This window comes from Plectropomus leopardus, chromosome 11 (genome assembly GCF_008729295.1).
Source record: "Plectropomus leopardus isolate mb chromosome 11, YSFRI_Pleo_2.0, whole genome shotgun sequence".
Taxonomy (NCBI): Eukaryota; Metazoa; Chordata; class Actinopteri; order Perciformes; family Serranidae; genus Plectropomus; species Plectropomus leopardus.
Window position 1 is genome coordinate 5,765,659 of NC_056473.1, and position 72,089 is coordinate 5,837,747.

Genomic DNA, 72,089 nt, shown 5'->3' on the forward strand with positions numbered 1-72,089 from the left:
TCACACTTTTTTAATCAACAAGCTCTATTTTGATGCTGTTTTATTCACTGGCACCTTGTGTATACTCAAAGTATAAAAACATTTCCTGTTGTGAATCGGGGATAGCTTGGCAGATGGTGTCTCTCTGCTGTTGCTATCCAGTTGTTTACAGTCCTGTAACAATATCCCCACCTCTCCCACTTGTGGCGTTTGGCAACTTGGCTGCTCATTAAACCTTTAGATTCTGACCTCTGGTGGTGCATGATGTGCACTGCATACAACACAACCTCTTCATATGAGTATAATAGAAAGGTCAGAGTCTGTCTTTTTGATGGTATCGAAAATAATACTTTCATTTTAAATCTCTGATATAGTACTATGATACCGCCCAGGTCTTGTAGCAAACAGTTGCCATCCTGTAAAACCACCCACATTCAAGAGGGAGCATTTAAAGAAAAAACATACACAGCACCAAAAAAAACCAAACAAAACCATGTGGAGCACCAAGTGGCTTTTACTTTCATTTTGCTGGCGTTACTATTTACTAACAGCCGACAGTTCCTGTATTGCATACCTTTAAAGTACAACTGCACAAAAGGGTTAACTTGTGACATTTTTGCTTCTCCTGCTTCTAGCAAATGTATTTTCTGCTTTCTCTGATATATCGCCCGTTCTCAGGGGTTATATTTATATATACTCAAGGATCTTGAATCCTGAGCGCTGACTAAAGAAACTTAAATACTGGCTCCTTCATTCTGCAGACAGATAAATACCTAAACTGCAAGCCAACGGTATTTCAATGTGCTCTTGGCCTGCAGTCAAATCTCCATTTGTGAGCTTAAATGATTGGTGAATTTCATCTTAATTACAACAAAGACGAGCCAAGCCCAGAGTTCATTCTCATCTTGTTCGGTTTGCCAATTATGGATGTGGCTGGCAACGCGGCGGCTTCCACCTCTCATTTCTCAAACCCATATTGTCCCCAGAGCAGAGGAGATTGGTGCGTGCCCGGCGCCCCACCGCTGTGCTCAAAATGAAGCAGATGAGATTACTCTGTGTGCATGAAGACGGTTTCACCTAATATCAACTCCGAGCCTGCCCCATGCATACTAATCATATGGATATGTTCTCTCATACGAACTAGCTCTCACCTTCATTAGTGTTGAACAGGAAACAATGTTTTTTCAGTCGATTGATATTCCAGAGAAGTTTACAGAGAGACTTCTGGTGCTGATAACTGTGACAAAGATAGCTTCTCCTAACAGGTCTGTCTGTACTGGAGAATAAGGTTGCCATAGAGCACATTAATACATGAGAAATCAGGACAAAGAGGGGTGTTTTTGCTCGCATTTGGTTGCAGTAAGAGGGACTGTGTTAACTCGTGTTTTCCCATATCAGATTAAATTTGCTTTCTTCATGCATGTGCTAAAGATAATCTGTTCCAGTGCTCTGAGTTATGATTATCCTGGTGGCAAGGACAGAAAGATAGAGAGGCTATAGCAGCCCCAAGTAATTAAATTAGCCCTGAATGGCTAATTGGATCAATTTGGAAGGCAGACACTGTCAAGGATAAGAGTAATCATCTATGCAGTAGCAATCTTTTATTGCCCAGACACGTCTTGTAAAAAGACAAGGTGTGATCCCGAAGGTTAATGTAATTACTGTCCAATTCTCTCACTCACTGTGCACAATAATGCTAATTAATCTAAGATCTCTGGACTATAATGAAGCGCGACAAGCCAGGTAATTCTGATTATAGTATTTAGGACATGGCTGAATATTCTCCGTTATTCCCCCCATCCCGGGCACAGTGATGATGCCACAATTAGTCCGCTCATTTCTCACACTTTCACAAGACTATTGGCTTCAAAGTATTCGATCTACTGCAAAGTGAGTATATTTTGTTCTCATCGTGCATGGCGTTTTAGTATGATAGTCATGCATTTTACCCCAATAAAGCAGTGATTTACATTTCATCCAAGGCGAGCTCTCCGGGCTCAGCGAGGTGTAAAGCAATGTAATGAGAGAGAGACTTGGCTTATGAACAGAGCATTCATATTCATTAGCAGCAGGCATTAACATATGATGCCCGTGACAGATCTGTGATGCATGTTTTATGAATGCAGTTAATGGCACGCTGACAGCACGGCAGGCCATAAAGGACCAGAGCAATCCACCAAATGAAAGCCACAGAGTAGTGGGACGATTATTGATTCTCCCCTGTGTCCTATTGATCTCTGACGTTTTCATCTGGCACAGAGCTGCTAATCTGCTGTGTATCTGAGAGACACCCACAGTGCAGCCCATTGACTCTGCTATCAATAGCCACAAAGCTGGATATCATTAAATCCTCATCACTTTGTTTCCCCCGGCCAGCCGCCACAGACGACTGAGCACTCTGTGTGACCTCTGAATAACCACTGTCCACTGGCTTGTTTATGGCCTCGGCTTCTGGTGTGTGACATTTACTGCCTCTTTTTTTAATAGGCCAGTGTAACAGCTCTGCTGTACACAGAACTGATATTGACCACCGCCTCAAAGTGTGTGACTGGACACGGTTTTATCCCATCAAGTGAGCACATATAGCAGGTCACCCACCATCAATGGAAAATACACTCAAGCTTTGTCAGCAAGCCTGGGCTGCAGCTTTCTATTTGTCATCCGGGCAAATGTTAGAAATATATCACAATTCTTGTACGTTTGTAGCCGCTAAAGTATTTATTATTTATATTTTTTCTAAGAATATTAGGCATTTACAGGTTTGCTCCATCAGCTTTTTATTGTACTTTTACAGTGACAATGATGATATTTTACATCTTATCTTACATCCCATAAGTTTGAGGCAAGCAGCAACCTCCAGGTCTGAAAATGAAGCCAATGACAAAAAACTACAGTTCCTCTAATGGCCACTTGAGGCTGGCTCCAAATTTGAGTTAATCCTGGTAGAGAACCCCAGAAAATGACTCTTAAAACCCAGAAATAAGTTTGCATTTCAACACCTCCGTCTCTCTCATCTCAGAGTCAATGCTTTTTTTCTTTAATTTGTATTGTATTTATGCTTGTTTAGTCTTAGAATTTGTTGTTTTTTTTTCATTGTATTTATTTGTTGCTTCTACTAGTTTTAGACTTTAGTGTCTTGTTTTACCGGGACCTCCGTACTTAGTTTTCATTTCCTCTTATGTACCTCATGTTTTGGAATGACAATAAACCTTGAATCTTGAGTGGGTATTTGGTTTTCCGAAATAAGATGTGTGCTTAACACTACTTTAAGAGATTTTGAGGCTTTGTTCTAAGATGAAAATATATCAGTGAATACCCCACTCACAAAATTTAAAGCATTTATGTGTCTTAAAGGCTGTTGCTTACAAATCGCTGAACGAGACTGCAGAACGTCATCACACTGACCCGAGCCAAACACGGCTTTACAGCCTTGTTGTGGTGGAGATCTTAAATCATGCAATCATGTTGTGGTTCGTTTATAGCCTAATATTAGCTTTTTGCTTCTGGTGATTTCTTTTAGGTCCCAAAAGCCCTAGTGGTGTTCATTTGTGAACTGTATCTTACTGAACAAAATGTGTAAATATAAACATGTCTTTGCCACAGAACTTATTTGCTACAGTAATCCAAAATTCAATGGAAAAATCCCATAGGCTTTTTCACGAGGGAACCAGGCTAAAGCTCACTTCTGCACCAGCCCATAGAAAAACCCCGGGGCACAAAATTGACCCCCATGTTAAAATGCTCAACATTACAGCATAAATAAATGTGTCACTAGTTGGCACCAGAAATATGTCGATTACACTAATCCTTAAAATTAATATTATTTTATGCCATTGCATACACCCAGTGAAAATGCCTTTGTAATAATCAGGCACATTTCCTAAACATTTATTGTCCTATATTGTTTTTTAATAAACGTTATTTATTAACTTTTATTTATGGAGTTGTCATGATTGGTAGGGTAATGTGCAGTGATCATGATGGATGGTGAAAAGAACCACACATCTAATGGTTATTTAAAATATTTGGTTATTAAAAAGTGATTGATAATTTCAAATTATAGTATAAAACATATAAAATATAAAAAATCAGAATACATATTATAATAATTGCAATATCTTATTAGATAGTGATTAACTTAAGCTAATTATTAGATAGTGATTAACTTGAAGTTTTAACTTCAATTTCAAGTTAGGAACATTTATTGTTAGGAACAGCCCTAGTTTACAGCCTTGCACAAAAAACTCTCTTGATCACTGGAGCTAATTCCACCATTCATGACAACTGTGCTGGAGGTGAATTTTTCCACAGATTTTAACATAAACCATTAAAAATTTTATTATGGCTTAAAATTATGCATAATTAAGGGTTTGGTTGCTTTGAGGGACAGACTGTCAGAGGCAGATTGACCCCTCACTCCTCCACAGCTCCACCCACTAATCCATATATGGAAATTTGTGGGTCCAAAAATCCTCGATGGCAATGGCCAAAATGCCAAACTCTAGGCTTAAAAAATGGGATCCCAACAATCCCATATGGGTGACCTCGCGGTGGCTACGTCCATTATTTTTGTGCATAGTTTTGGGGTCATTGAAAATCATTGAATAATATCCTCTATGGAACTGGAGGGAGAGTACCAGGATGTGACAATAAGCATGATTATGTCATAGTGATGTCATCAGAGTTACCTCTACATTGGCTCTGACACAATATTAAAACAGAGCCTGTTTGTCAAACAGGAGGTATGGAGTTTAAAATGCATGTTTTTTTACCAGGCAGGTGGCTCAATAAAACATGCTGTTCATGCAGCTTCAATTTTGAACCTTTTCTCATTGTCTTTCATAGGCCCTCCAATTTTACGCAACTGACATGCTAAATTTGTGGAGTGAGTATGATAAGCATGAATGTGTTGGAGGTCAGAGGATGATGATATGCTCATCATTGTTTCTGTTAACGGGGTGAAGGTGGCTGCTAGTAAAAGGACAGAGGAGAGACTCATCAGCAGGGCAACGCCGATGAGAAACATATTTCAGTGCTGACAGTACAGGAGGAGCCACCCTCCCCCAGAGACTGGAGCACCAGGGGGCAAGGACGGGTGATGTGGGGATCGATGGTGCTTAAGGTGTGGGGGTGACAAGGACAGGTGCAGGGGAGTGCCGCACCATGCTCCATTAGAGACGGAGACTCCCTGCTGAGAGCAGACAGCATGATAAACAGCTTCAGCTCTGATAATAGTGCGGCTGATCAATAGCCTGTCCGCCCGACGTCCCCAAGGGACGAGCAGGAGCAGCAGCCACGACAGCTGACCCGCAGGTCTTGTGTGTGTGTGTGTGTGTGTGTGTGTGTGTGTGTGTGTGTGTGTGTTTGTGTGTGAGGGAGGGAGGTTTTGGGAGAAAACTATCACTGAATCAGATGAAGTATCACATTGACCTTTTGACCTGTCTGCCTAACCTTATCTTCATAGTGTAATAGAATCATCCAGGCATATCCAATTAGTATCTGCATGTCCTTCACTTAAGCTCTAATGGTTAATTCATAGCCGTACATAGGAAACATTTTCGCATCCTCCCCTGTCATTGTCGCTGAGAGCACTTTCCTCCTGCTGCCTCTGACCTGCACTCTTTTGCTCTGTGGGGAATTCAGAGTGCACGGATGGCTGATTGTTAGTCTTCGAGGTGAAACAATAAGTTGATCAGTTTGTGCAGTTATTCTAATAATTTATTATTTTTCTTTTTTTTTGTAACAAAAATGCCAAACATTCTCCTGTTATCTTCTATGCTTGTTTAATGTTTTTTTTTTGATAATGACTTAAATAAATTTGGGTTTTTGATTGTGTCTGGATAAAACAGCACATTTGAAGATGCCCTTTGTGTACTGGGAAATTGTAAGAGGGATTTTTTTCCATTTTCTGACATTTTGTAGAAAAACAGAAAATAATCATCAGATTAATTGATAATGAAAATAATCATCAGTTGCAGCCCTAATACACAGGAGAGAAAAACATGATGCTTAGTGGCACTGATGACAAAGTTCAGGTAGCACTGCTGTTATTTCTAAAATCATATTTCTGCAGTAATGTAAAGCATATATTGTGGGACTGCACTTTAGGTCAATTTTGAGGTACTTGTACTTTACTTTATGTGATATAATGGAGAAAAAGGAATAAAATACAGAAGCATTAGGTTATATAAAAACTTTGCACTTCTGTCTATTGTACTTGTTACTTCACAGTATTGATTTTAGCTCAACATGCATATTTTACATAAAAATCACATGATCAGCTTGTAAAATACCAGACATTGGCCCTCATGCAAGAAATACAACCAAATATTCTACTATTTTTGCTCTTATTCACAATTTGTTCTTATTTTGTTAGGACCAATTGATTTATGGGATTCACCAGTGTTTTTATGTGTCTTTTATGTAAGAGCACAAGATAAAATAATCTCATTTCCACAGTACAGAAACTGTTGCCCATTGCTAGTTTATATTCAAGGTTTTTTTTAAATTAGAAAATTAGATAATATTTAAGAACAATTTTAATGACAAGATTATTCAATTTCAGGGTTAAAGAATTATACCATACCTGGCGCACTGATTCCAATTACTGTCATATCAGTTACTGTATTTCCCTCTGCTGATAAATGCTTGAGTGTAACTTAAGTTAAAAAAAAAAACTTTAAAAAACAATTTACTTAAGAATTACTTTCTACTTCTACTCCACTACACTTCAGGGGAAATACTGTACTTGACTGCAATATTATTATGTGCAGCTTAAACAATTAGTTGATTAATTAGAAAAATAATTGGCAACTATTTTTTATCATTGTATAAGTCATTTTCTATGCAAAAAAATGTAACGGTTCCAGCTTCTCACATACATATACTGCATGTATGAGGACGTACTGCTTTTCCTTTTAATTTTTCAAATTATTTTAATTAATTAAATTTATTTAAACCTTTTTGCATGCACATTTTACTTTTGTACTTCATTATAGTTCCTGAAATCACATTTACCTTGTTTGCTTGTTTTTACAGTAGACCTACATATATTTCACCACTGCAGAAGTTCTTCTTTTTTTGGTGTCATGTCTTAAGTCTTAACAAGTGTTAGAGTGTTTAAAGGGGGTTTCCTGTGCTAATATGTGACTTGTGATCAAGTGTGATTCAGCATTGAGCACACTTGGATAAGAGCAAATTTGGATGGTTAGAGCATTTGGTGCATCTGGAGTTGACTTTTCTTATATTTTCTCTTACCGCAAAAATAAGAGACAATATTCGAGAAATTTTAAGAGAATGTTTCTGCATAAGGCCCAATGATAGAGATTTAACAACCCAAAATTGTGTAATTGAAATTAGCTCAGTGGAAGCCACAAGCTGCAATTTAAATAGACTTTACATTTTGATACATCAGTAATATTATACATGCTGGAAGTGGACTGTCTTCATAATGAGTATATTTACTTTAAATGCAATCTCTATGATCACATTCTGCATATGTATGCCAAAGAGTAGTAGTAAAGAGTAGTATTGACCATTCACATCTGAATAGTTGGTTAGCAGTCCATGTGGAGAGGCAAAAGGACTTGCCAGAATTCAATTTCAGAACCTATTGGACAACGCCTGATGACAAGTTAGTTTTCTATTAACTTTTTTCTAATGTATTTGCATTTATATGCAGATACTTGTTTGACAAGATTGGCAGAAATGACTGTTGCATGGATGAGGAAGTCTTGACTTGGATACATCGAATCAGTCCAAAATATTGGCCCCTGAGGCTTTATCGTCATCAGACAATAGCTGATTGGCTGCAGGATTGATTGGTTTGAAACTTAAGTATGTTTTGCTCATAATACTTCTGTACTTGAGATTCAGAAAACTTTATTGTCTGTCATGACAGATAATTGTCTTAGACATGGCTCACAATACAACAAACAGTGCAAAACACACTTGGACAACAAACAATACAGCATGTGTTCCTAAAAACAATAAATACTATATAAATAATTTAGACAGAAAGAAAATGACAATATACTACTGTGCGCAAAGTGGCATAGTGTTTATATAGATGTATAGATCATTAAGATGTTTATGGCAGTGGGCTTGAAGGAGTTTTTATAAGTGTTGTTCTTGGCCAAGAGGACTTTATAGCAGCAGCCTGATGGTAGTAGCTTCAAAGTACTAACAATGGAGCTTGAGTTTTGCCAGTTATAGGTAAAACCCCTGAAAATTTCTTCCACAACTGATTTCCTTTAACAAAATACCATGTCTCCTTCTGTCCAATTAAAGTGTTTTGGGTTGTAAACTGTTGAGCAGTAGATGTAGGAAAATCTGACGGATTAGTCCCACAATGCAACAATGAGGGATTACAGTAAAAATATCAGAGACTGGAGCAGCGGGTACACTGGGTGTCTGACAACCTTTGACCCACTGAGGTTGAAATACAACCACTTTCATCTCTGAAACGCTGATCAGAGCCAAGATGTTTAAGACGTTATTGAATTTCAAAAATCAAAGGAGCTATGAGGCCTTTTAGTGAAATAATGAAAATGTCTCCATCTCTTGCACAGAAACACAATTGCTGCCCATTTTTATATTCATTATTCGCTTTTGTTTGAGTACAAATACATTAATTTACCTCTTTGTCAGGACTGCCTAATTAATGTGTTGTCTCAACAAAAAGGAGCCTAAAACGGTTTTGTCGTGCAAAAACCTGGCAAGTGTACAAGCTCATAAAAATCACATGTTTTTGGATAAAAGCAAGTGTTTGAAAGTAGAAAGAAGAGGAAGCAATAGTGTTTCAGCAAGTGGTTGCAGCACTGCATCAGTGGGTGGATGTGGAAAAACAACATGAGCTGAGACACACACACAGACACACACATACACACTGTAGTGTTGTCACTCACTGAGTCAAGACCACATGTGTGCTCTGAAGTCCTTTCCTCTCAACGTGCCTGCGTTATCTCACAGCTACAGTTGTGGCTTCAATGGCGGTGAGACATCCTGACTTGGAAAGTGAGACTCCATATCTTGAGCAACCCCACAAGCCATAAACCACAGGCAGCAGCTTCTGCAGCCCAGCTTGCTGCGACTTCAAACACTAACAAGCTGGAATAACATTTTGCTTGGGGTGGCTTCCCTTGACGGCTCCCAGCTGCTGGCAAGCTGATGGAGAGAAGACAAGATTTATTACAGGCCTTGTCGCATTTGGATAAAACCTAACCACCTAGTATAGAAACTGTGGGATCACAGAATGTGTCATTACTGCTTTTTCTCTCTGTAGATCAGCGCAAGATCCGGGGTGGAATCAATCCCTCGGAAAATCAATTTCCATGTCTGAGCTTGCGTCCTGCTGTCAGTGGTTCTTGAGAGCCATGTGTGGAATTAAATTGACATTTGAGGTTGACAGAGAATTGCTTTAAAATCTGCTTCAATTTAAATGATACTATGTGGCCAGAAATGCTTTGCCATCAGCGTATAAAATTTTTTTAAAAAAACTTCACACTGTGCGATAAACTCCCATCCTATGTAGTTTCCGCTTTCGCTGTTTGTTAAGATCTGTTCTGCACCGTGCGGGGTGTCATGCTATTTCATAACAGGAAATGTGAAGTGATGACGAACTGACGATCTGACCCAAAAACACCCTCTCCGTGGGACTGCTGGAGTACAGATGGGATGACAAAGTGCAGACATGTGAGAGTCTGGATTTGATAAATGTATACATGTTGGCCCCAGGAACAGCGGTTAACTGTCTCAGCTGAACCACTATCATAGGAATGGATGTTAAACAAACAAAAAGTTACTTACTTTAACTCAGCAGGCCTGAGCAAATCATGCTGTTACAGCTCACAGTGTTACTTCATAACTGCAGGACAAGGAAGTGAGGACACAAGTGAGCAACACAGTTTCACCACAGAACAAAGCAAGAGGTGGGTTAAAAGTATATGAGGAGCTTTTCAGTTACAAGAGGAGCTTGTGAGCTGTCATCACCGCTGTTGAAAGGTCAAATAGTGTGTGTGTGAGTGTGTGTATGTGTATGTGCATAAGGCAGAACATCAGCTCTGCTTGGCTGCAAACATTCCAGCAGAGCAGATCTATCACAGATGCAGCAACAGACAGTGCTGGAAGATGATATGACACTCCTGCTTCCATATTGTCTTATTGCTCTCTACACGTAATCTGTTTTACCTCCCGTCAACCCGACTTCAATGTGTAATTCAGTACAGCTGTGGATCAAATTACATCAGAGGCCATAGAGCTGCACATGTCTAGTTTAAACAGCACGCTGGCTTGTTTCGATTTTAATGAAATTATAATTGGGCAGTTTGTTTAAAACATAGCAACAGGAGTTGATTGTTGCAGGATGCGTGCTGTTTATCCTCCTGAGAAATGGAGATGAGAAGACGCTGTGGGACCACCCAACTCGACTTGAATATGAGGCAGGCAGGCTGCGGCCGCAACGCAACGAGCCCTCTCTAACCAGATAAATCTCTGCTTTCATGAACCACATGAGAAGGGTTTACATCTGCAGAACATTTCAGACGACGTTTGGACTTAGCGCAACTTACAATTTAAACATCAGAGAGCTGTGAAGAGGTGGAAATTAGGGATTTGGGTCTGTATGATGGAAAGTTGTGCGGTTACACAAAACAGGATGAGTGGAGGACGGTTATTCATCTGAGCTGGGTGGATTAAACGGGACACCTGTCTGCCGCAGCACCCTGTCTGTCTTTTGTCCGTCTGTCTGGATCGCTGTGTAACCATCTGAACAGCTCTGGAGGCCAAATGTATGATCTGACACACAGCTTGTCTTAGTCATCAGAAACACACCTGCGCACAGGAGCGGATTATCAGACAGTGGTGCCCTGGGCATAGATATGCAAAAAGCCCCCCCACCTCTCCTATGCAAGACACACACACACACGTTAAAGTTGTTTTTAAGAAAATTCTCGTTGTTTATTCAATTTTTTTATTTTTAATGGAATTACACAGAGTACTGTATTTTAGTCCTTTTTGCATCTTTTTACATCATTGGCTGCTGCTCTATAATTGTCCGTGTTTCCAGATGGTTTCGATAATCCACAGTTTCCAGTTGTGGAATGATTTAACTGTCCACACAGCCCGACCCCAACAAGACAGCGACATGCAGCGCCTCGCTGCAGCCGCCTCTGAACGACATATAGCAGTGATCCGCAGCAGGATCAGCCAGGACAACACATCACATTCCTGCTGTCATTCCAGTCCTTGTTCACCGTAAAGAAAACGCCTCTCGCCAGATTCCTCTGCTCTGTCAGATTGGCATATAGAAATGGGGCCTTCAGGTGCTGTCCAGAATTTAGCCAAGTTTTGGTGAATCATAAAGATATTACAGACCCTGACATCCCATTAGAAACTGGTGCGGCAAGGAGGTCATTGAGTTTACTCTCCTGGCTAGCAATGCTAGTTCTGTGGCCAGCAGGATGCTAGTTCAGCTGATGCTCATTCTTCTCCATCTTTTCCTTGATGTTTATTGATGTCATTTTTAATCTCATCTCGGCTAGCAGTTAGCTAGCAAGAATTTAGCACAAATTGTAACTAGGCTACCTATTTTATTCTATTGACAAATATTGTTATTCACGTGATCAGTTATTCATGCACTGTCTTTAATTGTCTTTAATGATGCTTTGGTCACAAGTGAAATGTCATTCCAATAAAGCCAATTGAAATTGACAATCGAGAGTTTGCAGATAAGTGAGTGTATTTCCACATCCGAATTAGTGACTTGCAGCCACATGCCACAATCTCCAAAGCCAACCACAAAAATCACCATCAAGACTTGCAAAATAGACATAGAAGCCTAAATTTAGCAAATATTTAGCACAAATTTAGCAAAACTGACAGAAAAGCAATTGGAAATGTGCACTCCGACATCATAATCTGTGTTATTTTGCAACTCTTTGTAGGCAAAATGCATCTCTCTGTGGGGTTTTATTTCTGTTTTTTTGTTCTCTTTATAGTTGTTTTGTGTCTTTTAGGACATTTTGTATCGCTGTGTAGTATTGTGTCTCTATAGTTGTTTTGTGTCTTTTTTTTTTAGATATTTTGCGTTTCTCTGTGGTTGTTTTGAATCATTTGGTAGTTATTTTGTGCCTCTTTGCAGTTCCTTAGCATCTTTTTGTGGTCATTATGTGTTAATTTGAATGGCACTTGAATGAGACTTAGAGTTTGGGCCCCTGGGCCTGTGTGTGATGGGCCCCTTCAGTAATCCATCCATGCCTGTGCAGAGTGTGTTGGGATGAATCATCATCTCCAACAGGCCAAATGAAGTTAAGAAACAGAAGTTAATGCTCTTTTTTTTCTCTTCCCACATTATTTTGATTCATAACTGCAAGTCAGGCTGCATTGCACTAAAAATAACAAAGGAGCAGAAGCAGCGCTCGCGGGTTCTGTGATTGTATTGATTTTGATAGCTGGCCCCAGTGTTTGTGTGGCTCGGGGCATATTTTATCGAGAGCAGTAAAATAACAAAGGAGATGGGCTGGAAGTTCTCTATGTATACCAATCAGAATTTATAAATTGCTCCATTACCTTTATTTCCCTTGGTTACTCTGGGAACATTAGCAATTATTCTCTCATGGGCTTGGCTCATAAAACTAATAATCTGGTGATTTAGTGCCTCGTGGCATGGTGCACCCAGTCTAGCCCACTCTAATCCATTCATCTTGCCACCTATTAGTTTTATTTTGGAGGGACAAATTGCTTTCCAAGAGAAAATGGGTCAATAGGTGTCCTCTATTAGAAATTGCTAACAATGTAACAATTTTTTTTCTGTGCATATGTGTTTGGCAGAGTGGCGCAGGCTGATTATCATTCTATTTGCATACTGGGAGGTTGCCTCAATTATCTTTCCTGGGCTGCATGACAAATTGCAAATAGCCAAGGTTATATATGCAATACTTAATTTATTCTGTATTTGCTTCTGTGCAAGTGCATATGTGTATTGGTCTGTGTGTGCGTGCTTGCATGTGTATGTGAACATCTAAGTGTGCTGCACAATGAACTCAACATTGTTCTATTTCTCTTTTTTTTCTTTCAGTGTGTGATCATGGAGATGGATGTCAGGGCCTGTGAGCCGAGAGGACTTCTGCTGCATGGTGGCTCCATCCCACTGTTCCATTAGCGGCTCCCCAGGGAGAGAAAGACCTGGAATCTGGAGAGACAGACTCAGATTAGCTCATAAATCACCGCCCTGGGGACCCAGGCAAAACAGTGACATCATCACTCTGAGGCCTTCTGTCCTGTGATCCGGCTGACGGTGCAGTCCAGCAACAGTCGTGTTCAGCTGATATGAGTTGGCAGCGGACTCTGGTACAACACATTTCTCCCAAAACTGCCACAGTTACTCAACATCTGTATCCTTTTACTAAGTTTGTCATTTCAGTGACTTAATCTGCTTGTTATGTCTGAGGCAGGAAAGTATATTTTTATTTTTACATACATTTAAGTGTGCATTAAAAAACATTAGATACTAGATATGCTTGATTGTGATTGATAGCATCACACGAGCGTACAGCCTCATGCTGTCACAGTACAAATCCTGCAGTGTTTCTGCTTCCACTCGGCGGCTGCTGCTGGCTGTGAAGTAGCTGTTTGTGAGGCCCAGTGAGTAGTCGGGTCTGTAATAAGGCCTGTGGATCCCTCCCTCCCTCCCACATACACACACTCAGAGGTCTGTGGTCACACAGCTGGCCCCGTCTGGCCAACCACTCCAACCTCACCACTTCCCCTCTCTGGGTGGGATGACAGACGCACGGAGCAGGGAGAGAAAGAAGGAAGGGGGATGGCCTCGCAGTGGTCGCTCCCCAGATGTGGCCTGTCTGTCTGTGTGGCTGGAATGTGCTGTACATACAGTAGACGAATAGAGAGACGTTTAGACAAACAGGGAGGGTGTGTTTGTGTATCCTAAAATGAACCTCTTAGAGTCACATGGCACCTTTGTGGCCCTTGGACCGCAGTCCCACGTCAGCTGGTCGGCTCTCCTCCTGTCAGGACACACACCTCCTCACAGCTGTAATCCAGACGTTTATCCAAAGTGAGGCGTGCTGTCCACTAATATCACTATCACTGCACACAGTGTGTAGCTGACAGTGGAAACAAATGCTACGGGGTGAACGTTTTGGACTAAATGGAAGTTGACAGTTTTAATTCTGGTTCCTTTGGGGACTCACTTTAACTGGCTGAGAGGAGCCGTCTCCCACAGTACACTCCACTCCTGCTTTGTTAGCCCATGAAGGGTGGAGGGGATGCATTTGTCGCATGAGGGGAGTCATCACGGTCCCCCGGCGGCCAGCCTCTGTCCCCAACAGGCTCTTGCTGATGTAATCTGCCAGACTAAAACTTACATTTACACAGGATCCACAGATGAGATAAGAGGCCCCAAGGCTGGCTTATCTGCTGCTATCAGAGGAGAGGAGCCGAGCCAACTTTCCTTCTCCATCTCCCCCCTGTGTCCTACAGCCCTGTTGCTCTGTCAGACTGCAGCAGATTTGTGTAATGACATCAGAGGGAGACTGAGGCCTGGCGACAGTGGCCCAAAGGCGCCCAAATCGTAAACCTAATTGGTGGCTGTCGCAAGTTAACTACATAGCAAATTTCCACATTCTCCCTGCGCTGCTTTAGTATTTGAACGGCTGTGAGCTGGGAATAGTGATTTTAAACAGCTTGTGTCATTTGTAAGCAGCTTCTGTATATGGCAGAGATGTTGCATGTTGTGCAGAGGTATTTTTACAGAATATTCAAGTATTTCAGCACAAGACCGTTGCAGTGAGGTGGATCTCCAGCCTTTGTTCAGCTTGTTGCAGGGTTAACTTTGCCTTGTAGAGAGGTTTAGGGAACATGAGGAAAGGTAACTAGGACATAATGAGGGAAATGATGTGCACATTTATGAAGGATCTTTGGCTTCTTTGCCCGAGGAGCCATTATAATGATGTGTAGGCAGCCTTGGTTACACAGCCATAGTCACTGCACGCAACCACAGTACCTCAGCTGGAGGCACCCACTACGCCACCACATTCAAAAATACTGTGTTTGGCCCAGCCAATCGGCTGGCTCCACAGCCCAGGGTTAAGCGGCTTCCCGACCTCAAAGCAAGGGGTCAGTGTGGAGGAAAAACATCACACAAGAGCCACAATTGCAGCCCTCAAACATGAAAAGTCTCTTTTTATTTTTGACAGGCTTCCCACTTTTAATGGCGGGGTCTACGTGCTGCATAAACAAACAGTGAGGCTTGGTCTGCACAGGCAGCCAACAGCGGTAGCTTTGGTGGTGAGCTGGATTACAGGCTACGATGGAGCTGTGGTTAAGATGGCACACACTGAGCTCCACTCAGACTCTGTGACAGTCAATCGAGCTCTCTCCCACTTTCTAACAGCTCAGTGGTGGCTGCAACATTTCCAGATGTCAGAGCTGTGGCTTCTACAGGAGCCAGTCCACACTGTCAGCTCAGTTAGGTGTAAAATATTTCCCGCATCTGCTGTTTAATATAAACTCGGTTGACTTTATTTCTTTAGGCACTTGATAGACCGTGTATACTGTATATGTTTAAATCCTACACCTCATATCACAGCTTTTCCGTCCAGGAGATTTATTGTTCATTTTAAAAGAAAGCAGCCTCTGTTTTTGAGTAAGTCAGCTTTTAAGAGGATTTGTATCACAGTATAAACTTTAAATGCAAAGTCAGGAGTTCCCTGTATACAATGAAGTTATATCTGATCCCCGTCGTCACATATAGCTGCTGTGTGTGTGTGTGTGTGTGTGTGTGTGTGTGTGTGTGTGTGTGTGTGTGTGTTTATGTTTATGTTTATGTTTATGTTTGTGTGTTACTCTGATGGATCTGCCTGTGTTTTCTCCTCCCATTGCTGCTGCAGCGCCTCCTCTTTCCAACACTGCTAATGACAGTAAGTTTAATTAGTGCCAACAGATCCCCCCCACTAACTGTAACTTCATTAACCGCTGTCAACAGGCCAAGCAACGTTACACATAAACACAGCTCATTATGACTCTGCCCTATCTTTTGTCTCCTCCCTGCTCCAGAATCCCGCACTATTTATCTCTATCTCTCGCTCTCTACATATACATATATAAATCTCACACTATAATGAGGGTCCTCCAGTGGGATGGATGGGAAGCCGTAAGGCCATTTTTCACTCCCTGCACAGACTCTGAAGCAGCGAAAAGCACGCAGGCTTTTGTTTTAGTTGCCCATTAACCCTTTGAAACCTGAGCAAATTGGCTTGATTTCTTTCAAAAACAATGGAAGAAGGCAATGAGCAATGAAAGAAGGAATTACCAGAAAGTTAGCAAGATATAGTAAAACAAAAAAAAGATTAAAAAAAAAAAAAATTACCTGAAAGTTAGGGGAAAATGAATAAATAATAATAATAAATAATTTGCTAAATCTACAAATTTCTTAGAATTTGTGTAATATTTCTTACAAAGTTGCTCTTTGTCTTTTTTTTTTTACCACATTAAAAAAGTTTTGGAGTGAATTTCTTCATGTTCAAGTTTATCTAAAGAAGAAATGGTTTGGCTTTTGGGAAAACACCTCAGTCAGTGCTTTAACCATTTGAAACCTGAGCAAACTGGCTATATTTCTTTCAAAAATATGGGAAGAAGCTATGAGCAACCTGAGAGAAAATGTCCCAAAAACTAGTGAGAAATCAGTAGAAAATAGTAAAGCACTAGAAAAAATGCAAAAAAAAAACAAAGAAAAGAAAATGGAAAATAAAAAATTAAAACAAAAAAGGAAAAAAACTCTGTTTAAAATTAATGATAACTCGGTTACATCATTTTCAGTATATAATAACGATAATTATATGGTATATAGTTCTGCAATATAGTTTTCTGGATTTTTTTCAAACAGTGTGTGGACAATCCAGCATTTGGCACTTATTATCCAAACAGTGAATGTGATGGTTTATGTCAAATGACTGTTAATCATGATACAGTAAATTGGAGTCAATCAGGCTGTTGAATGCATGCTGGAACTCCATGTGAAATGCATCTCTTATTGATTTATTCTCTGACCCATAAATCTAAAGCATATCACTGCTAACTCTACAAAACGCATTGATTGACCTCAGCTCAATCTTTAGCAGCAGGATCAATTCTTCCTTATAAGGCCCTGTGATGTTCAGTGGAGGTGTGTGCATCCCTGACAGTGATTCTGGCTCTGTGATAGTAACATGGTGCCAGTAAATCCAATCCTAGCCCACAGAGGAGTGATTTATAGCCTGCAGAAGGGAAGCTTTCATGACTTCATTTTCTTTTTTCTGGAGAGCTGTGTATATGACATGTAAATGTGTTCATTTGTCTGGTCAATTATCCTCCATTCTTACTCTATTTGGCTGGCGTTGTGCAGTGTTTCAGCGCTGTTTGGCTGCTGATAGAGAGATAACCCCAAGCCTTGTTAGATTTCTGACAGGCACGGCTTGTCAGTCTGTGGTTCTGAAACCTCCCTAATCAAAAAATCTCTTGGAGCGAGCCAGTGGATTCTGCAGGGGTGAGCGTCATCAAAGCCTTTCATGTTCACTGGCTGAAGGGAAAGAGAGAGCGAGGGAAAAGGGGAGAAAGCAGGTACACTGTGCTCTTTGTTTACCCTTTCTCTTACCAATCTGGTGCACAGATGGCCAACAATTATTTCTCTGTGTGCGCATTGCCGCTGGCAAGCCACCAGCTTTTCAGAGATTGGTGTAATCCTTTATTATTTATGATTGTCTGGGATTTTTGGATCAAGATTGAACACAATCTGTTGAATAACTGAGAGGAGCGGGAGGCAGCAGAGTGGAATGAAATGCAAACAAAGAGAGTGGAAATGGAGAAGTCAGGCCATCCATAATGAAGATGTGATGCTCACTGTTAGTAGAACTGCTCCTGAATCCAGCACACTTTAATCCCATTAACACTGACTAAATATACCATTTGTTTTAAGCTTGCCAGTGGTGGTGTTTATGCTAATAGCCTGGTCGCTCCGGGCGATTTCAGAAGACTTTTGGAGGGCACTGGCTAATAATTAGATTTAATAAGGAAGTCAATTTCTATCCTCATTTGAAATAAAAATAAGAGGCTTAGCCTCTCATAGGACGGGCATTAATTTGTTGATTTGCTCTCGCTTTCTCTCTCAGGGCTTCTCTCTCCTTAATTCTTTAACCCGTTTGTGTCCTTGTTTAGGGAACAAAATACACTGATGGCCATGTTTTAGGGACCACACACACCTATATGATTAATCACTCTGATCATATGTGACAGATTTCCAAACTACTCACTGATTTAAAGACTGGTGTCCCCTTAAAAATGTCACTAGATAAATGTGAGACCATAAGATGATAAACAAGAGAGGAAAAAAGAAAAGTGTGATGCACAAATTTGTAATAATTTTTGTTTTTGTGTGAATTGTTGGATAATATTAGGCCAGTTTGCTTCTTTGGGCCTCAGACTTCTATTTACATGAAACCATCTGCTAAGTTCAGAGGGGAACTGTCTTTTTGGTTTAACTGCTAACAACTGACAGATATTTGAAACACGATACCACCCCAATTAGACACTGTTTTGTTTCTTTGTAAAGATTCACAAGCGAAAAAGGTTGGGGACCTTTTTTAGGAGCTCAGTGTCTTTATTCATTACATTAATATAGCAGGAAACAACTATTGGTTATGTAAAGAAATTACAGAGTAATGGCATTCTGAGCAGAAAATGAAGTCACGTTTCCTCTCTGTGTGGCCCTTTCCCATTACACAAAAACCCCCACTAACATCAGACTTTTTTATTTATGGGTATTAACTCAAATGATTCTGCTGTAGTCGGCTCTAGCTTCAATCACCAGTGATGGAAATACAACAACCTGGCAGGACTCACAAATTTTAGCCCCTTTGCTGATGAGATGCAATGACAAGCCACTCACTAAATACCGTCCATCTCCACCAAAAGCAGTGCTTGCCCATCTTTCCAAATTATTTAGACTGATTTTAAGAGAGAGACTTAATAAGTAAGGGATATAAAAACAAAGTTACCATAACATTTTCACTGGCCTCCATGCTGCCTTCTAATGTTTACTGACCAATTTTTTTATGAAAAAAAAAAAGCATACTCGTCTGCTGCAGAGCCATGTACACAGCTCTGGTCTACTGGCAATGATCAAGGAGTTAATTGCCTATTTTTAACAGGTTTTCCTGTGTTTAAAAAAACCTGCATGCACACTCTAATTGTGGTGGGAAAGGGGTCTGTAACTTGTGGTTTGTGTTTCTCTGTTCTTTGTTGTGGTAGCTGGTCTGGCCACGCTAGCCACGCTGGCCATGCTAGTGTGAGTCCCCATCTGTGTATATCAGTGGCTAACTAATCGCCGCTGCTCTGCACTGCGCTCATGCAGCTACTGTTAATAAAACTTACCAACCCATAGTGATAGAACAGTGTGGGTGTGGAAAGCAAAGAGTAACTAAATATTGTGGAGTTAAAAGTACAATATTTGCCACTAATGTGTTGTGGTGTAGAGAAAGTAGCATACTCAAATAAGTTACTCAGAATTGTATTACAGATGTACTTAATTACTTTACAAAAGTGAATGATTTGAGTGCTTCCTCCTGATGGTGAGTTGAGGTGTTGTGCTGGAGATATGGAGTTGATATACACTTCAGTCTATAGGTGCTTCTGCTGACCTGTCCTACAGTGAAGCTCATCATCCCGGCCGACTGCGATGGGCTCTGCTCTGCCGGGCTCATGAGCACAGGGTTCCAGCTGGAGGAGCTCTCTGATCTGCTGTCAGACAGCGGGCTCACTCTCCGCTGCCCTGATAACTTCCTTAGCTCTCTATTATTCTTCTCTACCCAGTCAAGCTTCTTCTTTTTTTTCCTCCCCATCCCCATCCCCTCGCTCTGTCTCTCTTTTTCAACTTAATAATGGAATCAAGTACCCTGCCAGAGCAAGCAGCAATGCTGGCTGCTGGTGAAGGAATCATTTTCGGCGAGCATGTGTCAGTCAGCAGGTATAGGAGCACTTGTGGAGTCAATTTGGCATGGAGGAGTGGAGGAGTATATTACTGTGTGCCAGGGAATATGAAATGCTCCTCAGTGAGGCAGAAGTGGTGAAATGCAGTATATGAGGAGAGAAGCCTGTGGTCTCATGAGGAGATTTCTGAGATACTACACAGCTCACATTGTCATTGTGGCTCGAGTTAAAGAGCTCTGCTTACCATTCTTTACATTCTGCGACAAATTCATCTCAGCACTGACCTCCACAAAGTGGCTTCATCACATTTCTCATCGTTTAGGTGCCCCCCCTCCCCTTGCCGTACCCTGTTACATCTCTGTTTGATGTAAATGAATATAATGTTCGCCCTCGTGAGGCACTTTTACAGACTGACCTCAGTAGCGATTGCACTTTTTCTTGCACGGCCTGTTACCTTGACAACATATTTTTCTTTTGAGACAGTCATGTGAAGTCATTCCCATGCCATGTGAATGTAATAATGGACCATAACTGAATTTAGGCCTAAAGAATCCTTTTTAATCACATTATCCATTTAGCAAACTGGATTAGAGTAACACAATCTTAGTTGAGCAGCTCAAGGTCTTCTCAATCAACTGGTACCGCTTGTTCCTCTGATCACTTTAATGCTGAATCTTTTTATAGCAATTGGGTCCAGAAGGAGACTGCCAGTTGGAAACGTTTCAGCACGCATAGCTACTAGCTATGAGCCCGTAACGAGCCGTAATGTGCAGTTTGTTGTCAAAATAGAGGTGATGCGGCCGTGCATTTCCTGCGCTGAGGGCCTGTTGAGCAAGCCCTCTCACCACACGGCAATTCTGATTCTCGATTATGCAGTGTGAAGTGTGTGAGTGAAACATGAAGTTTCGAAGGGCTACTATGAGCCGCCATCATCTCTCTGAAAGTATGCTGCTGGATTTAAGTGGGTATAACTGGCAGCCCTCCAGCTCTGCCGTGCGTGGTGGACACAGAGCAATAACAACACAGAGAGACAACAACTTTGTGTACAAAGATGAGGCGGCGTGAGGAGGAAGAGCTGTCCGTGTACCAGCTGCGTGAGTCCTGCTGGGTCAGCACAGAGAGGCTGTCCGTGTTGTAGTTTCACCGCGCATCAGCATATTTTATACCTGTACAGACTCAGTGTGCTAAATGAACTCACTGTGATTTATATGACGGCGTTGTAATTGAAAGATGAGGACGTCATTGTTGCTAGTAACATTTGATTGATTAACAAACAGCCAATAAAAGTTCATGACAGTTTTATTGTAACCCTGAGCCTTTGTTTAAATTGGCATGTCAACTTTCTGGATGATGACAGTATTCTGCACTTCTCATCATTACTTGTTAGCATGTTAACCCTTTGAAACCTCGATCAACATGTACTGTTTGTGCTGCATTCAGACGCCTTTCACAAGTATTCTACCTTTGAAACCTGAGCAAAAGGGTGAAATTCTCATCAGAAACATGGCAAAAAAAGGCAATGAGCAAATTGCAAGAAATTGGTAAAGAGGTGACAAGAAAACAACCTGAAGATTAATGTTAAAATAGGAGAGAAAGAGAGAAAAAGAATATCAGAATAGTTTTAACAATATAAAAAAAATAAATAGTAAAATGTCCAGCATCTGTTTTTATGATTATTAGAATTATTTATTCAAAATAAGTTACAGAATATATAATATTTTTTTATTTTTGGTACTTGAATATTTTTATTTTTCACTTTCCTTTATTTTTGCTTATTTTAGGTAATTTTCTTGTAACTTTTTACTAATTTCTTACTATTTTTTAGGTAATTTCCTCTCAAGTTGCTCATTAGCTTCTTCCCATATTTTTGGAAGAAATCAATTATTCAGGTTTCAAAGTGTTAAAGCACTGACTGTGGTGTTTTCCCCCAAACCAAACATTTTTTCCTTTAATTAAACCTGAATGTGAAAGAATGCACTCCAAAACTTGAAGTTTGTATCTTATCGAGCCACAAAGGAGAAATGTCTTGGGAAATATTAGCGCAAAATAATATTGGCAGATGAACTCAGGAAACATACGTTTTTTATTAGTGACATATTTCCAAACTCTATACAATATGTTTAATTTAAGTGTGTTATAATCATACTGGCAGAAGGCAATTAACTCTAAATTGCAACAGCAGCTTGCTATAGGAACTTGGAATATGTTGTGGAAAGAAAATCCCCTCCAACTATAAAATGTTTTTGGCACGTTTTTTTAAAACATGTTTTTCAGCTATGGCAAGAAATTGAAGTAAAGCTAATCCAGACACACCAACCCAACATCAAAGAAGTAGCGCAGACTGCTGTGAGGTCTCGTCGTCTGTGTCTCTTTGCCGAAAAGTTGCTCTTGCAAGACAACACCCAACTAACACGTAAGTTTTGCACCTGCGTGAGAGAATGTAACTCTCCAAACCAGCAGGCAGCAGTAGTCTGTATTCGTAATTTAAAAAGGGAAACTGGAAAACTGACAGCACAATTTCAAGACAGTTAGCACATTAAGAACACAATCTGATGTTGAAAAAACAAAGAATATTTACTGTGCGCAAGCAAACAATAGTGCAAACCATTACTAACCATTTATGCTAAAGAGCTCAGTGGCTGAGAAAATAATCTTACCTTGTATAAGAACAAGGTTGTTTTGAGCTCACGCCCTCTTGACTTAAGCTGTTTGTTTGTTTCCCTCACTTCAGTTTCTCTTCTTGTGCGCTGAGCAAAACTGTCAGTCTTTCCCTCCAAAACTAGCATGTGCACACGGGTTTTTCAGACACAGGTAAACTGGCTAAAAACGGGCTCTAGACTACACTCCCAGTTCAAGTAGCCGACCTGTGAACACAGCACTGCAGCGGACGAGTCTGCCTTTCTGTGTGTGTGTCCTTGTGGATTGTGTTGGTGTGTCCTTGCGACGTCACAGTCGGCTAGCAAAGAGGTAGACAGCAGAAAGCAGAGATTTGTGAAAACTTAATGGTGGTTACTTCTTTATATATCTTTTACATATTCAGTCTCACTTTCAAACTCATTGCAGATTAATTTGAATTGATGTTTTAAGGCTGCTTAAGAGACCGACAGTGCGCATCACTGCATCATGCCAGTTTGGGAGCTGAAAATAATGTGTTCACCGAGGTGTTGTGTTCCCACCCATGGCAATCGGAGACTGTGACTACTGCAGTCATTTGACGTGGGTGTGAATGCCGACTGTACGCTTTCCCAGTGTATTTTTTTGTGCAGTGGGAATGAAGCTTTAGATTGATTTCATTCACCGATTCAAATGCCAGTCAACATACTGAATCTGCCAAAAAGTAGGATACAAGGGCCAACTAGTGTCCCCCAAAAAGGCTGCAGACGCTCACCAATGAGCCAATATTGACCAACAGCTGACCGTCGGTTTGGCGTGTCTGGGAAATCACCAAAGCATAATGCAAACTCTACCAGGCCAGTTACATGTGTTGTTATTAATGTCTGTACTTTTGTTTATCAGTTAGAGATGGCCGATAGCAGAGAATATTAATTTCAGTGGAGCAACTGCCTCTATGTCCTCCTCAGCCAAGGGCTAAATACAGCTCCGAATTCCTGCCAAAGATCTCATCTTTTTGTTTTGAGATGCTCTTCATGTCTGCATTTTTTCTCCTTTGATAAGACTTTCATCCTGTTTTCATTGATTACTCCCCGATGAGTCATCCTGATAATACAGTACGGGCAATTCATCTTTCCACCCCACACTGTAGGCCCTTTGTTGCATGGAATGTGTGTGTGTGCAAGTGTGTGTGTGTTTTGTGACTTTCTGCCTCCTGCCTGTGAATGACGTGGCTGCGACACACAGCATGTGCGTGTTTGTTTGTCAATGTGCAGTATGTCTGCGTGCATCTCCATGTAAACAGCACGCCAGTACCCTGGAGTGGGAGTCACTGCAGTACAAACGCAGCCTTTGCAGTAACAGGGCCCTCATTTTTCTGCTTCATGAACAGGAAAGTGAGCCTGCATGAGAGAGAAAAAAATGGCCAAGTGGTTTATTAACTGCAAGTCACATTAATGAGCCAGCACTGTGTAATCTCCAAATACATCCAATATATACCCTGATGATAAATAGTTCCACCCCTGTCGTTGATCTTTGCCTTGTTCGGCAGCTGCAAAACCAAGATTTTAACATATTCTGCAGAGAGAAACAGTTATAGCTACTTTTGGACCAAAAGCTGTGCAGTAATTATGTAGAAGAAGCAGAATATTTGCTCACTAGCTATATCTGAGCTATGTGAAAGTGAATTTCACCTCAGTTCAAAGTGGCGGCAGCGAGGACAATCCCTGCTCTGTCGAGAATTAAAGCCACCTCTGCAAATAGGCCAGTGTGTAATGCCTGAGGGTGGGAGTTTCACTGAGGCTGGGGTTTCCGTGTAAATAAACAGTGTGGGGGTCTCAGTGGGCGGAGGGCTCCCCTTCTCCCTGGGGTTTTGGCCCGGCCTTTTGTTGCCTTTAATCCAAGCACTCTCTATTGAAAAGCATGAGGGGGTGCCTGGCTGAGATTAGCCCGCCAGCCCTTGTGTGTGCTTGAGTTTCTCACAGACGGCCTCCATACTTTTGGAAATAACACAGTTATCCCACATCCTCAAGGTGGCTGACAAGAATGACAAGTAAGACCACTGCTGGGAGATCTCAGACCTTAACATGACAAAATGACCTTAGTATTCCCCAAAAAGATTCTGGCATACTCGATGTGAAACATGGCTGGTTGTTTTATAATTTAGTCACTTACACACTTACACAAACCACACATATAATTTAATATGCTTAATTGACACAACCATAATTAAGTTCACTTTTGTACATTACATGTTAGAAATGTGTTAACACTCCACGTGTTGTCTCTTGCTGACTTTACGGCTTTAAATGTGTTTTATGTAATAAAAGACTGGGTATGAAATAATTAGGCTTCTTTTTTAATGCATCTGGCATCGTGTTTCCTTGTTTCACAGGCTTGTTATCACAGCCAAGAAACAAGATCCAACTGATTTAACCCCTTCGAAACCTGTGCAAATTGGCCTGGTTTCTTTCCAGAACACAAGAAGAAGGCAATGATCAGCTTAACAAAAAACGACCCCATTCGTAAAAGTTACAAGAAAATTTTCCTGAAAATTGGCCAAAAAAAAGTTTTTAAAAAAACAAAGAAATTATAATATATATATATGTATATATATATCATATATATATATATATATATATATATATTTATATATATTTATAGCTCTCTTTGCAATTTCCCTAGGTTTTCCCTTTTTTTAAAAAAGACAATTGTCTTTCTTTTTTTTCCAGGTCATTTTTCTTGTCACCTTTTACTGTGTACTAGCAAACAATAACACAAACAATTACAGTATGAACTGTTTTTGCTAAAGAGCTCAATGGATAAAAAACAAAATCTTACCTAATATAACTAGCTGTTGTTTTGATCTCACACCCTCCTGACTTTAGCTGTTTGTTTGCTTTCCTCACATCTGTTTCTTGCCTCACTTAACCATCAGAATCATTTTTCTCATTAACAGGCTCCACTGTCTTCGACGCAGATACAACTTGCTGAATTGGATGACAAAGATGATGAGGGCCGACTACTGCCAACTGTGTGTGACACACCGCAAAAACTAAGGTAACAGACATTCACTGACGGGCCAGCATTGACCAGGGGCCGACCATTGGCTTGGTGTGTCAGGGCATTGAGAGCACATTTATGCTTAATGTTAGATGTATACATACAGGTATATAGATGAAGCCTTCTGTTTGTACTCTGTGTTCATTTCGTCCGTATTTGTACATGTTTTCTGAAAGGTTAAATGGAAACAGAGCAGTGCCAGCATAGCAGTGTAGCCTAATTTAAGTGAGATACGACAAAAATGGTGACCGGAGCAAATTGGTATTATATTGAAAAGAATTCTCCGTCCACATATTGGAATGTATTGAATGGCTTTGTAGACCACCGCCATCTGCAGTGCTGCCTCCATTAAAAGGTACATTATTCCTTCTCCACCATCGACTTGTTTGTTGTTGGGTCAAACTTTTGACTCTGCCCTCTAGTGCCATCCATTGGCTGTATCTATGCTATCATAAAGGGCGTATAGAAGTATGAGGACAGCAACATTGGAACCAGATGGATCTATTTTCACAGGTTAAGGGAGTAAAAAGAGCCCTAACATGACAGAACGGCCGTAGCGTTTTCATAAAGATATTGCTATACCTGTATGAAACGTCACTGATTGTTTTACAATTTAGTCAGTCAGTGCGTTACATGCACACATCAGCAAAGCTACGGTTAAAGCTCGATTAGGCCATTTAATTGGACTACTGTCCTTGTCCCAGTATACAGGCACCAGGTGAGAATTGATTTATTGAAGGAAGTCTGTCTGACGCAGCCACAGTAGGTGGCAATATGACCCTTTTCAGCTAGTTGCTATTGGACCTTCCTCTGGTTGACCTATTACATCACAAACCAAACAAGTTAGTAAGCTGCAAACAGGTCGCATGTTGAATGGTGACAACATGAATAACTTTTCAGTGCTGAACATTTCATACATACACTCCATTTTTCGGGGCCAATCAAACCGAGGCACATTGTAGGTGCGACCGCTCCAAAAAACGCCCTGGAAGCACAACTGGGAGAATAGCTGTGAAGGGACGCTGCAAAGCTCGGCTCCATGATTATGGAGCATGCGCAGATTGTCTATGCCAGTTCAGGTCCAACTGAGGTATAGAGTGTACATAAAAGATCAGCTTGATTCCCAACCGGATAATCTAGGTGTGTAAGTCCGACTCCAAGAGACTCGACTTTTGGTTGGACTTACATGTTTACATGTATATTTAAAGTCCATTTTTAGTCAGTCTAACAATAATTCGACTTTTTACTGACCATACCGACTTTATACAGCCTCTACTTGGCCACACTTGTCTTTAATTTGGATTTGTTGTATTGACACAACCATAATTAAGTTCAGTTTTGTATAAGATTAAATGCTGTAACTGTAGAAACACTCCACGTTTTGTCTCGTGGTAATGGAACAACTTTAAATGTGTGTTATACATTAAAAGCCTGGAAATAACATAATTAGGCTGCTATTTTTACGCATCTGGCATTGTTTTTCTGCAGCTGAGAAATAACATGCAACTGATTTAAGTAGCTTCCTTCAAAACAACGAGACAAGTGTCTTATTTTCGTGATGTTTGATTGCGGAGGCGCCCCATGCATACATTCACAATAACTCAGGTTTTAATGTTAGAACAGGTTCGATTGGCCTTTGTGATAAAAAGGTAAACAAGAACCTTTTGTGTGCTCGTTACATAGGCCCATGTGTAAAGGAAAACTACAGGTTGTAATGTTACAACTGTTTGCATGCTTCCTTTCTTCCTTTGTTTAATGTAGGCTCTCATTACCACGTGGTGGTAACAGATTGTTTGAACTGGAGAGAAAAGCCATTCGAAGCTAATTAAGCAGCCATTCCAGGCTCTATTCACAGGCAGAGGACCGAGGAGCACAGGCATTTGTCAGCGCTTGACCCCGCGTGGTATTGATTGACAACGCTGCCTCGTGAATGACAGGCTCGACGCGGCTCAGCCAATTGGAAGCCGGCGAGTAAGTGCACCGCGCCGCCATTGGTCGAGAGGCCTTAAAGCCGCAGAGGAGTCCCACGTGGGGCCAGAGTCGAAGCTTCAAAACAAGGCGTCGAGGCTGCGCTCAGACATGGCTGATGTTCATATCAGACAAAGGCAATCATCTCTCCTCTCCGCGCGCTGCAACTATTACACAAATGCTGATAGGTTGGCGCGCGGATGTGTTGTGCAAGAATCACGAGATGTTTAAGGGTAAAAAAAAATGTATATCCGGTCGGGTTTAATTTGCAGGATATCGTCGATCGATTGGTCATTATAGTGTCCTTCACGGTGTGCAGGGGGAGTTTAACCCGCACGTTTTTTTTTTAAATTTTTATTTTGGCTCCCCTTTTGAATGTGTCACGGTAAAATGCCTCACATTTTTATAACCGTGTATTACAAACAAGCTCCCATCTCGGGTTTTTTTTTCCTTGTATGGGGATAACAATTCAAGAGTGCTTGTTGCACCCGCACACCTCCCTTCCTCCTCCTCCCGCTGGTGGTGGTCTCACCCAAAAAAAAAATCAACTTTATTTAGACGGTTATAAAAAACACTCTAATGAAGCGCGGATGTGGAATTTGCGCTGTCTCTGTCAAATTTGGATATCATCGTCGGCACATCAATGCCTGCTGTTGTTGTTGTACATGGTGGGACGGACGGATGATGCCTTGTGGATCTGCGGGATGATGTCATGTATCGTTGCACCCCACGTGGGGGCCGTCGCTCTCCGATAGGCAGATGTGGCCGTATTCCTTCCGCGTAATCCGATTGGACAGATAGGCGCTTTCACGGCAGTTCAGCCCTGCTGCCTGTGTGTGGCAACCGGGGTAAGCTGGACAACTGGGGGAAATGCGAGATTGTGGAGAGTACCATGTTACGCTTTTAAAGAATCTCCAACCTCTTCGAGTCGGAAGACAGATTTTGGAAGCATATATGTTTTTTTCTCTTCTTTTTGGGATTAACCAGCCACAAAAGGCGCACATTCCTCGGAGGTTTCGCGGCTGAGAATAAAGTAGTTTAATCGAGCCCGACCGCACCAAATTTTCTCCCAACTGCTCCCCCAGTCTGACTGGGTGCGCTCCGGAGAGAGAGAGAGAGAGGATGCTTGTCAAGAACTGCGTCCACCACGCTCACATTAGGAGGGATTAAGCGCATGAATTATAGCCTACTCTTGTTTTTTTTCTTGTGTAGCAAAAGTCGGACGGACGGCTAGGACGCACGCACGGGTATGTATTCACCAGAGCTGTTGATTTCTTTCAGGGTTTTTTTGGGGCGTACGCTCAACGGCGCACCGTTCCCATCGCTTTCCGCGGACTCAAACAGTAGGTTTGAAAGCCAGCTGCTGTCGGTCGTGGCCTGCCTGGAGACGTCCAGAGACGATTTGGGGTTTTTTTTTTGTTTGTTTTGTTTTTTTGCTCTTTTCATGAACATCAGCCAAGATTGAAGTCAAAAATTTGGTGCAAATATTGAAATCTAAATGCGTAAAAGTCGCGTTTGTGTTCGACCCACAGTGTGTTTGCATAGTTTAAATTGGGTTTTTTTTTCAGTATATCGAGTGTGACCACTGACCGAATAAGGTCATCGAGAAGACAGAAGCGCAGTGTTGCTTTTTTGACATCTCTGCAATAACTGGAACTAGTTTGTAGTTACTTATTAGCAAAACAACGTGCGCTATCCTGTGTTTTTTCCTTCTTCTCTCGTCTAAAGATTAAACCGCGTATTTTTTTTTTCAACACAGGATTTTCACGACCTCCCCTGCCCCCCCACCCCACACCCCTGCTGCCTGCTGAGCCCGGTGTGGCTGTGAGCACGTTTTCAACCATTTTGCCAAAGGACCTGCACACTGGAGAGATAAACAAAGGATACATTTCAAGATGTATCCACAAGGCCGACATCCGGTAAGACGCGCTTTCTCTACACACTTACTACAGCTTACATATTTATCTGACAACACTGATGTTGACATGGTTCCTGTCTGCGCTCATTCCCTCTGAAATGTGCCCCGCGAAGCGTTTTCCACCCACTTTTAATGCAGCTCATCACTATATGGTTATATCACAATGCATTTGTGCTACACCAGAATGTGCACTTAGTGGTAAATGGATGCAGATGGTTTGCATGCCTGGAGATATTTACTCAGCCATACACTAACATATGACTCTGCTGAATATGGAGACAGGTGGTGGTTTGTTTTTTTTGTTTTTTTTAAATTTTTTTTTTTTTTGAGGTTATATTTCTTTTTTTCTTTATTTTTGTGTGAAAGTGTATTCCTGTTGTGTTATTAACTTCTGGAGGTGTGAAGTATAGACCTCTCTGGGGTTGGTAATGTCTCACTCACTGCAGAGAAGATATTATCTGGGAAGAAGTCTAATGTGAGAATCTTTTTCCCTTCAGCAGCAGAAAATGAGAAATAAAACTTTTGCACTGGACTGATTTTTAAAAAAAAAAAAAAATTTAACATCCTTTCTTTCAGGCTCCACATCAGCCCGGTCAGCCTGGCTTCAAATTCACCGTAGCAGAGTCTTGTGACAGGATTAAAGACGAATTTCAGTTCTTGCAAGCCCAATATCACAGGTAATAACAATCATATCACCAAAGAATGACAGTTTTAACTCTCTTTTGAATAATACAGCTAATATTTGGTTGAATGAAATCTGCATTAATGACAAAAATGTGTTTTTTTAAATTCTGTGCTAAGTGTGAGTGGGTTATTGAAGAGATAGACACCTGAAATTGACACCTTGTCTTCTATTTTAGTCTCAAGGTGGAGTATGACAAACTGGCCAATGAGAAGACGGAGATGCAGCGCCACTATGTCATGGTGAGCTTATGTTACAATAGGGAGCAATTATGGTTCCAAATTGCAAGGCTTGTTGGAGATCTAGTTGGGGTGGAGCGAGACAGGCTATTGTGATCACCTGCGTGGTGGTTAGGGCGGGTTTGAGTGTCAGGTACGGGCCTGTGAAAGGCCCCGGGGGGGTTTGATGTAGCTGGTTGTTAAAGAGGAGCTCTTCCTGACAGGCAGGCGGCAGCGGGCTGAGGCTCCATTATAGCGCGCCCCTGATCTCCAAGGGTCGACTGCAGCGTTGCCCTCTGTGTGCTGATCTGATTATTCTCCTAGGAGACTCCACGCTCAGACATATGCATGGTCATAAATTAGGTGTGAGCTGATGGTGGAGGAGATCAGGGCAGTGTGTGGGAAAAATGCACCACAGCAAACAAAATGGAGGCTGTGGAACCGGTTTATTTTGCGCCAGTTTCTGTGTGAACTCTCGGATTTTATTTAAACAGCCTTTTTAGAACAACACAGGCGTGCTTATGATGCCGGAATTCAGCTGAGACGTGATGCAATCAGGAGGTTGTTGTGTGGCAGTGTGCTCTGTTGTTCCAGGTAAACACACCGGAGATGACTTAAACCAATACATGCAGGCTTAAGTTAAACATGCTTTTCACAGGAAAACAACATGTCAGCCTGACAGGGAGGAGGTTAGGTAAACATGTAGGGAAGTATCCCACAGCCAGCACTGGGTGTCAGGTTACGCTACGGCTGTAGGGCTCTGATCTCAGACAGAATGGCTCTCTTGTTTGAGAGTAATTTTCGAAGAAGCTAATGGACTGAATAATGCATTGGCCTCATCAAATAGACGCTGACTGGAAAGCCATTTCTGCCCTGGCTGCCACTTGTGGGCTCCACGGATTACATTTCAGCCAGACGGACTGACCTGGCTCCAAATATCAAGAGTGTTGAGCAATCGCGTTACGCTAAGTAAATAGACATCCTGGAGATCTAAAGGGCTTAAGATGGTGATCAATAAATCCAACCCCTTTCTTCGCTGTGCCCGCACTATAAACAACAAAATATTGATTTATTGGTGATTCGCTGTTAGCTGCTCAAAGAACTCCTTTTTTTGGTCTGAACTCAGTTTATCATGTTTGTCAGCAGAAGCGGGATTGTGTTTAGGTTTCAGTTATTATGTTGAAAACCATTTGGTGATGTAATCAGTGTTGTGATCAATGGAATATTGATTTGTGGATATATACAGTGAATTAAGGGCGTAGGTTTCTTGTCAGCATTGGGGGGGACACATGAAACGGGTGTTTTGGGCGTCTGCCACAAAAGATTAAGCTGCAAACACTTAATTTCATTTCGGGGAATATTTGTGCACCAACTTGTGCCATTTCTGTATCAGTGTATGGCGTAATAGTTTATAATTTGGGGGGCACCCAGCAGCTAAGTTGGTAGAGCGGGCGCCACATGTTCAGAAGCTATGTCCTCACCACAGGAGCCGTGGGTTTGGTTCCCACCTCCGCCCTTTGCTGCATGTCAACCCCTATCTTTTCCCCTTTCACGCTTAAGTTATCATATAAAATAAAGTCAAAAAGCCACAAAAATAATCAATAAAAAAAAAAATCTAATTTTGTCAACATAAAAGTCCTCTGCTACCTTATGCTTTTATTTGTGTGGATAAACGCACATGGGCTAAATATTGAAGGTAATGTTTCCCCGGCGTCCCCTCAAAATCTACACCTATGTTAGTCAAGCTGAAATGATGATGATGAGACAATCATAAAAATAAATCTCAGTATAATTGCACACATGTACACTGTAATATCTGATAAGTTGATCTTACTTTAAATTAAAACCGATTGTCTTGATAAAGGAAAGTTAATACAACTATTATTGTTAATCTATGTTTATTTTATTTATGTTTATTTTCTAGTTGTTAAGTTAACTTAAAATGTAGCTGTATTTACTTAATTTTGTGAAGATTTAGCAACTTAAAAATGACAAATAAAATCACCTTGTTCTTTCTAAGTGTTAGCGACTTCAAAAACAAAGTTAGTCTATCTAAACTTGATCAAAAAAGGAGGATTTTGACAATGGTGAAGTTAGGAGATCTGCGAGTTCTGTTTTGTTTACATGGTTAAGAAAATACAAATATGATGGATGAGTTTGCAGCCAGCAAAATACAGATATATAGTGTAGTAAACTTGGTTTACCAAGTTACCAAAACTTAGAAAGATTGATTTAATTACACTTGTCATTATTAAGCTGCAACAACTTCACAAAATTAAGTAAATTGAACTACATTTTAAGTAAACTTAACAATTACATATAAAGCAAACATAAATTAAGACTTACACTAACATTTTTTTTAAGGTTATTGGTTTCCTAAAACTTTTTTTAAGTGAAATCAACTTTTCAGATTTTACAGTGTATTGAATGATCGCACATCTTGATTGTAAATGTGACTTTGTTTTAATTCATTAATCACAATTAAATCTTTGCTTGTGTTTCAGTATTATGAGATGTCCTACGGGCTGAACATCGAGATGCACAAACAGGTAGGCGCCATCATCATGTTCCTCATATTTTTCAGCTCAGTGGTTCTCCACAGTGTCAGGGGATGTCAGACCCAGGAGGAGCCGCAGTGAAGTGAACTGAGCATCAGTAATAGGTTGTAAACAGATGGATCTGCTGCACACAAACAAGGCGATGCGATTGGAAACTTGTACCTCCACTTGTACAACTGCTGTGACCCCTTTTTTAAAAAAAATATGCTGGCGGTGGAAAGCTTGGATTTGTCTCAGCCTCCTGATAAGATTAAAGGTAGACTTTGGCAGGCTCGGCCTTTGACTTAATGATTAAAGCGAGAGGACTGCTGATGGGTCAGTATTTCTTTTAAAGATATACAGTAATTAAAAGAGAGGGGCAAAAGTCCTTTAGTCACTTATTGTGCACTTATCTTTATCAAAAGATCTTTTATTGCTCTGCAGATCAGTCACACTGATGCTCGAACAGATAAAGATTGCATGAATGAGTAATCTGGAGATTCCTATGCACGTAGCTCTGAAACCAGTGAGGTTGTCCCCTCTGCTAGCCTGGTTAATGACAGTGTTGGAGGCATGGCGGATTGGTGCGGTAGGGTGATCCATCAGTGTCTGGGGCCGTGTGTCACACTGCCACATGTCTGTCAGGGCTCGGGCTGCTCTGATAGCTTCTGTCAGGCACTTATCGCCAACCAGAGGGGAAAAAGGAGGGGGATGGGAGCCGGAGAGGAGTTGGAGGATAGAGCTGGGGGAGGGGCAACAGCCCAGCTCTGTGTAAACAGGTTAATCGACTGATCCATTTTAGCGCCTGACTTTTATCAGGAACCTCAACAGAGCTGATGGAAGCGCTTGAATAATTCATCAGTGGGGCCCTAACCTGCTGAACGGCGTGTTTGTGAGCAAACAGTGTGGGCCCCGTCCATGCGGCTCCCCCAGCTTACAGCCCAGGCAGGGGAGGAGGAGAGGACGGGGAGTGGTTAACAGACAGGGTTGGGATGGATTATTGGATGCACATAGGCATATTATTTTCCTGCCAGGAGATTTATTCCATAGTGAGGAAATCCATTCCTCTAACTGTGCCTTTTTCATTACCGTGCAGGGACATAATTCAGATTTCAGGATGCACACACACACACGCGCACACACACACACACACACACACACACACACCGGCACAGCTCAGATGGACTGATGTGGCAGTGCTATCTGATCCCTCTCTATCAGCCCTGACAGTGTGTGGATGCAAACGGCTAATTTCTGCAGCGTGATGTCAGCCAGTAATTACCATCATCTGGTGCTTGTTTCCAAGAGCTGTGCAGGGTTTTTGGTGTTGGTGAATCAGATCTGGCAGTTACCTGTAGTCGTAACACAGACGTGAGACACATGGCTGCAGGAATCATTTGCTAAGTAGCAAACTATCTGCCATACCCGGGGCCAAAACAAACTTGGTCAGCCAGCCGACTGTCTGCAGTGTTCATACAAAGGAGGCGTGCAGTGAAAAGTGGTGGGTGGCTCTCCAAGCCATGGATGCCCCCATATCCCCAATCTGTCATGTGGGACTGCACTGGGGTGTAAAAATCACAGGGTGTGAACTGTTGGATGTCAGGTTCATTTATATAAACAGAACGTTATTGTATTTTAGGTTTGAAGGTTATGGTTTTATGCTGTTTTTATTAGAATTAGTTTATTGTTTTAAGATCACAGCCGTCCTTTAGCCAACATAATCACCACACTGACTGCTGCGGCTGACAAGGTTAATCATAAATGACTCAGACATCCATTTAGCCAGGCTTTTGGCCTTACACAGATCAATACAGACAGGGGCGTTGTAGTAGGGGAAATGACTACCAAGGGCCCCAAGGGAAGGGGCCCCTTGCAAAGTCGGGAATGAAATGTTTGGTTTTGTTTGCAGTTTTTTACTTCTAAATAAGGATAAATCAAAATTTGCTCACTAAATCAGTTAAAGCACTGAACTCTGTGTAAAGAAATAGTGGAAGCTCTCCGAGGCCCAGCTCACCCCTTAAAGGTGCAAAATGGTTTATTCTGTCCCTGCACTTGAATTGTCTCTAAAGCTTCATTCCAACTGCACAAAAAAGTCTCCTGCTAACACCTGCTAACATCTGGCCTGTTAATGCAAAGGGAATGCATACAATCGGCATTCACACCCGTGTCAGTAGTCCCGGGTATTTATCGGCTCCATCTCCGGTCAGCTTTGATGGGAACACAACACTTGGGTGAACATGCTAATTTTAGCTCATTAACTAGTGAAATGCAATGACACGCTGCCACTAAATACCGCCTGTCTCCTCCTAAGATACACTAAAGCATCGCTTCAAATTAGTCTGCGCTGAGTTTGAAGAGACTGAGAGAGTTTCCCAATGTTTCAAAAAACCTGCGTGCACACGCTGATTTTGGTGTGAAAGGGGTATAAAGCTTCTTTCCCACTGCTCAAAAAAACCCACCAACAACTGCTTACATCTGGATTTTTAATGTAATGGGAAAGGTTACAATGGGCATTCACACCCGCGTCAAATGACTGTGCAGTACACACAGGTATTTATTGGCTCTGATCAGCGCAGTGAATGCTTATGCAAAGTGCCCAGACTTTGGTGTTACACCCCTGAACACAGATAGCTTCAAATGCCAATTAAAAATGTACTCTGGACTTGCCTCTCATTAACACTTCGAAACCTGGATTGACATCAATTTTTTGCATTTAGATGCCTTTCACAAGCTGTTTAACGAGCAAATTGTTTTGATTTCGTTCAAAAACGTGAACAATGTGGTAAAAAAATGTCCCACAAATTGCAAGAAATAAGTAAAAGGTGACCGAAAGTTGCAGGCTAGGAAAAATCCAGAAAACTATGTTATGATTATATGCATACAATTATGTTACAGGAAAAAATACATATATATATATATTTTTTAATCACTTTTTGGCCTTTTTTCTTTAGTATTTGTAGGTAATTTTCTTGTAACTTCTCTTACTAATTTCTTGCATATTTTTGGGTCATTTCTTCTTTTGTTGCTCTGCCTTATTTTCTCTCTTTTTTTAAAAAAGTCCAACTTGCTCAGGTTTCAAAGGGTTAACAAAGGCTCTGTTTTGTGTAACATCTCAGTTTATAGTTGAAACATGTGTCCTTTTCCGGCGTGGATGAGCCGCTCGTGAAGTGCGAGTCTAATTTCCTTCCTACCAGAAAAATCAGGAAATGGGCGACGCTGTCATCTCAAATTGGAAGCCCTCTAAATCTGACTAGTCAAGTATTGTTTATAGATGGCTCATGTGACCAGAGCCACCATTAGTTTTCCCTCTGTATTTAATACTCATCAGTGTCTCTACTCCATTTTCTCCCTGCTGATAGCAACAGGCGAATGCCTTTCTGCACGCCATTGACAAGCCAGCCTGAGAGTGCTCTTAAAGTGGTGCTACACAGGTCCGAGTACCTGTAATTGTGTAGCAGCAGCGCAGAGCTGGCCTCTCAAGGGCCAAGCTGTCATCTACTTAAAGTGACAACAGCCCCATTTTTATCTGCTAGCAGGACAAAAAAAAATCCTCCTAGCGCTGTGCTGTATCTTCTCTGACAGCAGTTGCGAGCTGAGTTGATGCCTCTTCCATGTATTTGCATGTTGTGAGAGTGCAGAGGCTGCCAGTTGTTTAGGGCGCAGTGGATCAGCCACCTCCTGACCTCTCCCAGCCAGCTGTCACCATGACACTAAGCTACAGAGGAGTGGACTGCGCGCTCAAGGCCTTTTCACAAATCCTGTCAAATGTTCGACTGCTATTGACATGGCTTATCTCAACAAACATGGATTATACAGGCTCTGTAGCTTTTCCACCGTTTCTGAGGGCATTCTTGAGCTCTTGCTAGAGCACTTACCACATTGCATTAATACTAATGCAGATAGAACCTTTATCTAACCCTCTCGTCACTTTATTGGTTGTAGGTCACATTTATTGTGTGTTGGAAGAGGCAGCGTCTTTCTTGTCTGCAATCAAGTTCTAATCAGTGTTGTTTTATGGTCTCTTGCACTTTCTGTAACACATGCTACCATATATTTGTTTCACATTATTGCCCCTGATCCTGGGCTTTACCCTGTCTCATCTGATATTTCATCTTCAGCTTGTTGTTTGTCCCGCTGGCTCGCCCGGCTAAGTGGCTATCCATGTTGCAGCTTGGGTCAGCAGGTCTCGTTCTGTTGGACATTAGTCTCCAATCTCTCTGGCTCTGCTCAGAGGTAATACGTCTGGCTGCCAAAACTGCCTGGCATTTCTGCCATGTGTAATAAATAAGCTGGCGGTCTGCAAAGTACATTGTGTGTGCTGCTCCAAATGAAAAATCGGAGAAAATCCCTGTGATGTGTTTGTGTTCCGCAGTGGCCTTGGGTTGAACTGCAGCTCATAAATTCCATAGATGATGTAGCTTTGGCACTGTTATTTTTTCTGCTCCCAGTGCAGAGCTTGAACCTGAGAGTCTCATCTCCCATCCCTGGAAGAGGAAGGAGGCAGAACGAGCCGGCTGTGCAGTGTTTTTACAGGGGAGGGGGTGTGTGTGTGTATCACACCCATTGCTCTTTTTATCCACCATTCATTTGCTACGTTCATGTGATCGACAGGCTGAAAATTCAATTTAATGACCTGCCTCCAAGCACGTAATATGATTTTAAAGCCTGTTACGGTCAAGCAGAGGTGCCATTTGCATAATGATCCCGGCAAGATAGGGCTGCAGCCGTTGCCATGGCAGTTGGTAGACAAGCAGAAGAATGGAGGCAGGGCGCTGTGGATGGATGAGAGGTTGGGAGGGTGGTGGGCTGGGCAGCTGATTGCAGTGAGAAATGGGCTTCAGTCTTGGAAAGGCAGAGCTATAGCACACTGGGCTCTTAAAGGGATAGTTCAGATTTTTTCTAAGTAGGGTTGCATAGGATACTTAAACATAGACAGCATATTACAAACAGTAGACGCCAGTTGATTCACCACCCAGTTTGGAGAGGTAAGCTAGAGTCTGACATGGAAGCTAATACCTCTTTCCTTCCGAAATTAGGGCTTGCAAGCTGGTTTTTCAAACACGGGAAAACACGCTAAATGTAGGCGATGGATTGCATTCCCATTGCTAGTAGAAAACCTGTGCGGGTTGTTTTTTGGTGTGTCCGTTTGACGCTACAGACAGGCCAGAGAACAGGTAAACAGTAGATAGCAGCAGGAGAGCAGAAATCTGTGGAAACTCCATGGTGGTTACTTCTCGGTATTATACCTCTCAGTTATTCCATCTCTTTTTCAAACTTGGACAGACTAACTTGGAATAATGTTTTGGCGCTGCTTAGGAGGAGACAAACGGTAATTAGTGACGGCACGTCATTGCATCTTGCCAGTTAAGGAGCTGAAATTACCCGGGTGTTATGTTCCCATCATTGCTGATCAGAGCCAGAGGCGATTAATTCCCGTGTCTACTACAGAGTCATTTGACCCGGGTGTGAATGCCGACCGTACGCATTCCCATTGCATTAAAAAGCCAGATGTTAGGGGGTATTTTTTTGCAGTGGGAATGAGGCTTAAGCAATGTACTACTGTGGATGGGGGCAGCAGCAAAACAGATTTTAACCACCCAAAAAATGTCAATATCACAGCAGTTATACACTAAATTTAGAATATTTTTACATGCTTTACTTTGATTTCAGACAGTGGTTCCCACTGAGAAAACAAACTTGTTATATAGCTCTCGGGAGACAACAGGAGCTGCTGGTCTGCAGCTGCATCAGATAGTTATTTTGTTTGTCTTATTGTGTGACTTTGGCATTTATAAAGGCTAGCTTACATTCACCAAAGTCACACAATAACACTGACTAACTAATCGAAGCAGCTGCAGACCAGCAGCTCTAGTGTTCAGCAAGCAGTATATTGCTTAACTTACATGACAGACTCCATTCTGCTTTTGATATAATCGGTGTGTAATACACCAACTAAGTACCCCATGCAACTCCACGTAACCCTCCTGTTACACTGGGGGTCAATATGACCCATTTTAAAATTTGAAAGTCTCTGGAAAATATTTTAAAGCAATTTTTTTCAGTATTAAACTTCTTCAACTGGACTTAATTAGTATAATCAACTTTAAAATGGTTTATATCACAAAGGGTCAGATCTGGTCAGATTGACACAGCAGTGAAACTGGGGTCAGAAGTGTCATATATAGACCATTTTTATTCTTTACAAATGTCAGACATCCCAAAGAAAGGAAAAAAAATCAAGTTTTTAAAAAACTATATTTTACACATAGGTAAACAGATTTACCTGTTTAATGTTATATTTTTATGTAATACATATTTTTTATGTATTTAATGTTCAAAAATATAAAGTATTTAAAAAAGTTTAAACATGTAGGCCTATTCAAAAAAGAATGCCATGATCTGTGAGAGATGAATAACACCATTGCTCTTAATATTGATTGAATTGTTGGTAATTGTGTTAGTAATGAGATACTAACAATGTTTATTCTGATTTTTTTGGTTTCTAACAATTTTTGGATGATTAAACATGACCCAGGTCACTCAGGAATATTCTTGGTGATGACAAATGAACATAATAGGAGGGTTAAAACAATATTTTGAACTATCCCTTTAACATGTACAGGCTGGTAGACATCTTGTAATGGTATTGATCATAGATTTGAGGTCTGTTACCTCGAGGTCATTATGGTTCTTTGTTCAAACTGCAGTTCTAACCCTCTAATGTAAATTGCCTCCACTGTCACATGTGAGTAAACAGTCTGGTCCGTGGGCCTCGCTTCCTGGGGTGTGGTTGTGTGGTTTAACTCTGAGGTTAACTGCAGGACAGCGCTGTTGCAGACGAGGGGAAGGAGGGCAGAGTGAGAGAGGATCCTCTCAGCGCAGCAGCACTCTGCCTGCTCATATCCGTTTAGCATGGAGTGCACTCTCAGCACAGCTGTGCTCCATCCCCCTGGGCTCTCCTAATGTTTTAAATATTTCAAATGTCAATATCACGCTGTTTAGAGGATGTTGAGTCAAGCAGTTCTGATTGCCGCAGTAATTGACTTAATCGGTGTAAACATTAAAGGCGGGGTTATATGAAGTCACTGTCTGTTCCATACTTTACCGTCTCATTTTGCTCCTCTTTTGTTTTCCAGACGGAGATTGCCAAACGGCTCAACGCAATTTTAGCTCAAATTATGCCTTTCCTGTCACAAGAGGTGAGTGTTGAATGCTGCTCTCCCACAGTATCACAGTTTAAACTGAAGCCACTTATTGTTGCCTGCATTCTAAAGATACAAAACACCAAAAACAAAAAAAAATCATGTTAGACAATTTTGAGTAATTGTGTGTGGCGTTTGCCCTCACTTTTAAAATTGCAGCAGCACGATGAAAATTAAGTGTGAAATTCAGTGATAAGTGAGTGTGGGTGCGTGATAGATGTTGGCAATCATCTCTTGTAAATGTCTTCCCACAGCACCAACAGCAGGTTGCTCAGGCAGTGGAGCGGGCTAAGCAGGTGACTATGACTGAGCTGAATGCTATCATCGGGGTACGTGGACTTCCCAATCTGCCTCTCACCGTGTGTATACCCCCTTTTATTCCTTTATTTGACCTGCACATAAGATGATCTCTAGATGAAAAAATAGTACTTTTCCATTTCTGCTCCAAGTGGTCTGAACTGTTTAGTGAATAGCATGTAATTACACCACCTGCTAAGGTTGGAGTGCACATTTTCCTTTTCTTGAATAACGTGTTTGCATTAAGGGTCCGCAGATTATCGGCATTGGTCAATTATTGGGGCTGACATTTGGCATTTTATTTTAATGATCACCAATAAAATGTATTGATTAAAAACTACAAAGAAAAGTGTCAGCATGGGAGTAACTTTTACTTTGTAAAACCTCAGATATTAGATATTCATTTTTAATTTCAATTTTTTACTTGACTTTATAAGAAAAAGTTGGGAGAAACTTGCTGTATATGATGTTGAACTTTTCAGTTTTCGGAGTTTGTTATATTCCAAATTCTAAATATTGACAGAAAGATTTTCATTTTTATTGTAAAGGCATATCGGTTACAAATATCGATTATTGGTCTTATTACCTCCTATTAATCTAAATTGGCATGGGCACTGATAAAACAGTATTGGTCTCATTAACTACTAGTAGTTGGTATCAGTATTGGCCCTTAAAAAAAGACGATATCAGTCGACCCCTAGTTTGCATATTTTGTCCTATTTGTAACTATATTCTTCACCAGTATATTCAAACTATATACAACAAGTGTAGCTCTCTAGAGCTGGTCTGTTGCTCTGGCTTTGGTCTCAGCGGCATCTTCACTGCCTTGTTGTGTGTTTATAAATGCGAGCCTGAGAGCTCTTGAGATCCCCTTTGCAGCCTGTATTGCTTTAATTGGCTAAGGTTTTAACGAGGAGCCTCATCCCTCACTGCTGACCTGGATAGCTGTGGGAATTAAAAGGCTGAGGGTGAGCAGAACACAGGCAGCGCTGCGAGCTAGCTGAGACAGTGCAGACAGCAGTCAGCCATCACAGCTCTGCAGCGCGGCTCTTGTTTGCACACCGCAGCACTGAGCTGTAATGTATGGCGTTCATCACCGCTTCAAAACACCATCTGCTCCTCATTGATCAGCTGTACTCACCCTGCGCTCCTGAAGCAGAAGTGATTGGTGTCACCCTCGATAGAAAGCTCGTGCTATCGGTGGTCTTGTTAATACAGTTGGATCTTGCAGAGTCTTTAGCATGCAGAAGAGGTCGGCCCAAAAGGCTGACTTGATGACTAGAGGCACATATTAGAATTCAATTAATGCCCCCTCGGTGACCTTTTGTTCCAAGATAATTGCTCCCTAGAATATGTCTGACTAGATGTGTTGAGGTGATGGAGAGCTGCTTGTTTTTTATATGTTTGTTAGACTTAGACCAAAGCAGAACAGCTGCTAAAAAAAGCTTGTTTAGTTTGTGGCTCCTTTCTGTGTCTGTGATTTTCACATATGGAACAATAGAATATTTCTTTACTTTTTATTAGGGGTCGACAGATTATCTGGCCTGGCCTATTATTAGGGCAGATATTTGGCATTTTGCCAGTGATTCTTCCTCTGTGAGTCTCTGTTGGCCTTTAATTATATGCAATTTAAATTTAAATTTAATTTATAGTTAGCATAATTAAAAACCCACATTTTGCAAACTATTGGACAAGCGTATTCATACTTTTATTTTATGATCCTATTTGGCAGCCGGCCTGTTTTATGAAACACTCAGGCCTCTGCCCATGTCACGCCGCTTGCTCATGTCAGAGGAGGTGGAAATGTAGCTACTGTATGTTTTAGGAATACCTTTTCCATTAGTTATTCATTGAGGAGAGGCTCTGTAGGCATGCCAAAATCCTCATGCATATTGTAGAGCAAGGTGGGGTGAAAGAGCTTGCCAGGCAGACAGGCAGCAGCCAGGAGCCAGCTGCATGCCTTATTGATGGGGCTGAGGGCCATTAATAGGATGCAACTGGGGCAGCTGCTTGCGTTGAGATGAACCTGACTGGTGGCGGCTCCTGTTTGATTAGAAAACACACCAAATATTGAAGTCAGCCAAGAAGTAGATCAGATGAGCCTGCCTGCCTCTCAGCGAGTGGCCACCTGGATAAACCCACACAATGGCTTTGATTTGAAAAGATGTTAAAAAAAAGGGATTTATTTTGTGATTAACAGCAGTCATTGCAGTATGCAGTAACACAGACAAAGCGTCCAGAGCAGCTGTTGACCGTCTTCTGTCCTCCTTTTCCAGCAGCAGCAAGCTGCGTACCCTGCTCTCATGGTCAGTGGCATTCGTGTATATCTGTATGTGCCATGCTGTTGTTAATTGACTTGGTGTGTGCACACATCTGGGCTTGAGGAGCTTGTGCATGTTTGCATGGCACTTTTTGTGTCCAAGTGCTATGCATTAGTTAGTACACCAGAGACTATGATAATACATTTGCTCAGTTTTGCCTGTGTGTGTTTTTTTTTTTCTGTAGCTCCACTCAGTGTGAGAAAAAAAGGGGCAAAGAGTAGGTCTTTATCTTGGAATATTAAATTAGAGGAAATAGGCCAGACTCCTTTCTTTATTTATTATTGTCTTCATTTATGGCCCTCTAATGAGGGCTCTCGCTGATCAACCATGCATATTACCCATCAGTGCCTCATTAAACACAATGAGCAAGGATGGCTCTCCCCTGCCAATGAACTGGCTCCTTAATTTCCCTCATGGACACAATATTATAACACACTCGCTCTCTAGCTCTTGCTCTCTTTCTCTCCCCCTCTCTCTTTCTTTCTCTCTCTCTCTCCTCTTTGTGTCCTGGGTACATTTTTTGTAATTGGATTGACATCTGCCCTATGGAGCAAAGGACAAGGTTGCAAGTTAAAAACCTCACTATTTTCCAATCTAGTCCTCTCTAGCTCCAGGGCAGATAATGTAGAAGCAATTAAAAAGACCCTCCGGATATGATTTTAAGGACGTGTTTTAGAAGTGGGTGCCCTTTGTAAGACCCACGACTGAATATCTCTAAAGTAAATTTGAAGTTCCTACGGTGTGAATGTATTTTTAACTGTTAGGCTCGTCCACCACATTGTGCTGTGTGTTGTAGCGACTCCCCAGTCATTACGAAGTGCCTAATATTCCTGAAATGGCCATAAATGGTCACTGATTGAAGTCCGTCTTGTAAAAAGAGAGGAGGCGCACGCTGTTACAGCAGCTGAATTATTCAGCTGGCTCGTAGACGGGTAATAAATTGCTGATGTTTTTATTGGTGTCTCAGCTAAGTATTATTTAACCTTGCTTTAAACTGCTTACTTCCATGCTGAGTGCCTTTTAACTCCCATCCATTTCCCCGTGCCTTTCAAATATTGATGGTGAATATTGGAGGGTTGACTGAGTGCCAGCATGGGACCCCTGGTCCTGGCTCCCACAGCAGCCTTCCAGACGCACACACACAAACACACACTCAAATACTTAGAGTGAGAGGGAAGGAGTGCCAGCTTCTGGCACTTAGTGTTCCCACAGTGTCTTAAAGTATGGGTGTGCAAATGATTCATGTTCTGTTAATCCAGGAACATGAATATGTGAGGAGTAAATAGACGCTGGTTGTGTTTTTGAAGTGTTTAAAAAGCAGGTGGTTGTTTAGCCCACAGGCTGACAGATTCCTACACAGATTCATGTTCCTCAAGAGGATTGCTCAGCTCACTGACGGCATAGGAGTGCTGTGCTGCTGCAGTGTGAAATGCACTAGTTTACCTGATGGGAAATGATTCTGCTGCATTAAATGGTGGTCAAATTAAACTTGGCTTTGCTGTCTGTTTTTCAAGATATACTTCTTATCATTAAACTAGGCTGTCTATGAGGCAGAAAGATGCACATACTTTTGAAGTTGGCATTCGCTTTTGCTCAAGAGGTGGAAAACCTACAACTACCAGAATGCACTGTACCGCACCAGACGAATAAACGCCCACTGGTGGGTGACGTAATGCGGTCTCATACATTAGACACAATGGCGGCCAGCTGGAAACAAACTCCAAAGCTAAAAGGGTGCTAAAATATGTTTGTTGTGGGAAATAGGCAACGCAGTACCAGAATTCTGGTTTACATTTGATCAGCGCTGCTTAGTTTTGCAATTTGGTGTTTGGTGTTTGGTTTGGTGTGAGTTTGAGAGGGAGAAAGGCGGGTCTTTCTAGTGATCCACTTCTATACTTTTTAGCCGCTTTTACACAAAAATTAGGCTGCAATGAAGTCCCCCTTTATACGGCTCTTGCATGTTTACGCTGAACCAAACGGTGGCTGCATCACTCCACTCCAGTGTGTAATTAGACACTGCTTCACAGCGTCCTGCGATCAAAAGAGGCATGATGGGCGTGACATTAAACACACAAACATCCGCCTCTAGCGTGACATATAACATTCACGTCAGCAGCGCTTTGTAAATAATAATAATGGCATAAATGTGTCAGTCACAACCGTTTACCTTCTCTGTTATATGACAGCTGATTTTGTCCTTTGCTCAGAGGGTAAGGAGCTCCAGAATCTCAGCGTTTTCTCAGTTTTCTGACATTTACGACCACCGTTCTTCTTATATGAATTAGCCGCATGCTAACAGCTGCTTTTTAGATCTCCTGTGGTGGGTCTCACATATAAACACGTCATCAAAATGTGTTTATATGTATACCCGTGCCGCCCATGATCACATCAGCAGTTTTATGTTTTACACAGACCTGGTTTGGCAGCCATTACTACTGTCTGTCCTGGCTCAGAGGCGAGACCTATCTGTCTCTCCTTTCTGCGATCGGACGTCATATACAGAAGGACAAGGCAGTATAATAGCGTCAAATTCCTGCCTTGAACCTGCCTTAAATGTAGCTTTTGTCTTTGCAGTGGTGGTATAGGTAACAAGCAATACCAAAATCTCATCCAGCTAAATTTTGCGCAGCAGGGAGCAGGGAGAGCCAGGCACTGGTTAGATTGGGGGAAATCTACCATAGTTCATTGACACATACTACACACACTGTTACGATACAAAGCTGGTTGAAAATCAGCAATGTATCCCTTTAATATGTGTGTATTATTTTTTTAACTCATCATGCACCGCGAACGCTATCAAGCCCCGCGTCTCATGCTGCAGACGTGTTGAGCAGTTGATCGTTAGTCATAACGTCTGCCCTCCTCAGCACAGATCTAGGGCTTATGCCACCCTGGTCTGGTATGGAAATAGCAGTGAGGGGGATTGCTGTCAGATCCTGACAGTAATAGATGTGTGAATGTGCTAATATCATCCAGGGTTTAACTGATCAGCCTCATGTTTAGTGTGTGGTTTCTTCTTGCCTTTTCCCTCCGACCCACTCGGTGTCTGTCTGTCTGTCTCCCTGTCTTACAGCAGCAGCAGCTCCAGGCACAGCACCTCTCCCACGCTGCTCACGGGCCGCCGGTGCAGCTGCCGCCTCACCCTTCAGGCCTGCCGCCGCCTGGCATCCCTCCTGTGACCGGCTCCGGTTCAGGCCTGCTGGCGCTTGGTGCGCTGGGCAGCCAAGCCCACCTCCCAGTGAAGGATGAGAAGAACCACCATGATCTGGAACACAGAGGTGAGGAACTGCTGTCCAATATGGCATGAGCTGCTTAACCAGTTTATTTAGATCAATTTAAATGTATATTAATTTGAACATTATTGCACCGATGTTAAACAGGGGGAAAAAAAAGCAATTTAGTGCGGAGTGCTTCTCACTCTCTGGGGCAGAATCGTAGGGCCCTTAGGTGAGGAGCATATCCTGTCTGTTCACATTCTGTCTGTTTAATGAGCTGGTACATTCCCAGCCCATGACTGCATAAGCTATTCAGCAGCTCTAACACACGTTGATAAGAGAGGCCTTATGCCCTGCAGCTGATTCTCACACGTTCAGCCCCAAGCATCTGTTATGATATGCTAACCGACGTGTTTTTCTCTTTGCTCCACTTGCTTTCCTCATAACCTCGGCCGCCGCCATTGTGATGCCTGCGATACAGAGAACACGGTGAGTGTCCAAACCCGCAACTATTTTTGTCGCAGGGCTTGTTGGTTTCATAATTCATCATCACTCTACTTCTTCCACCGCGAATGTCAAGGAAAAAAAATGAATCCTGCCAACAGCACGCCGCTTCTGATTTCATGCACTGTTGTAATCTGCTTTCAATAAAATGATTAATTGGAAATGAGGCTTGGAATATAAGTCCTGTGTGTTTAATCCAGAAGGGGAAATGACTGGTATCATGCTGGAGAGATTAGAAGCCTTGTAATTTCATCACAATTAAAGAAAGACTTTGACTTCCCCTTCTTAAAGGATTTATTTGATCCCTTCTACTGTCTCCCTTGTTTACCAGCTCACTCTTCTCCTTGGCATGTGATGAATATTTATGAACACAAATGGAGAATTGTTTTGTTTTTCTTTCTTCCCCACCCCGTCTGGCTGGACCTGCTAAAGCGTTTTATTTGAATGGCTGCGATCTCTGATGGCTTGTGATGTGCCTGTGAGATTGTGTTTCTGTGAAGGCTGGGCCAGCTGAATGGGTGCAGTCATGTCTGAAGAAATGGAACTCCTGGGGCGATTAGCAGGCCTGTTTTTGTTTCTGCGCTCTTGTCCCAGGTCATCTGATAGCAGAGTGGTGACTTTGGTTAATGAGTCACGCTAAGCATCTCTTTAAAGGTCAGCCATTATGCAGACAGTGGCCCTTTGCCCGGACTGCTAGTCCATTGGCCATTGTTCGCTCCTCTGGGCCGCCTCTGACTCGGCCCATGTTGGCGCTTTGGTCCTCACAAGAAGGGACAGAGGGAATCAGGAGAACTTGGCAGTTTGCAGGCAAAACGGCAAACTCCTGTGAAAGCCGCTGGACACCTGCCGAGTTCCTCCCGTTCTGTTGGCGTTTGGAGTGAGCTGTCCCAGCTTGTGTGGGCAGGCAGGCTCCATGAAGAAGCACCAGTCAGTCCCACGCTGCCGTGCCCACTGGCAGGATATAGATTCTCTTTTCTTTATCAGAGCTCAAAGCCGGAGCTGACATGGTGCCCAAGCGCGCTGCAGCAATCAATGCCCACAACATACAGCTTCTCCCTCTCTCTCCTTCTGTCTGTGTCTCTCCACCCCGCTCGCTCTCTCACGCTTAGCCTGACTGACTCCAGAGAAAAGGCCCTCTGTTCAGCCACAACACACTGCTCATGTCCCTGTGAGGCTGTTTGTTGTCCAGCTATGAGGAGGAGGGAGCCCGGCTCAGAAAACAAGCCCTCCTCCTTTCAGTTCAGATAACGGCCCATTCTGTTGTTTGGCCAGGACAGGCTTGTGTGTGAGATTGGGGCTTGGCTGGTGTCAGGGCACCGCTTGGAGCTGGCCCACAGCTGCATTTTAAGAGTCCGCAGCATCCATAGTTGCATGAATGAGGCATTTTTTTAGCGTTTGGATTGGCACAGTGTGTTCCCTGTGAATTTGTAACGCATGAATGACTCACTGCGCTCTTTTTTACAGTGTAAGACGAAATGGTAATAAAGTATGTTTGTTTTTTTTCTCCTGGCAGAATAACTCGGTGTCCCCCTCCGAAAGCTTACGCACCGCCAGTGAAAAGCACCGCAGTTCCTCTGACTACAGTTTGGACTCTAAGAAACGTAAAGTGGAGGAGAAGGACAGCATGAGCAGATATGTAAGTCTTCAAGGGACTGTGCAACATTTTGGGGAATCCGCTCATTCGCTTTCTTACTGAGATCGAGATAAGAAGGTCGATACCACTCTCATGTCTGCCTGTTAATTTTGAGGGTATAAGCAAGAATTGGTTAGCATAGCTTATTATGAAGCCTGGATACTGGGGGCAAAAGCTAGTTTTTAAAGAGCAGTGTGTAGGATTTAGTGGTATTTAGCAGTGAGGATTGAGATTACTGATTGGATCCACAAAAACAACCAAATACGCTGTAGTATGCATGCCAGGCCAGTAGTTGGCAGTATAACTTTATAATGACGCACCAAAGAAGAACACCGTAAGTGCGGCCTTGACGTCACGGTTCTCACAGGTTCTGCGCATTGCCAGTTTAAAAAGATTACACTCTGAAATATGTATATAAAAGCTTGCATTTTCAGGCCCCGCATTATTGCTCGTATAACACGCCTACGTTGCCTTCGATTAGAAACAATGATGGCTATTGCAGTGGCTACAATAGAAATAAACCTGCTAATGTTTTCAACAGCCATCATAATACTTCCTGGACCGTTATCGCGAGAGAAAAAGTCGCAGAACATCACTCAGTGGAAACGCAGTCATCTCACAGTTTTATCAACATCTCGAAAATATTGCTTACATTTGCACAAATCTGTAATGGAAACCTGCTCAGGGAATTCCTCTAGTATTCGCTGGTTGCCTGGCAACCTCACAGTGACTCCATGAAGTCACTGCTCCTGTCTCGAGGCTCATCCAACTCTTGGCAAGAAGGCGAATATGTGTGTGAATATGACTAATTTTCCCATGATCTCTACAGGACAGTGACGGAGAGAAAAGTGATGACCTGGTGGTAGATGTGTCTAATGAGGTGAGCACAGCAGCATGTTATTGTAAATGGGTTATTAATGCCAGATAAGCTGTTACACAAACGTCAAAAATCTGTTCCTCCAGGACCCTGCCACTCCACGGGCAAGCCCCGCCCATTCGCCACCTGAAAATGGCATTGACAAGCCCCGCCCTCCAAAGAAAGACACACCCAACAGCCCGGCATCAGTGGCGTCCTCTGGAAGCACCCCATCGTCTAAAGCCAAGGAGCTCAGTCATGTAAGACACCGAGAGTTTACGGACAAACTAGGACAGAAAGGGTTTAAATGAGAATTGCAGAGAGAGCAAAGGGATATGTGCAAATAAATCTGGGACGTTTTCTGCAGTGGATTAGGAATGGCTGTCGGTGCTTTAAGTGCATGACTAAACGTCAGGGATAATATTGTCCCGCATCAGGATCAGTCAGGTCTTCTCTGTTAATAGCTCAATGTATTTAACTCCTCCAGGATTTTTTTCCCTCTGCCTCACTAAAAGATTAAAGCCAAAGCAGTAAGGGGATAAAAACGGCCCCATCTCCATTGTGGCCATAATAGGTTTTAGAATAAATAGCAGTTTATGGCTCTGCAGGACTATGAGGGTTGTCAGAATTAGATTGGATTAAGTTCAGTTTGCTCTCAAATTGTCAGTCTGCACAGTGCCTGGTTTCCGGGATTGTGAATGTGCTTGCTCTCTCGTTCCCTCGACAGAATGACAAATCCTCCACGCCTGGCCTCAAGTCCAACACCCCCACCCCCCCTAACAGTGCCCCCACCCCTGGCACCAGCTCCACTCCCGGGCTCAGACCCATCCTGGGCAAACCACCAGGCATGGAGGCTCTTGGTTGGTACCAATCTCTTTCCTTGCTAGCAGTGGAGATAATCTTCTTCCACCCTCCCCGCACTGTACTGTTATGTCACAAACCAACACTCCTCTCCTGTCTTTGTCTGCAGCAGCCCCGGCTCTGCGCACCCCTCTGTCCATCGCTGGCTCCTACCCGACTCCCTTTGCCATGATGGGCCATCATGAAATGAACGGAGGCCTGACGAGTCCTGGTGTGTATGCTGGTCTGCACATCTCCCCTCAGATGAGTGCCGCAGCAGCAGCGGCCTACGGACGCTCTCCCATGGTAACACCCTTTCCTGCACATTTCGTTTAGCTGTATTTGGGATCACTTAAAGCACTGCATAGAGTTAAAGGGATACTACACCCAAAATGAAAATTCAATACTTACTTTCATGCTGAGGGAAAACTGGGTGAAGTTTTATATAAAACCACAACGTCTCCATACTGCTCGTCCAAAATAATCAATGTGCCCAAGGGATATGTTGCTTGCTGCTAACTCCAGAAGCCTATCTCTTTGTGTGATGTTTTTTCAAAACAACTCGGCATGTTAGGGCTTCAGGACACTCAGATTACTGCATTCTTGTAATTTTTAATTCAATAAGTTTTGCCCTTTCTGAATAAATTCATGGGGAAAACTTTTTATTTATGTTATAGTAAGGCCCTCTGCTACTTTCATGCTTTTATTGGGGTGGACAAATGCACATGTTCATCATATTGAGGGGAATGTGACCCCTGCATCCCCCTCGAAATCTACGCCTCTGTCAACATTGTTTGGTTCTGTGTGAAAGAGCAAAGCCAGCATAATGACGGATTTTTGCTGTGACAATATTGTAGGATTTCTGTGCAAAATGGGCTTATGAGCGGGTTCGTGACCAGTAAAAAATGAAAAAATTATATACATTTTTTACTTTAGGACAGAGCGAGGCTCACTGCTTGTCCCTGTTTGCAGTCTTTATGCTAAGCTAAGTAGCTAGCTAGTACTGTAGCTTCAGAGCATGTTGAGCTGTTTCTTTCAGGAAAAACGCCATGTGGTTTTGACTGTGATCACTGGTCAGCAGCAGATCTCTTATTCAAAGGTTTTCCGTCTTGTCATCTTTCAGGGGTTTGATCCTCACACCCACATGAGAGCTCCAGGCCTTCCAGCCAGCCTCACATCCATTTCTGGTGGCAAACCGTAAGTGTCTCACCAAATGTGTTCTACTCTTAAATAAAAAAAAAACAACAAAGAAAAACAGCGGTAATATAAAACACATGTTTTCCATCAGGGCTTACTCCTTCCACGTCAGTGCAGATGGTCAGATGCAGCCCGTGCCCTTCCCGCCCGACGCCCTGATCGGCCCCGGTATCCCACGCCACGCCCGTCAAATAAACACACTGAGCCACGGCGAGGTGGTGTGCGCTGTAACCATTAGCAACCCCACGCGTCATGTGTACACTGGTGGCAAAGGCTGTGTCAAAATCTGGGACATCAGCCAACCTGGCAGCAAGAGCCCCGTGTCCCAACTGGACTGTCTGGTGAGCGTTGCTGCTGATTCACGTTTGACTCATCAACAACTTTTTTTTTCAAATGTTTTACACTTAGTTCAGTTCGTGTCATTGTTTCAAAAGGTAATGAACTGTATACACAACCTCGTTCCTTTCACAGTGGGATAATCCTTTGTTATACATGAGGACCGTAGCAGGCACACAGCAAATGTACTGGTACACAAATGCAGCTGATGCTTTCAGACAGTGTTTGTGTAAAGTAGAAGAAAGTACTTTTGGCACCAAAAAAAGGAAGAAAATGCTAAAAGTCAGACAACATTTTAATAGTTGGCTTGATATTAGGGCTATCAGCAGTAACATGTGGATCATAATGTGATTAAGGTCCATAAAAAATGTTTTTTTCCTCTATTTTTTTTACCGTATTAATCACAGACTGACATTTCCATGTTTTAAGAGGCTAAGTTTTAAAGCTACAATGATGATACTGGTTTCATATGAAACTAGAAGACCTTTCAGAATCCAGTGGTGTCAGCCATGTTATGCTTGCTTCTCTGGGAGGGTTGCAATGACATCGAAATTACCAATACCTTACACACATAAGAAAATAATCAATAAATATTTGGATGAAAATTACAAAAAAAAGCAAACAAATGGGAAAATATTGAAAAACAATAACACAAAAAACAGACAAGCAAATAAAACAAGCAAACAAACTGGGAGGCTCAGTCATAACAACCAGGCTGGAAGGTCAAAGAATCAATATCATTTAGGAGAGGCCTCGAAATTCATTCAATAGAATGAAGGGCACCTTTGAGGAGAAATCCAAGTTTCTCCAGACGGATGGACCTTCAGATATCTGAATGAAAATGGGTTTATGGTCACCCATGAGTCCCCTTTACAGACCAGCCCACTTTATGCCAGTCCCATGTAATTTTTTGCTGTCAACTGATTTTCAATGAAGACAATCTAGTAATAATTGCTTCACCTTGTCAAGGACTTCATAACTGTTTTGTAATGCAAAATAATGGAATTGAAAATGTGATTACAAAATGCAATTAATCACAATTAATTACAGAAATTCTGCAATTGATTGCATTTTTTAAAAATTAAACAGCCCTACTTGACATGTAAATAAATGTGGCAATGTAATAAGCTAAAATTTCAAAGTCTACCAGAGTATGTTTACAAATACCTTTCTGATGGTTTGTTATGACAGAAGGATTTTCATCCTCCTTTCCCAGCGACTTGTTCCTAAATCTCTCTCTCTGTAGCTCCACTGACCTGAACATGTATTGATTGGCTTTGTCCTCTGTGCAACAGAACAGGGATAACTACATCCGCTCCTGTAAGCTGCTGCCTGATGGCCGCACATTGATTGTTGGAGGGGAGGCCAGCACATTGACCATCTGGGATCTGGCCTCTCAGACACCCCGCATCAAGGCTGAGCTCACCTCCTCAGCCCCGGCGTGCTACGCCTTGGCCATCAGCCCAGACGCCAAAGTCTGCTTCTCCTGCTGCAGTGATGGGAACATTGCCGTTTGGGACCTGCACAACCAGACTCTCGTCAGGTTGGAATAAAACACTTATTCACACTGCGTGGGACCCACAACAGGTCTGCTGTTGTGTGAGTAATTTACAAACGGGATGTCAATACATGTTTGTATGCCTTCTGACTTTGATTGCAGGCAGTTCCAGGGTCACACGGATGGTGCTAGCTGTATCGACATATCCCATGACGGCACTAAGCTGTGGACGGGTGGCCTTGACAACACTGTTCGCTCCTGGGATCTGAGGGAGGGTCGACAGCTGCAGCAGCATGACTTCACTTCACAGGTACAACACTGTAGCTCAGACGCAATGGATAGCACACATCCACAGACTTACTGTGGAGTTCCTTTTTAGGCCCAGAACTCTCAGTAACCACTGCTCCGTCCTGTTTCCAGATCTTCTCCTTGGGCTACTGTCCGACCGGAGAGTGGCTAGCTGTGGGCATGGAGAGCAGCAATGTGGAGGTGCTCCACCACTCAAAGCCTGACAAGTATCAGCTCCACCTGCACGAGAGCTGTGTCCTCTCCCTCAAGTTCGCCTATTGTGGTATGAACACACACACAGAAAATGAGAGAGGGATAATGCTGACTGTACTTAACCACAGAGGGGCCTCAGCCTGTCCTATTTTATTAAGTGCAAAAACTACAGTGGCCTTTTTACAGTCTGAATGCCTATTGTGTTTTGAAGGTTACCAGATGCTCTTTATTTGTAGGTATTTTTGGTTAGGCTGGGACCACATGCTTATATCTTGATTTGATGATTTGATACGTTTTGTGATTTTTATTTATTTATTTAATGTTTATTTAAAAGGGACACAGCTTATTAATGAAAATCAGTTTCAAATATAAATGTAAATAAGCTGGAGTTAGCAGTTCTGCTCATTTACATCTGTAGTCCCTTGGCAGGTCACAGACAATATAAATATCAAGAAAGAAGAGTTGAGAAGAAGAGTTCAGTTCATACAGAGGACAAAAGTGCAATTTTTAAGTATTGCGATTTGATATTACTGTTTATTGCAAATTTTGTTGAATCATATATGTCTAGAGGCTGTATATTATGAGACATATTTCCAAAAGCAATACATTTCTCATGTCAGTCAGTCTTTCTGACATATATTCAGCAGCATCACCCTGTTTACTGCATAGAAAAAGTGGTAAAGATAACTAGTTTATAGTCTCATCCCTGCCCATCAAGCTAATGCAGTGTTTCCCATACACTCATTTATTTGTGGAAGCTGCCAAATCATTTACATTGACTGCTTATTGATTTTCTCTTTTTTAGCATTTCAAATGGATAAAATCTAAATTTCATTGTCTGTGTGGCGCGTTGATTTAGCTCTCTCTGTATATCAGATAACAAATGAGACAAGAATTAGCTACTAAGTGCACCCTGTGGTCCCTTCACAACTCACACTGAGCCAGTGTAAGCCTCTGTGCTCGTGGTCACAACAGGCTGGGGCTAATCTGTGTCATGGCAGCAACAGAAAGTTTGCTGTTGCGGCAGGGAGGCTGTGCTGGCAGCTGAAGATCCATGTACTCAGACAGTCTGCCATTTTCTACTTTCTCGCTTCAGCTTTACTTTCCTTTAAACAGATATGACATCATGGTACTTGCTACAATAAAAGTGGCAACTTCCTTCCACTTCCACATTTGAATTAGATTAATTTCGGCATTAACAAAAGCATAAGAAAATGTTTTAAAAAGTTGTGATACTTGTGTGAATTGATCCACCCCCTCCTAATTTTTTCATACCACTTTTTTTGTAATCCTCTTTTTATTGGTTTATGTGAATGTACAATAAAAAATACACAACCATATGAACACGAAGACCTTTAAATCATGTAAAAATGGAAAAAATAGACTAAGTAAAGAAATGAACTAAAAAGATACAACAACAAATAGATAGGCTGGGAAAAATGAAAAAGGGGGTAATTTAGTAAATAAAAAAATAACTAAAATAACGGTAGAAAATAACTAAAGAGGCAAACAAAAAAATACAGTCTTTAGACAAGGGTGTTGGATGACAACAGACACAAATACACAATGGGTGGCTACTAGTTACACTATAGTGCGTTTCTCCGTGTTCACACAGAATTAGGTCTGATACGTGAAAGATACACTATCCATTTTGTCCAGTTTAAATTTTTTTATGCCACTTCTTTGTCCAAAGAGGCCTGATTGCACTGCTGTTTCCTCTGCAGGTAAATGGTTCGTAAGCACTGGGAAGGACAATCTGTTGAATGCTTGGAGGACTCCTTATGGCGCCAGCATATTCCAGGTATGCAGATCAATACACTCTGTCTGCAGCCAGTCCAAAAGTATGCACAGTTGTCTCTGAGAGGAAGGGCACAGCGACCGCTGTCTGACAGGACTCTCCTATCAGTGAAAACTGAACCTGAATTATTGACCTGACAAAGAAGTCTTTTTGAGGGGCATCAGGCCAGAAGTTGATGTCGCTGCAAACTCATCTTGCCCTGTAGTCAGCTAATCTTCTCCACTTAACTTCAAATGTCGTTGAGAATGTTGACCGCCTCCGAGACTAACGTGTTTTTCATCTTCTTCTTCAGTCGAAGGAATCCTCATCTGTCCTGAGCTGTGACATCTCGACAGACGACAAGTATATTGTGACAGGCTCTGGTGACAAGAAGGCCACTGTATATGAAGTGATCTACTAGAACAGACTGCTTGGATGGGAGCATGCTCATGCTCAGGAACAGTAGACTCTTCTTCATCTACCTTCCCTCACACAGACAGCATGGATGTTGCCTGCAGCCCCGGGGTGGATGGGCAGGAAGTTTGGCAGTGCCAGACTGAAGTGGACGTTGGTGCTGTTGTGGCCGTGGATGCTGTGACCTTTCGGCTCTGCCCTTCCTCACTCATACAACTAACACTTGTACAGCAAGTGCAGTTCCCCAAGGCACTAAGAAGAAAATAATGTCTTGCTGTTTTTCTGTTTGTTGGATATTTCTTTTTTTATTCGTCCTTTTTAACGTGGAGATAAAGTTCCATGACACAACAAGAAGCGGCGCTTCGCTCTGGAGCTTCTCCCTTGGAGGTCCTGTGAAAAGTGTACATAATGGAGTAATAAAAGGCCTTTTATAGATTTATATTTTGGTGTCCAGTTACGCTTGTGATGGTTCTTTCTTGTTCTCTTCGTGATTTTCTGTCCCCTCCGGGGATGGAAATTAGATTAGGACTTTGTAAGAGGATATTCTATTTCAGTTTTTTTCCCTCCTCTGCTTTTTTTTCATGTTCGTTGTCCAGAATGACCTTTTCGGAAATCTAATTTGGATTTTTTTTTCTCCCTGACAACGGCACTTTTCTTTTTTTTTTTTTTTTTTTCTTCGCTGTTTGCTGTAACACAGACGTTTGTCCCATGGATTTTAGCAGTGGAGATTCTGGAAAAAGTCCCTGGAAGAAGGAGAAAATCATGGTTTCCAGTTACGTCTACCCTTTGGCCCTGGTCAGCAGAAATTTAACTTTATAATGAAGACCTATCACTGAACACTGGCTGCTTTCAATGACATTGAAATGGATAACTATTTACTGGAGGACTCGTGGGTTTGTTTTTTGGAGAAGCAGCTGTGACTGGAGTTCAGCCTGGACTATTGTATCATTTCTCCACTCAGCAAAGTTTAGTCATCAGTCGAAGAGTTAATTATTGCCTCTCTCGTTTGACTCTCTGTGACTGATGCGTGAGACTTACGTGGTTACTCATAAAGGTGGCAGGCAAAGCCATTACCACATTTGACATTTTGGGTATGCTCTGTTTGCTTTCTTCAGTATTTCATAATATTCAGCTACAATCTTCTCATAGGCAGGAATGGTCTCTCTCATAAACACACATTAGACTGTGTAGCATACACGTGTCATCATCCCTAAGGACTGTACAGTTGACAGTTGTTGATAAATCAATAAACTGTTTTTATATTAAAAAATGGTTGAATTTCTGTAGCATTGGTGCCTCGCTACTGTTGCACGTTTTAAGGAATTATTTGCTTTTTTGTAAAAAAAAAAAAAAAAAGAACAGGTTAAAAAGAAGATTATTTGTCCTCTTGCAGAGAGGTGGATGACAAGGTTGGTACTGGACCCATGAATCATGTTTGGTAAATCTGAAGCCAGTTAGCTTAGTTTAGCATAAACATTGAAACCAGGGAGAAACAGCGAGCACAAATTCTGCCTATCAGCATTTCTATAGCTTAGAAGTTTCCTTGAATCTGTGATGACTAACTCCTGGAAGCTACTTACCAAGAAGTAGTCAAACACATAGCCAATTGTAAAATCCCAACTTTTTTTGTTACCTCAAATTTTGGATTTCATAAACGAGGTATAATGTGTTTATTGGTGAGCTTTAAAGGCGCTGGTCATCTGACTTTAGGTGTTTTTCAGACTTAATAGTTCTGGGGACTCCCCTGAGAGGAAATGCCCACTTGGAGAACTACAAGGGCTTTTTATGTGTTTCTGTTTGCATCGCTAATAGGAACATTGAAGTGATGTACTGTGAGTCAGCGTCATTTTTGTTTTGTTCTGTGTCGTATTTCCAGCATCGCATATATGCTCAGAAGAGCCTGGACAACACTGCTGGTCTATTCGTTCATCCTTTTTTTTAATTTTTGCTATGAGCTGTTGTTTGTGTTGTGTGTTGTTCCCATGAAACTAATTGTTTTTTAAAAATTACTGGTTACTGGTGCTGCATTGACACCACCCGTGGTTCCTGTCGTGCTGGGAGAGTACCTGCTCTGAAATAGGAGCTAAAAAAGTCCTCAAAACTGCATTTTATGAACAGCTTGTTCTTGTGGTGTGGACATTACAAAAAATTAGGCCTCTAAGAACTATGAAAAAGTTTCCCCCCTGCAGAATAAAACGGCTAAAAACCATTTTATGCTGGTAGCTAGTTTTAGTTTTAGCTGGTTGAAGACGGTCTTAGACGGTCCTGGCCCAGTAGACTGATTTATGCCCTTTGCTTTTCATACTTCCCCCTCATGATGCTGTGATTTACAGTGACCATCACAAGCTAGTATGACCACCTAAACTGTCCAGAATTATGCAAAAACATACTTTAAGGTGGTCAAACAAGCTGGTCAACCTGCCTAACCATCTAATGCTAGTCAAGCTGGGGGTTTTTTTCAGTCTAAAAATGTCTTTTGGACAGAGCCAGGATCGCTGTTTCCCTGCTTCTACTCTTTATGCTATGCTAAGCTAACTGGCACCTGGCTTTGGCTTCATATTTACCGTACATGAGTTTTGGAAGTTGCCTCAATCTTCTCATCCAATTTTCAACACAAAGATGGCAAAGTTAATTTAACGAAATGTCAAACAATGCCTCTAAGTAAGGCAGTTTTAGATTTATAGACCCATATTGTTATGTGCTTCAGTGGGGCGGGGAGTGAAGACCAGCTAAAGCAGCACCTGACAGAAATGCAGTGCATGTATTGACAAGCTTAATGTCTCCTGGCTTGACTTTTAACCAGTGATGTGTCCTCAAAGTGCACTCTGCCCTGTGCCCTCGCTGCTGGTGAGGGCTTTCTTTCTCTAGTCTGCATCTGAAGTATATACAGACTTACTTACAGGCTCTCCCTAACAGTAAATGGAAGCCCATCAGTAAATGGCCTTAAATGCATCCAGATAGGACTTGACAATCGTCTCAGGAGGACAGCAGACATGGGGGAAAGCAGTCTGGATGCTGTTAGAGAACCTGCTAGTGACATCTGGTGATGGCTTTAACTCCAAGAAGTAATGACTTCTTGCAGTTTTCAGAGTCACACTGTACTGTAACAAACTGTGGTCACTGTCTGCCACCATCTTTTTTTAGGGTTGTTGTATCCATGCATGGCGACTGCACTAAAAGTGCACAGCCGTCTCAAAGTGATACAATAAGGACGAGTTTTTCATGCTGCGCCACTTCAGAAATATGACGCAAACACTGCTCTTGAGCTCTCTTGAGTGGTCTTTTGGTTTGTGGAGTACTTTTGGGCAGGATGAGGTGAATGGCCCGGTCCCTCCACTCCAGAGCGAGGCTCTTAGGACTCTGTGCGTGAAGCTGTGAGCCCTTCATATGGCTGCCTCTTCAGAGATGTTGTTGTTAGATTATAAAAGGGAAGCCGGATGCTTTCAGCATGGAGCCGGCCGCCATGCTCGGCTCTCACGGGCTCATTTGTTAAAAGCTATAGTCTTTCTTTTCCCACATTGCTGAAGTGTGTACTTCCTGTGTGCATTTGTAGCTTAAGCTCCTTGCTCAAGTAGAATTTTCTTCCTCACTTAAACACTGGAATATCTGCAGATGAAAGGTTGTACCTCAGAGTGGCTATTGCTGGACACTGAGGGGGTCATTGTCTCGCCTTCCGCTGATCCACCTCTTAATGGAGGGCTTTCAGCAGGTTCTCATGCAAAAGCCCATGCTGCCTTGTTCTATTTTAACGAAGGGCTACGGTGCAGACTAGGAAACTACAGCGGCCTGAGTGTTTACAGCAGAACATCAAATTCTCTACTTCTGCTCACATTGTTATTGCCAAGACCCTACAGAATATCAAGGGGGTCTGAATATGTGGGCTTGCACATGCAAACCACTGTGTGAATGCTGTCTTTTTTTTTTTTTTTTGTAGTTGCCAGGCATTGATCACAGTCCACCAGAATTCTGGCTGGTTCTTTTGGCTGGCTTTCTGTTTTCCGCCCTCCCCCATCCATCACACAGAGAATCAGTTTTTTTTTTTTTTCCAACAGCGAGGGACTGGCACCGTGCTGAAATGCAGAATAATAATCCCCTAATCACCTGAGTATTGCCAGTCCTAGGTTTTATCTGCAATGGATGTGAAAGCCCCCAGTGCCTAGTGATTACAGCATTTGATCTGGGTAATAATGTCTTCACTGTTGCCCTGCCTAGGGCCTGAAGGCAGTGCAGCTCTAATCCACAGTGCATTCTAGTGGAATCGCATTACACAAAGACCACCAGGGTTCTCCTCCAGAGGGGAGGGGTGGGGGGGTTAAAGGAGGAGGTTGCCATGGAAACAAGCTTCTCTCTCTCTCTCCTCGTGTGCATCTCTCTCTCCCTCACACAGTCACACATACATAATACACACTCTCTCTCTCTCTCCTGGGATAGATAAGCAAAGGACAGGTTCTATGTTTACTTTCCATGGGCCCTCCAATCCCCGAGCAGGCTGAGCGCTGATAACACGGGGCCTGTACAGCCACCGACCACTGACAGCAGATAAGCACCCCAGCAGAGCAGAGCAGTCATCACCCTCCAACCAGGATGAACAAACCTGGGAGACCCGGATTCATTTGGATTAGGCCGGATTGCTGCCGCCCTTGCCGCCGCCGCCGCTGTGTTCAGACTACTGATGTCCGCGGGACTTTCTACATGAGAACTTGATGTTGCACTTCACCCTGTGGAGTCTCAGAGCTTAGTCAGAGGATGCGGGCACAGTAATGGACTGGATGCTATTTTAGATATTGAGGTCAAGGGACTGTCTGTGCTGGGCAGGTTTGTGTCAGCGCAGCTGGAGGGCCGCAGAGTTAGAGAAAGCTAAAATTCCTCCTGATGTGTCCTGAGGAGCAGATGACCGCACATTATCAGAGTTTTATTTCACCGTCTTCTCACTGCTGCCCTTTTTGTAATGGTTGTTTCCCACTGAAAGAGCAGTCGGGACATTCCTTTGTATTTGTTCCAAGTATCCACTAAAACCCAGTAATTCAATACCCAGAGTAATTAGATTTGTATGATACTAATGCCCTGAGAAGGAACCAACTTGCTCTTTGATGTGGAGATCAAGACAACTACAAGTACTTCTTTATTATGTGCATTATGCTAACATGGTAATTATATTTCCACACACATTCTTTGATTAAGGCACAGCTGGAGGTGCATAAGCAACATGACTAATTACAGAGGAAATGGTGGTATTGAGCTAAAGTGGTGGGAGTTGGATTTCCCTTTGGCCCCTTCTTCTGCCTGTGTTTACTTGTAAGATTTTTCATTTTTTTAATATATCTGATTAACAGCTTGAGCACATACTCTGAATTAAAAGAGGGGGACTGTCCATTTAATATTGTAGGTTTCAAGGCCTATATTTCATAAGTAGTTATTATGGATGTATCTCAGTTATGTCAGTAATTATTATACCAGTTGATTTAACTCCATGAAATGAATACAACTGTACTTACTGCACATTTCCTGAACTGAATGGAGACTTTTGTCTGAGATTGATGGCTAATTTTTTTTTTTACCTTTGGTGCATTTGAAGTACTACAGTAATATTTAACCCTTTTTTGAGACCGGATCGACATCAGTTTTTCTGTGCTGCGTAGCACATTGGTTTGATTACTAAAGCATGGGGAAAAAGGCAATCAGCATCTTGCCATGAAATGTCCCACAGATGGTGAAAAATTAATAAAAGGTGACAAGAAAACAAAAAAAGAGTAAATTAATTTTTAAAAAATTAGTTAAGAAATTAGTTTTTAAGAAAACCATATTTATTATTATTATTAGTTGTAGTAGTAGTAGTAGTAGTAGTAGTAGTAGTAGTAGTAGTATTGTTGTTGTTGTTGTTGTTTTATTTTAGCACTTTTTAATCAAGTCAGTTAAGTCAATTTTTGGCTAACTGTACTTTAGTTGAGTTGCCCAACATGTTCATTGTAGAACTCAGAAGTGATTTTACAGTGTGTTATTGGAAGCCTACTAGGATCTGAATATTTCCTTCAGCACTAAAGCACCAATCATAAATGTAAATACTATTTTTTTATCGAGTAAGACACACTCTTTTATTGTGAAATACAAACGGTGCATGTTGAATTGTGAAATCTTCCCATCCAATTAGAGGTAGGGCAGCGCACCTGTCAACTCGCCCGGCTGTTGTAGTCTGAATAACTAGCCTACAGTAGCCTATTTTCTGCTGTCTGAAAACAAAAAACCATAGACATTTCGGTCAGTAAGCTATCGCTGCTAGCTGAGTTTATTGTATATGACACAATGTTATTTAGCTGACGCATCATGTAAGCAGGCTCGTGCAAATGTTCCGACTATGGATGAGTTAGCCTTCTCGCGCTAAGCTAACCATTAGCTAGCCTTGTCCTAGGAGTTTTAAATCGACACCGCAAGTGTTGAATTTTGCCACAATCTGTCAAAACGACCACCGACGACAGTATACTGATCGTGCAGAAGACCGGCAGAGATGTGGACTTCGCTGAAGTGGTGGTTTGATACATTTCTACGGACTTTTGATACCACTTTCCGCCGTGAAACTATTGGGATCCATCACAACTCGACCAACTCAACTCAACAACAGCTCAAGCCAACAAGCTAACCTGGGGAGATCTACGGGGAACAACAGCCACATTTTGCAGCCTTCAGTGGGTGAGTGATTGATATTTCTGTAAACATAGCCTCAGATACATTTCAACCGACTCTGAAGAATAGTAACTTTCCAGAATCGTGTCAAATCAACTATCAAATCAAGCTAATTCAGTTAGCTGACTTAGCTTGACCTGATTAGAGGAACAAGGCTCTGAACCCTCATGATATTATATTATGACTTTAAAAGAGTTGGTTATCCACACTGATACCTTGTCAGATACTTTGTATCACGCCTTAGACCAGAAATATTCAACTGAGTTTCCTTTAGGGGCCACTTCTGTAAAATGACAGGAGTCCAGGGGTCAGTTTTAGCAGCCCCATACAAGTTTCTAGGCTTTGGGGACATTTCTAGGATTTTAAGAAGACATAAGAAGAATAGGAAGACATACGTTATTAATCCCCAAGAGGAAATTCCATTTTTATTTCACTCTTGTCATTTACATGTCACAGACAAACACAGGCCCAAAATACACGCCTGCACAAAAAGGACCTATGCACATATATTATGATGTCAGAGTTAGGGGGCTGCTCATGGGCAGGCGCCCCAAGCAGTTGGGGTTTTGGTGCCTTGCTCAAGACGACCTTGGCAGTGCGCAGGAGGTGAACTGGCACCCCTCCGGCCACCAGTGCATGTTCCATACTTGGTCCAGATGGAAACTTGAACTGGTGACCCTGTGGTACCCAAGTCCCTGAGAGCTGAGCTACTGCTAGAATGTTTGCAGAATTTTAAGACACATCTAGGACTTTAGTATGTTCCAGGATTTTAGGTGTACATTTGAAGGATTTTAGGACATTTCGTGGATTTAAGGATATTTGACGGATTTTAGCACATTTCTGGGATTTTAGGACATTTCAAGGATTTTAGTATGTTTCTTGGATTTAGGACATCTCTAGAGCTTTAGGATGTTTCCAGAATTTTAGGAAGTTTGTAGGATTGTAAGACATTTCTTGAATTTTAGTTCATTCATATACAGTGTTGTGTATGTGGTTTTAAGAAATTTCTTGGATTTGAGGACATTTCTAGGATTTTGGGATGTTTCTAGGATTTCAGGACATTTGTAGGAATTTTGGACATTTCTAGATTTTAAGACATTTCTAGGATTTTAGGATGTTTGTAGGGTTTCAGGGTGAATCTAGGATTATGGGACATTTCTAGGATTTTAGACCATAGGGGCTTAGTTAGGAGTGTGGGATCCTCCATTTGTACTTTTTTTGAGCTCTAAGATCTATTACAATGCTCTTTTATGCACTCTGGCACCTTATGTATACTAAACACACAAAAACAGTTCCCAATGTGAATCACTTTATTTTTTTATTGTGAATCAGAGAATGGTTGGGGGCCCACTCGGGCCCCTATTGAGGGTCAGATCTGGCCTTCGGGTTACAAGTTGAGTATCACTATGGTAGAGGTTAAAAGACTGTTTTTGAAACGATTAAATACAGTAAAATGCTTTTTTTCTTGTTTTCTTTCCACTTTTAAAATAAAATAAAATAATAAAAAATAGAGTAAGACATAAATAAATAATAAATAAATTATTGGCCCTGATTATGATTATGTGTAAAATGTGACAAAAGCAACACTCACTGAAAGTGTTGATTGTAAGGTCACATCCACGCAGACTACTTTCATATATCTTCTCCAAGATGCATATCCTAATTATAATTTCACAGTAGTTACTAAGTTAAATTTTCAGCTTTGCATTGTTCTAACAGCAGCAACAGTAGATTGACTAGTGTAAGGGAAAGGTAATATTTTTACCCATTATCTGAGCAATGTAAATGCCTCATATGTAGCATCTCGTACTCTGTTTGGGAACACTGGACCTCTTGCTTTCCTCAGAGTAACTTCTCTCATTTCAGTATTGGTATAGTGCACTGTAGTCATCACTGGAGAGGTGCAGAGAGCTGCCTACACTCTAAAAGGCGTATACTTTGATCACAAGATTGTCCACCCTTGTCTCTTGGCTTTTTGGAAAGCTCTTACTCTTATAAGTAGTGAAGTGGCTGCATGATCTCTGTGCTGGAGAGCTCAGCCCTGTCCAAATACTCTGTACTCAAAGCTCAAGTGTTATTCTCAGCCACAGAATGATACACCTACTGGGCACAGTAGCTAACATTTTGTTAGACAAAGTTTCAGTCTGGACTATAGACAATCCAGTGGACAGTAATATTTTTAAGGCTGCAAGTTACAATGATTTTCATTTTGAGTAGTTTATTTCTGTATTAATAGATAAATTGTTTGAAAATAGTCATAAAATCGCAAAACGTGCCGGTTATAATTTTACACAGCCCAAGGAGATCTAATCATATATTATGTTTAACTGAACCAACAATACAAAACCCAAAGGTATTCACTTTAATATCATACATAACAAAAGAAGGCATCTGACGCACTGAGACTGGAGAATATTTTGTCATTTTTGCATGATCGTGACTAAAATGATTAATCCATTAGGGCTGTACAAATAATCAAAATACTATCAAAATCGTAAGGAGTGTAATATCCAAATCACAGGAGCTGCAGTACTTAGATAAAGGTAAAATATGTCACTACATTTCAAGATAAACATAGCATTTTTTTCCCAGGAAAATTTAAATGCAAAGATTACCATTACCATTAAAGTCATGACTTTAATGGTCATGGAAAGTCATATCACAATTGCAATATCTTTTAAAAATGATTTTAGCATGAATTTTTGCAAATTGTGCAGCTCCAGAATCGATCATCAAAAAAGTTGTCAGTTAAGTTTTTTGTCAATATAATATTGTATCAACTATCAGACTTTTGCAGCTCTTATATTTTACTGAGTGTAATTTTTTAATTTATGGTGACAGTTCAGAGTTAGGGCATAGGTGTGATTTTACGAAAGAAACAATTCTGCAGCTTTTTCTTTTTTAAATGAATATATTTTATGAACATTTTAAGAGTCATTACAAGTTATTCCAACAATGAACCAACACCACCCCACCCCCGCCCCTCTCATCCAAGGTTGAGGAATAATAACAAATATGACAGCCACTTAACAACACATATAAATTTATAGAATAATGACTAAGGTAAGTTTAGGTAGAACAGAGAAAAAAGAAAAAAAAAAGGGGGGGGGGGGGTAAAGAGTTTTAAAGTAAAATTCTATGGAAAGAGATGTCAGGCTCTTTACATAGTTAATCAGTATCAGAAAAGATTTATTGCCAGGTATAGTTAACACAATACGAGGAATTTGTTCTGGTGGTTTGGTGCAACATAAATATAGAAAAAAAAAGAAAACAGATAAAATAGAAGATACAAATATAAAATATAAAATATAACAATATAAAAGGTGCAAGAATGAGAAGCTGCTAGTTACTGTAAAATTTGTTGGCCGAACCCCTTATAGAGAATTTTAACTTTAACCTCCAAAAAAGACATTGTATCAGGCTTTGCAAGGTATTTACTTAAAAAAAGTAAACCCAGCAAAAATGTTGACACCAGACTAATGAGATTTATTTGATGAAATTGTCAGCGAAACTGGATTTCTTTCCCCTGCTTCCGGTCTCTGGTGATTTTTTTTTTCTTTTCCTGGTAAACACTTTATTTCTATTCCTGTTTGGTTCATTGAAGCAGCTGTCATTCCCAGTGCTCCCACTGCGCCTGACAAAAGCAGAGCCATGTTAGATTGAAAAGACAGAGGGGCAATCTTTCAAATGGATCTCTTTTCGAAAATATATTATGACATAATCATGTTTTCTCCCTAAAAGCCCAGGGGAGGCCTGTCTGTCAGATTGCAGTCCTCTCTTGGCTGCCTGGCCTGAACAGAAACAGCAGTTGTGTGTTAATAGAACCCAGAGGCACTCTGAAACCTTACCCATTCTGCTTTACGCTCTCAGCCAGGAGATTAAAGTCAGGGAAACATTACAGGAGGCTGGATAATTGCCCCTGTGTCTCCAGCAGACAAAAGGCAACGCTCCGGCAATTCCCTCGGTAAATTGTCAAGAGAGGCTCAAGGATCCTTCAAGGCTGCAGCAAATTGTACAGTGCTGTCTAACAAACTACCAATCTCTGGATATTATGAGGCTTCCATATATCCTTGGCCATAATGACAGCTTGCACGGCTGTAATGGAGTGCAGGCACAAGATAGCTTTTGTGAGCCCACTTCCAATAGAAAAATTACTACCTTACTTCCCAGTCTGCGCGTTTCTTTTTTTTTTTTCTTCTGTTCCCATTTGTATTTTGATTTATTCTGCTATCATTTTTATTTTCCTTTTTCATTCGGAGCTGAGTGTCGGCTGCTGCCACCAATAGATGATTGCAACCTTTACTCCTGAGGGCCACTTGATCCCCTGACGGGAAGAAAGAAAAAAAAAAATCTGCAAGCAGTTAATGAGTTGCCATCCATGCCTAGTGTTAAGGGCATCTACAAATTAACAGAGGGTTTTGTCAGGGCTCTCTCGCTCTTTCCTGCTCTTGCCACCACTTTCTCTCTCATTCGCCTGCCCCCTCCCTCCATCTCCTCTTCCCCCCATCCCGCGCTCCCTCCTGCTCTTCAATTTTCTCCCTCTACCTGCCTGCTTCACGCCCCAGTAGCTCCGTGGCGGGAGCGGCGCTGTCTGGGCTCCGGCTCTGAGCAGCACTCATTGTCAGCACGGTTCATGTTTAGAATTAGCCATTTAATGAGAACAAAAGAAATTAATTGGTGGTTTAAGCCTAATGAGACGTCTGTGAAATTAACGGGGCCTCATCAATGGAAACAAATAAAATCCTTCAGCTTGTTGTTGTGGCGCATTATTCTGACAAAGCTTTTGACACAATGATGAATAGCAGGTCAGGAGAGACCATCTGTGCTTTTTTAAACCCCTGCAGGAGGGGGGGATGGAATGTGGGCTGGCTCGAAGAGATGGTGATAAAAGAGGGGGAGAGAGAGAGGAGGAGGAGGGGATGGGAGAAAAGAGGAGAGAGGAAAAAAAGCTGAGAAAAAAACAAATTCACCGGCTTTATTCATCGCCCTTTAGCATGATACCGCTGTCTAACCATGGTTACAAAGGAAATAAAAAAACACGCGCATTAGCATGTGAAAGGCACTGGGTCTCTGACTATGCGTCCAGAAAGCCAAAGAGCTCTGATTTCGAGGGATATTTAACCTCCATTCAGACAGCAACAAAGGCCTGGCTGTCGCGCTGAGAGCAGTGGTTCAGCCTGATTGGGGCTTGGGAGGGAGGGCGCGGGGAGAGGAGGGGGACAGGCAGGATCACAGACCTCATTTGTTCCCCCTCTTTACTTTAGCCTGTCTCTATTCCCACTGAAGAGCAGCATTTCCTCTCTATAACCCCCCCCCCCCCCCCCTCCCCCCCGTCCTCCTCCTCCTCCTCCTCCTCCTCTCAAAGTTGTAAATGTATGACCTGAGGAATAAATTGGATGGGAAGGAGGCAGAGAGGAGCAATACATCTCTATCATGTTCGGTGACCTTTATTTACCGTTGAGCAACATCGTCGTCCGTGTCTGCCTCGCCTCTTTTGCTTTTAATGCCCCAGTATGGAAGATGTGGACGTGGTTATCTGCCCGTCTTCAGCAACTCTGCCCCCTGCCCCTCGCTCTGCGGCCACCCAGCAGGGACCGGCCCAGCCCTGCCTGTTTGTGTATCATGGAGAAACTGTTTGCTTTCCTGCGCTGATCAAATAAACAGGCCATGTCTTTGGGGGTGGTGGGGGGGCAGGAGGTTGGAGGAGTGGTGTCTCTGTGTTGTTTAGCTCTCCGGGTGTAGATAAGGAATTGTTTGATGGGGTAGAGAGAAACGAGAGCGATTTAGGTCAGCTAATCTGATTTACACAGAGATGGTCTGGCCATTGCAGGGAGCAGTAATTACATAGAGGGATTAGAACCCCCCACCACCACCACCACCCCCCCATCTCCCTTAAAGCTCCCAACCTACAGAGAGGAGAGAGGGGTGGAGGCTTTACAGGCCGGAGAACTGCTGGAGTGTGTTGCTGCAACAACAACAGCTTGAGCAGTTCTCTGTGGCAGATTAAAAATGGCCGAGATTTCACTCAAACAAAAGGGGGCATTTGGCTAAAGTAGTATTACTTAGCTTGTTTACACGCATTTACATCTGCTGCTTTGATCCCACAATCATCTGAATTTGTTTTTCATGGCCAAATATCGCAGGTGCCAGGGAATCTGGCTCTACCGGCTGATGTCATCAGTTTAGTTGCTGATCAAGAACTTGCTTACAAAATCACGTCATGTCTGCGTAACTCTGGTGTTACAGCGCCGCAGCTGCTCTCTATCTGAGTGTGTGATGCGCCGCTTGCAGATTGATCACTTTCAGGCTCGGCATTCCGTTCACGATCAGCTATTTTTCCATGTTTCTGCGAGGTACACTGAGCAAATATTCAACGCTCCTCTCGCTGCCATTTGTCTGTGTATTTAAAATGCACAGCTGAATAATTGCACTGCCAGAGCCATTACTTCATCCACAGGAATGACTTGCACGCTTGGCTGCTGTTTCTAGAGTGTGCTTGGCTAATCCACTCATTGCTTTGTGCATTCAGTGCTGTGAACCATAGGGCACCCGCTTGGATGCCCGTGCATAAATTACTGCCATGGAACATAAAGTGCTGGGAGGATTTTCCTTAACGATCGCCAACGCTTTAAACGCTTCTGCTTCAACAGTCGATACTGCTCAGCCCATTCAATTATTCAGCGGCCCGTCCCTCATTAACAAAATCCTGACCTTGACATGTCTGCCCTATTTCTCTCCCCTGACAGACTCAGCTCTCCAAACGACTCTGTTTGCTCTGATATTGGCTTGGAAATCCATGCATATTGATAAGTTGTTTGCAGTGTAATTGAAAATGTCAGTTATGAGGCCCGTGCAGACAAAGGTCGGCCCCAAGAACAAAAGCTGACAGGCTGCTATGTATGGAGCATATATAGTGTGGGGATGAAGGAGGGGAGGATTGCAGTAAATTAAATTCTGATTTATACTCTTGTATGCATTTATGTCTTACTACTTGTGTAAGATGCTTTAAATAGGGGTTGACAGATTATTGATTATTGGGGCCGATATTTGGCATTTTGCCGATGATCTATATCAGCATTTTATTTCAATGATCACTAAAAAAAATTATTAATTAAAAAGTACAAAGAAAGTGCCAGCATGTAAGGAACTTTTACTTTGTTAAACCTAAGGGGGGTATTTTTATTTATTCACTTTTTATTTAAATTTTCACTTGACTTTATAAAATAAAGTTGCTGGAAACTTTCTGTATATGATGTTGAACAATTCACCTTTGATTAAACATTTGCCAAAGACATTTAAACAAAGTTTTGTATTGGGATTTGTTATATTTAAATATTGACAGAAAGGTTTTTATTTTTATTGTAAATGCACATTGGTTCCAAATACATGACTCCTCTCCATTTCCATAAAGTTTTATTGATTGGTTTGTGGTCACTTGATTGAAATTCTAATCAGTCTCCAAAGGTCAAAGTGTTCATCATTCATATCTCATGGTCTGGGTAAACATCCACGGCTCAAACATTCGATAGCACTTATGAATATGCTCATCAAATTGGCACCCCGTCATCTCTTGAGGAGTCACAGGTGTCCTGTGGGTGCTGTCTTATCTCAGGGAGGTGTTGTACCTCGTGCATCAGTGATGCAGTGTGTCAATCAAAAGCTCGCCGCGCTCTGCATCTCATAGCACTCGCAATCTGACCGTCTTAATCTGCTCCACAGGGGTGGGATGCGAGGTTAAAGTGCTCGCTACTATTTCTACATAAACAAAGATTTCAACCTCAATCCCCAGGAGCCTCAGCCCCCCCCCCATGCCCCCGTCCCGCCTGCAGGCAGAGTGGTGACTGCCTGCTGGTTCTTTAATCGATTGCTAATGGGTTCAATTCCATCGTTGAGGAGCTGCTTGGAACCTGGCCCTGAGACTGAATGAAGTGGAAATACCATTTGCGGCTTTATGAGCCGTTATACTGCAGCGAGAGACCTCTATTCGGCATGCTTCATAGCGCTGCCGAGAGTTTTGCACCACCGCTTGATGGTTTTTCTTATGCTGGCTCCTACTGCTTTCGTCTCAGTGCTCTCCATTTACACTGTGCCCTAAAGCATTTACATCCATTCAATCTGCAACAAAATTGCTTTGCTTTGCTGCATTTTTCACAAGGCTTGATGTGTAGGGTAATTACCATAGTATATCTCTTTTGTACACATGAGGGCTCCAACAGATTCATTCCATCTTTAAGCTGTGATATTCATCAGTTTTTTATCAGTAGCGTGTACCTACGGCCCGGTGTAACTCCGAGGCTTCTGGGATCACTGTGTCTTATTACCCACAGCGATGAGCGTGCAGTTCAGACAGTGTGAAATATGTGAGCAGCGGATAAGTTATGAAACTGCGGATGTTGTTTTTTTTTTGTTTTTTTTATTGCGGTAACATGTTTTCACCTTCTGTGGATGTTGCAGTGAGAGAGCCTCCTCTCTGCCTGGTTTACAGATCTGCCCAGATTTCTGCAGTGCTCTTATGAGCTTGCTCTGGCTGAAATGCAAAGCTAAGCAGCCAACACTGCTCTACATTTCACATCCAGTCCCAGCAGACATGTGCTCTTTGAAGCATTTCTGGGCCAGGGATACAAGTCTTGTTTGTTCAGTACTTCAGGAGGATGAAAAAAAAAGAGAAAAAATGTAAGCTATTTTTTCTTTCACTATGGCAGAGAGTAACATTCTTTGACGTCTCAACAGAAAGCCTTGTGTTACAGCACTTGCTGCCAGATGCCTTGATAGAATCACCCATGTCAAACAGGAAGAGAAATAAATGCATCATTGAACTAGAGCTTAGCTTAGTGATGGTGGGAGGGAGAGAGGGAAAGGGCGGGGCGAGCACGCAGCTATGTGGGAGTCTGTGGGTGTCAGTACACTAACGAAAGGGTTATTCTCAAGCCTCAGTTATGCACTTTCTTAGATGTGGTGTGAATAATTAGCACGCCTGGCCTAGATAGTCTCATCAATAAACATCTAATCTTGCAAAAAAAAAAAAAAAAAAAAAAAAAACAGGAAAGAATAAAGCTGTCATCAAGGAAACTGCCGAATTCGGTAGCCGACCTGGTGCCAGCAGTTGCAGCAGGGTACAAAGCGCATGTTTGTGTTTGTTCTTTCAGGCTCATCTTGCAGCGCCAAGTAGAGTATGACAGGATTTACATGCAGGTTTCTAATCTCTGTAAGCGAACCTGTTTCGGGATGTAATTCACATGGTATGTCTTTTGATTCGGATTAGTCTGGGCAATCCTCTTACCCGTGGCTCAGTATAACTTATCACTGACAAGGCCGTCTCGTGGAGCGGTGCAAATCCTCATATCCACCCCTCCCAGACTTCCAACTCTTAATTCTAATCTGTCCAAATCTGATCTGAGACTTTAACTTCCAAATACCTCTTGAAAGCCAGAGCTCAAGCTGAAGTTCATGCAAGGGCTTTGGATTACATAAATTGAGGTTAGGGATTTCCAATATGGCCTTATGTTTGAGAATAGAGCAGGATTTGGATGTAGGTTGTCGTGGAAAATCTCCTGCATTTTATCACTTTTTCTCTTCAATGTGTATCTTAAGTAAAGGGATCATTACGCATGTTACCAATATCCTTTTGTAATTGATATTGTACCTTTTTGTACAAATTTACATAAAATAATACACCAAAATATTCCATACATAGCCCTTATTTGGTAATGCAGCTCATTTATGTTTTAAAAATTAAATTGCGGGACAGAGAAAGTTTTCTAAACACTGCATACTGTCCCTGCTGATGTGCTTTGACGTGAAAATACCGTAAAATATTTAAATGTATGAGTCACATTCCTGATCCTTTAAGGTTCTTTATAATTCAATA

The 72,089-nt window shown here is 42.0% G+C and overlaps 1 protein-coding gene across 7 annotated transcripts; it reads left to right on the plus strand.

Annotated features, from left to right (window-relative positions):
- Window positions 1-28,423: 28,423 nt before the first annotated feature.
- Window positions 28,424-56,825, plus strand: tle3a (TLE family member 3, transcriptional corepressor a). Of its 7 annotated transcripts, none has more exons than XM_042495702.1 (22): window positions 28,424-28,844; window positions 29,357-29,516; window positions 30,092-30,192; window positions 30,376-30,439; window positions 32,920-32,964; window positions 40,089-40,151; window positions 40,409-40,513; window positions 42,728-42,757; window positions 45,846-46,050; window positions 46,469-46,476; window positions 48,005-48,127; window positions 48,954-49,004; window positions 49,088-49,240; window positions 49,708-49,840; window positions 49,951-50,126; window positions 50,944-51,017; window positions 51,109-51,358; window positions 52,649-52,896; window positions 53,014-53,161; window positions 53,272-53,422; window positions 55,077-55,153; window positions 55,443-56,825. In XM_042495702.1, the coding sequence occupies exons 2-22, from the start codon at window positions 29,493-29,495 to the stop codon at window positions 55,548-55,550; spliced, it is 2,337 nt and encodes a 778-aa protein (XP_042351636.1). In that variant the 5' UTR covers window positions 28,424-28,844; window positions 29,357-29,492; the 3' UTR covers window positions 55,551-56,825. The 7 variants fall into 7 exon arrangements, with proteins under 7 accessions (XP_042351636.1, XP_042351638.1, XP_042351639.1 ...); XM_042495704.1 differs by having other exon boundaries at window positions 49,954-50,126; XM_042495705.1 differs by lacking the exon at window positions 42,728-42,757.
- The last annotated feature ends 15,264 nt before the right edge of the window (window positions 56,826-72,089 follow it).

Bases quoted from the DNA above. Each gene is read 5' to 3' on its own strand.
- tle3a (XM_042495702.1), top strand. From the start codon at position 29,493: ATGTATCCACAAGGCCGACATCCG. The intron at 30,440-32,919 runs GTGAGCTTATGT...CTTGTGTTTCAG, and splicing joins TGCAGCGCCACTATGTCATG to TATTATGAGATGTCCTACGG. The intron at 53,162-53,271 runs GTACAACACTGT...TCCTGTTTCCAG, and splicing joins AGCATGACTTCACTTCACAG to ATCTTCTCCTTGGGCTACTG.